Source organism: Pelophylax lessonae (genome assembly GCF_965119305.1).
Source record: "Pelophylax lessonae genome assembly, chromosome: 7".
In the NCBI taxonomy this organism is placed as follows: domain Eukaryota; kingdom Metazoa; phylum Chordata; class Amphibia; order Anura; family Ranidae; genus Pelophylax; species Pelophylax lessonae.
Window position 1 is genome coordinate 97,667,676 of NC_138774.1, and position 72,089 is coordinate 97,739,764.

General features: G+C 42.8%; 1 protein-coding gene across 1 annotated transcript; it reads right to left on the minus strand.

The window, feature by feature from the left end:
- Window positions 1–416: 416 nt before the first annotated feature.
- On the minus strand, window positions 417–51,466 carry LOC309560733 (potassium channel subfamily K member 6-like). Its single transcript, XM_082264365.1, has 3 exons — window positions 51,157–51,466; window positions 14,818–15,213; window positions 417–1,012 (listed from the first exon to the last, which is right to left on the minus strand). The coding sequence occupies exons 1-3, from the start codon at window positions 51,461–51,463 to the stop codon at window positions 786–788; spliced, it is 930 nt and encodes a 309-aa protein (XP_082120491.1). The 5' UTR covers window positions 51,464–51,466; the 3' UTR covers window positions 417–785.
- Between the last annotated feature and the right edge of the window lie 20,623 nt (window positions 51,467–72,089).

The window sequence follows — 72,089 nt, forward strand, 5'->3', positions numbered from 1 at the left end:
GCAACTCTGTAATCATTAAAGCTTTTTTTCCCCCAATGCAAGCCGTACCTGAATTTGACTTGGTATCAGCCTCTTAAATCAATCTACGCGTGACAGAAAGAAGCAGGACACGAGGATCAAATCAGTTCAAATACTGGTAAGGAGCAGTCAGGAATGAGGGGAAAGGTACCAGCTCATCACTGTGCTGCTTGTGCTTTCACTGTCCCGTCGCTCCCTGGAGAAGGTCCAGGATGACCTGAGCTCACAAAAAGTGGTTGAATAATGCTGGACATCAGGCTGAACATACATCTAGTGGCAGAAAAAAAAGTATTGCAGGGGAAATCTATGGCTTGAAGGTGAAGATTGCCATGAAAGCTGATTTTTATTTTATCTTTTGTATTCTATTCTATTATTAATCTGTTAGTTTTTATTTTTATCTTGTTATTTTAGCTGGAGCTCCGCTTTAATTGAAAAACAAAAATAAGAGTGTGCATTTTTCACAATTGGTGACCAAGTATGTGCATTCTAAGTTATGGTTAGTAAAAAAGTGAATATTGGATGTATAAAAAATATATCACATTTCTGTGATAATGTTACATCAGCTTAACGTTGAACTGGCTCCAGAACCCATTCATATGGACTACAAAACCTAAAACAGGATGGCACAATAGCATGAGGTTAACCAGGTAACATAGTTTAAAGTTTGGATGGTAGCTGAATATCATATTGGACATTAAATGCACTATAAACAGTATATTATCCTTAAAAAAAAGTTTTTTTGGCCCCACAGCTTTTGTCTGTTTAGGTTATCGATTGATGGATGAGTAACCGGCTTGAGTTGATGTATTGAATGGTCTCTTGGGCTCAGGCTCCTTGACATTGGTAGAGTCTGGGGTGTCCAGAATGGGCTCCTGGTCTTCCTGGTCATGGAGGTGAGGGAGGTAGAAGAGGTCAGTGAGTCCATGAAGATCGGCAGCCTTGTGGAAGGTCTGAAGGACAAGGAGCATGGCCATAAGTCCAACTAAGAGGTAGACTGTTGAGAGAGATGACACACAAAGGGAGGAACGTTAAATGATCACTTCAAGGCTGACAAATTATAATATATATATACACACAGTATCTCACAAAAGTGAGTACACCCCTCACATTTTTGTAAATATTTTATTATATCTTTTCATGTGACAACACTGAAGAAATGACACTTTGCTACAATGTAAAGTAGTGAGTGTACAGCTTGTATAACAGTGTAAGTTTGCTGTTCCCTAAAAATAACTTAACACACAGCTATTAATGTTATATGAATAAAGCCGGCACACGAAAAGGCTTCTTCCAAGTAAAATTCTTTATTCCAACATGGATAGCGGTGACAACATGACAAATGCTGACACGTTTCGGCTTTACGCCTTCCTCATAGCATGTACAATAAAATCAAACTTATATAATGTGAAAACTGCTCCTAAAACTAGGGGCGGTACATATTTAATTGCAATTAACATCAATACATAACACCAGGGGAGAGGTGGTGTGTTCAAGTCGGTCAAGAATCAAGGAAGGTGTCCCATAGGAAAACAAACATTAAGTGCCAGTTCACACTTATGCAATGACAGATAACGCATGCGACTCGGAGCGCACTGCTCCTAAAATCACACGCAATGCCTGTGCAACACAAACTCAGTCACACCGATTGCAATTCTTGACCGACTTGAACACACCACCTCTCCCCTGGTGTTATGTATTGATGTTAATTGCAATTAAGTATGTACCGCCCATAGTTTTAGGAGCAGTTTTCACGTTATATAAGTTTGATTTTATTGTACATGTACATGCTATGAGGAAGGCGTAAAGCCGAAACGTGTCAGCATTTGTCATGTTGTCACCGCTATCCATGTTGGAATAAAGAATTTTACTTGGAAGAAGCTTTTTCGTGTGCCGGCTTTATTCATATAACATTTGGTTTGGACGTTCAGCCTGAGCACCGACACTTAGCTCTTTATCTTCCCACAGTGCGGTGGAGCTAGGGTGAGTTATTGTTTACACAGCCATTAATGTCTAAACCGCTGGCAACAAAAGCGAGTACACTCCTAAGTGAAAATGCCCAAATTGGGCTCAATTAGCCTATTTCCCTCCCCGGTGTCATGTGACTCGTTAGCGTTACAAGGTCTCAGGTGTGAATGGGGAGCAGGTGTGTGAAATTTGGTGTTATCGTTCTCACTCTTTCATACTGGTCACTGGAAGTTCAACATGGCACCTCATGGCAAAGAACTCTCTGAGGATCTGAAAAAAGAATTATTGCTCTACATAAAGATGGCCTAAGCTATAAGAAGATTGCCAAGACCCTGAAACTGAGCTGCAGCACAGAGGCAAAGACCATAAAGCGGTTTAACAGGACAGGTTCCACTCAGAACAGGCCTCGCCATGGTCGACCAAAGACCTTGAGTGCACATGCTCAGCGTCATATCCAGAGGTTGTCTTTGTGAAATAGACATATGAGTGCTGCCAGCATTGCTGCAGAGGTTGAAGGGGTAGGGGGTCAGCCTGTCAGTGCTCAGACCATACGCTGCACACTGCATCAAATTGGTCTGCATGGCTGTTGTCCCAGAAGGAAGTCTCTTCAAAAGATGATGCACAAGAAAGCCTGCAAACAGTTTGCTGAAGACAAGCAGACTAAGGACATTACTGATTACTGGAACCATGCCCTGTGGTCTGATGAGACCAAGATAAAAGGATTTGGTTCAGATGGTGTCAAGCGTGTGTGGTGGCACTCAGGTGAGTAGTACAAAGACAAGTTTGTCTTGCCTACAGTCAAGCATGGTGGTGGGGGTGTCATGGTCTTGGGCTGCATGAGTGCTGCTGGCACTGGGGAGCTACAGTTCATTGAGGGAACCATGAATGCCAACATGTACTGTGACATACTGAAGCAGAGTATGATCCCCTCCCTTCAGAGAATGGGCTGCAGGGCAGCATTCAACATGATAACGACCCCAAATGCACCTCCAAGACGATCACTGACTTGTTAATGAAGCTGAGGGTAAAGGTGATGAACTGGCCAAGCATGCCTCCAGAACCAAACCCTATTGAGCATCTTTGGGGCATCCTCAAACGGAAGGTGGATGAGTGCAAGGTCTCTAACATCCACCTGCTCTGTGATGTTGCCATAGAGTGGAAGAGGACTCCAGTGGGAACCTGTGAAGCTCTGGTGAACGCCATACCCAAGAGGGTTAAGGCAGTGCTGGAAAATAATGGTGGCCACACAAAATATTGACACTTTGGGCCCAATTTGAACATTTTCACTTAGGGGTGTACTCACTTTTGTTGCCAGCAGTTTAGACATTAATGGCTGTGTGTTGAGTTATTTTGAGGGGACAGCAAATTTACACTGTTATACAAGCTGTACACTCACTACTTTACATTGTAGCAAAGTGTAATTTCTTCAGTGTTCAAATGTGAAAAAAAATCAGCGCAATTACCAACTAAATAAATACAGTATAAAGGGACAGGCAATACAAAGGTCTGGACCCCTACTGACGAAGTCGTGACGCGCAAGCGTATGACGCTACGCATATAGGGGGCGGAGACTCTGACGGACGAGCAGCGTTCTTACAGCACGGCCCCTCATCTTGCATTGTATTGCCTGTACGGTCCGCACAAGCCCGATTGTGCTATAATATGTGAGTGATATTTTTTACATTTGAATAAAGGGTTGTATTGCAGTGAGCACTTAGATCTCTTGCCCATTTTTTTTCATGTCCCCCATTGGTGCTGAGCCTGAGACATTTGCAGCCCAGCAATTGGCATCCAGTGGTCCGGATTCACCTCCATTAAGGAAATATTGTTTCTTATCTACTCATTTAAGGTGAGAGGCCATCTTGTGGCTAAATGGTGGTGGTGTCTTTGAGCACATTGTGAATTGATAGAACCTATCAAGCACTTTATTACTAAGTTTACACTTGGGATTTTCCTGGATTGAACTTGAATATATATTTTATATGCACTTAATGGAGTACCCTTTTTATTTTTACACCTGTGGACAGTGTGATATGTATATTTATTAATTTTATGTATATTTGAAGAAGCACCTGGTCACTTTATTGTTTACATAGCACCTTACATTGATACTTTTATATAGTGCTATACTTTTATATTTTATAAATTTCTTCAGTGTTGTCTAAAATATTTACAAAAATGTGAGGGGTGTACTCACTTTTGTGATATACTGTATATAAATATATATATATATATATATATATTATATAATACAGGTTTATCCTTTTTTCATAATAAATGAAATAATTCAGCACACCAAAGAAAATGGTTTTCAAATCCTATTTTACATTCATCAGCAAAAGTATAACACACATGTACACATTGTACTGGGAATCACACAAATCCTGAGTACTATGCCAGCTTTAACTTGTATTCAATATAAGAAAAGCTGGCCATGTATGGATAAAAATTCAGCTGGTTCAGCAGATCCAACCAAATTCCCATCCACGTATGGGCTTTTGTACAATCACCCTGTCAGATTTTCCCAAGAAATCATCTAATCTGATGGTGGGGAGGCTCCCCACTATGAGAACACAAAACCTCAGCAGGAGTCATTTCCCCATTCATACAGTCGAGCCACATTTTTTTGTTCAACCCGTTTGTTGAAAGAAATAAAAAAAACAATGTATAATATATGGCCTGCCTAACATTAAATACCGTATGGAAATGTGGCGTCCCTCTGAACAGAAAATTTTCAGAAAGAGTTATCATACACAGAGTACGCAGATGCCAACCATCAGGGGAAGGTGCCAAAAAGAGATACGGTATCGAGGAACTGGTCTCCTTTATCATATCAAAGCCCACCATATATAAATTCAAACCAAAAGAATATATCTGTGCTGAGAACGAAAATGTGCACGCAAAAGGCAGGCAGCCCTAAAGGTAAGATATATATAAATAACCTTACGATTGATTGAAAAACAATTTTCTTTGGTGTGCTGACCTATTTCATTGTGTTGGAGACTTGTTTAATCACTTCAGCTCCGAAAGGTTTACCCCCCCCCCCCCCTCATGACCTGGACATTGTTTGCGATACGGCACTGCATTACTTTAATTGACAATTACGCAATCGTGCAACACTGTATTCAAATAGAATTGATGTCCTTTTTTTTTTTCCACAAATAGAGCTTTCTTTTGTGGTATTTGATCGCCTCTGCGGTTTTTATTTTTTGCGCTATAAACAAAAATATACCGACAATTTAAAAAAAAAAAACAACACATTTTTAAATTTCTGCTATAAAACATAACCAATAGAAATATGTAAAATATCAAATTTCTTCATCAATTTCGGCCAATATGTATTCTGCTGCATGTTTTTGGTAAAAAAAAAATCCCAAAAAGCATATGTTGATTTGTTTGTGCAAAATTTATAGCGTCTTCAAACTATGGGATAGATTTATGGAATTTTGATTTTTTCATTTTTTCTTTTACTAGTAATGGCGGCGATCAGCGATTTTTAACAGAACGGCGACATTGCAGCAGGGAAATCTGACCCTAAGTGACACTTTTTGGGGACCAGTGACACCAATACAGTGATCAGCGCTAAAAAAAAATGCATTGTCACTGTACTAATGACACTGGCAGGGAAGGGGTTACCATAAGGGGTGATTAAAGGGTAAATGTGTTTCCTGGGAGTGCTTGCTAACTGTGTGGGGGGGGGGGGTGCTTTGACTGGGGAAGACAGAGATCTGTGTTCCTGCTTAGCAGAAACACAAGATCTCCATCTTCCCCTCTGACAGAATGGCGATTTTCCTTGTTTACGTAGGCAGACTGCCGTTCTGCCCTCTCTCCGAAATGATCGCAGGGTGCCGGTGAACATTGGGTCTGCCAGACCCGCTGATTGGCTCCCACTGTGTGCAATCACAGCGGGAGCTGGTCGCCGGCAGTGCGCATGTGCGCCCCAAACCCCCCCCCCCCCCAAAAAAAAAGACGTACAGGTGCTTGATTTCGCGCTGAAGGGCCACCCTGCCGCATTATATATTCATAGGACGGTCCGGAAGCAGTTAAGAAGGTTTCCAGTCTGGTTACAGCACTGCTTATTTTTATTTTATAATAAATAGAGTGTGCATTGTCCATTTATAGCCTCTTCCTGTCTGCATGAACTCCATCTCCAGCTGTAGGTCAACTCCTGGGGAAAATTCCCTGATTTTGACAACAGTGGCCCATACCTTTGTATTGTCCATCAACACAACTGCTAGTCATGTCTACAGGATGAGCACACAGCAAGGTGAAAACACAGAAGTCAAGTGATAGACAGGGACATAGTACCTTTACATATATTCCCATTGCACACTTTCCTGGAATAAAGGATCCTCTGTAGTGGGTGCTGAAGCAATCACCAGCTGGACACTGGATATATCACAGATAAATATACATGTTTGCCAACAACAATGGATCTTGAATTGCAGTTGAAAAGTTTTATTGCAGAAAGATCACATCACAACCGGATAAGTGAGAACTGTTCCTGTTATGATGTGATCTTTCTGCAATAAAACTTTTGGACTGCAAAAGATCCATTGTGTGCTGGCAAACATGTATATTTATCAGGGACATAGTGCTAACACCCTGTACCTGAATTGACCTTTAAGTATTATACACTGCTCAAAAAAAATTAAAGGAACACTTTGGAAACACGTCGGATCTCAATGGGGAAAAATATCATGCTGGATATCTATACTGATATGAACTGGTAAATGTGTAAGGAACGAAAGGATGCCACATCGTTTGATGAAAATTATCAACCTACAGAGGGCTAAATTCAAAGACACCCCAAAAAACATTATGCAGCAGGCTAGTCCATTTTGCTGAAATTTCATTGCAGCAACCCAAAATGGTACTTCGTAGTTTGTGTGGCCCCCACGTGCTTGTATGCATATGACAATGTCAGGGCGTGTTCCTTTTGAGATGACGAATAGTGTACTGGGCTATTTCCTCCCAGTTCTGGACAGAGGCATCACTGAGCTCCTTAACAGACTGAGGTGCAACCTGGTGGTCATTTGGACCAAAACATAATGTCCCAGAGGTGTTCTATTGGATTTAGGTCAGGCAAGCGTGGAGGCCATTCAATGGTATCAATTCCTACGATGCATTGTCCTGCACCAGGAGGAACCCAGGACCCACTGCACCAGCGTAGGGTAGGGTCTGACAATGGGTCCAAAGATTTCTTCCCAATACCTAATGGCAGTCAGTGTGCCATCATCTAGCCTGTAGAGGTCTGTACGTTCCTCCATAGTTTTGCCTCCTCAGACCTACACTGACCCACCACCGAACCGGTCATGCTGAACGATGTTACAGACAGCATAACGTTCTCCACAGCTTCTCCAGACCATTTCATGTCTGTCGCATGTGCTCAGGGTGAACCTGCTCTCATAGTTTAAAAGCACAGGGTACCATGGCGGACCTGCCAATTCTGGTGTTCAATGGCAAATCGAGTTCAGAGTGCCGGGCAGTGAGCACAGGGCCCACTAGAGGATGTTGGGCTCTCAGGCCACCCTCATAAAGTCTGTTTCTGATTGTTTGGTCAGAGACATTCAAACCAGTGGCCTGCTGCAAATCATTTTGTAGGGCTCTGGCGGTGCTCATTCTGTTCCTCCTTGCATAAATGAGCAGATACGGGTCCTGCTGATGGGTTAAGGACCTTCTTCGGACCTGTCCAGCTCACCTAGAGTAACTCCTTGTCTCCTGGCATCTCCCCCATGCTCTTGAGACTGTGGTGGTAGACACAGCAAACCTTCTGGCAATGACACATATTGATGTGCCATCCTGGAGGAGTTGGAATGCCTGTGCAACCTCTATAGGTTCCAGGTATCTCCTCATGCTACCAGTAGTGACACTGACCCTATCAAAATGCAAAACTAGTGGAAAACAGACAGAAAAGATAAGTAGGGAAAACTATTTCACTGGCTTCCACCTGTAAAACCATTCTGTTTTGGAGGTTGTCTCTTTGTTGCCCATCTAGTGCCCCTGTTAATTTCATCATCACCAAAGCAGCTGAAACTGTTTAACAACCCCCTCTGCTACTTAACTGACCATATCAATATCCCGGGAGTTAAATTGACTTGATGCTAGACTCTGAATAAAAAGTTTTCCTTTAATTTTTTTGAGCAGTGTATTAATATACTGTAACATGCAGATTTAGATGTATAGAAAATTACTTTAACGTGTTAAAGCCTAAATGATGTTTTAGTGACTGGGTTTACATGGGTTTTACTGTAAACCAGCCTCTCTCAACTAGGGTTCCTCCAGAGGTTGCTAGGAGTTCCTTGAGCAATGAGCAATTTTTGCCTCTCAGATAGCAATGATCTTTTTTGGTCTTGGATTCTTCCCACTGATCACAAATGTGTGGAGCATTCTTCCCAATGAGCTTCATGGTAATGTACCGTCGTAGATATAGTCATTAACAGGGGTTCCCTGAGACTGGAAAGTTATTTTATGGGTTCCTCAATGTTCATATGGTTGAGAAAGGATGCTCTTTGAGCCTAAAAAAGGCCTTCTAGGGAAGACTAGCAAAGAGGATGAGGGTCAACTGCCCCATTGTCTTGGTTTTAGCCAAGGAAAGATATATGTGGCTTGCAGAATATTACAAAAATCAGGAATCCAAGCAAGTATGTTTAATTAACTGTATGACCCTCAATAGACTGGATTTCATGCATGGTGGGGGGTGAATAACAAAGTAACAGCAATCACATTTCAGACTATTATGAGCAAAACACAAATCCAATCTAGGCGTGAAATGGACAAATCAGTTGGGATTTATGAATACCTCTCATTCCTGCTTTGTTGGCGATCCATTTAAGAAGATAAATTAAAATGGACACTATAATGGTTTGGAATAATTGTTTAGAGGTGGGCTGGGTAGCAACAACACTTTAACTGAAGGTCTGCTTTCCCCCCCATGTCCCCCAGCCCTGGGATCACTTTAACAGTTTCTTTATGCCCAGAAAGTGGGGTAGGGAGGACTGCCTGATTACTTGACCGCTGTGATTTGCTGTCAGAGTGGTCACATGGTCATGCGCTGGTGTTCTGTCATATTACCGCAACCCATTAGATTGTGTAACGGAAGTTTATTATTATTATTTATTATACAGGATTTATATATATTTATATAGGAAGTGATGTTCCGCCAAAAAACACTGCACATGCGCTATGCGTTCCAAGATGGGTAGCAGTAATTTGATAGAACACCCATGCAGACATCTAACTACACCCAGCTATGTCTTAAATTCCAGAATAATTTTAGCAATAAAGTGAGCGTATATAAATAAATATAGTATATTGACATTTGTGATGCTGTTTTGAGGTTACATATTAAAACAAGTTGGACGCCAGCAGTAGGAAGGTGGCGGAGGCCATGTTGGTACACCCCGCACTGCTAAACCTTTATGCTTTTAAAATGAAACATCCAAACAGCATCATAGATATCAATACACTATATTTATTTATATTTGCTCACTTTATTGCTAAAATTACTCTGCAATTCAAGACATTCAAGGGTGTAGTAAGATGTCCGCATGAGTGTTCTATCAGATTACTGCTACCAGTCAGATCATGAAGTGTTTGGAATGCATAGCCCTGTGGAACGCATAGTGTATGCGCTATTAGTTTTTTTTTTTTGTCGGAAACGTCACTTCCTTTACGCGATCTAATGGGTAGCGGTAATCTGATAGAACACCGGTCCCACCAGCTCCTGATCATTACTAGAGACAGGAAGCTACCTATGATAGCTCGGTCATTGTGCTCTCAGCACACAATCTTTGACTGCCAATGAATGCATGTGTGCAATTTGTGGGCTTCACATATGGGTTACCTAGGCGGCAAGAGGTTAACAGTAAATCATTCAGTAATACATTTTGCTGCTGACATCTTACATCCCTTTCAACATCACTAAGCGTTTGAATTAGACCACATCCTAAAATGTGCACAGGGTGCATTCTTTGTTAGAAGTCTGACCAGATGCCTGAATATATAAATCTGGAACACATCCAACCTAATCCACATATACTGAGATAAAACTACAAATCCTCAGGCACAGCAAACGTAACAATGCCTTTTAGGAGGAGATCCACACCTGTTTCGAGAGATAAAAATCTGGTAGTATCTAAAAACATCTGAAAGATGCAAGTGGAAAGTGAAACTGCCTGAATAGAAAAGCAGTCAGTCATGCAGATTTAAAAACATGAAGAGCAAAAGGGGGAAATCTCTCCATCACATGATCCTCCAATATGAAACCAAGGCTGACGCATACATCTCACTGACTGTGACAGCATCAAACTCACCACAGCCAAAGCAGGGGGGGGGGGGGATAACAGCATGTCTGCAAATGTTGAGAGAATGCAAGGTTCCTCAGCTTCACCCCATCTTTAAACTGCATAAGGGGTTCTTTACTGTCAGAGCAGTAAGGATGTGGAATTCTCTTCCACAAGCAATGGTATCAGCAGGGAGCATCGATAGCTTAAAAAAACTATTAGATGGGCACCTTAAAGACCACAACATACAGGGGTATACAATGTAAGGTTAGCAGCAAGCAAACACACACACACAATCACAGGTTGAACTGGATGGACTGGTGTCTTTTTGCAACCTCACTATGTAACTCGGCTGAACTGTAAAGTAAGGATTCTTAGCCTAGCCATGTTAAAGGGGTTGTAAACCCCAGACGAAAAGAAAAAACCTGTAGGACAAGGGCAGAATGAGCTAGTCTGCATGCATACTAGCTCATTATGAAATACTTACTTTAGAACGAAACCCTTCCAGCGGTGGCCGCTCATCGCTGAGAAAGCCGACGTCTTCCCCGATGTTTGCTCTGGGTTCGGGATGACGTCACTCCCGTGCACGGTAAGCCAGACCTTTAGAGTACATGCGCCGATGACGTCATCGGCACATGTGCTCTGAATAACTCCTAAACTGCGCAGGTTTAGGAGATACTCACAGTACCTACAGGTAATTCCTATTATAGAAAAAAGATAAAACTATACTAGTGTATCTCCCCACGTCTCGGAAAAGATTTTGATTAAATATAAGATAAAAATATAAAAATGTGTGTAATTAGTGAGATATAAATATAAAAATATATATTGTGTGGCAGCAGCTGTAGATTTAAAATGGATGATAGAAAAATAGCCTAGGTTATTTACAGCGCTTGCCGCAGAAAAACAATTAACTTAATGTATGTGAACAATGTTGAAAACTTATCTTTACAGTATAAGTGAAAATACAAATCAATTAAACACATGAAAATGAATAAAAAGTTCCAAGGAATTGATAAATAGGTAAATAAGTCTTTTCCAGTGGTGATCAATATATGTGAATAAAATAAATATAAGATTCAATAAATAAAGTCTTTTCAAGTAGTGATAAGGTGCAAAGTGCTTTGTGCTCAATAAATAAAAGTTTGTGACTTTCGTGACGTGGATTCCTCTTTTCCTGTGGCTTGTGGTAGAAATAAATGACTGACCAGAATTGTTGGGTCCTTTTATGAATATTTGATGAATAAACTTTTAAAATGATAATACACTATCTGGAGCCTTTCTTTTAACCCCATATCCTGAGGATCGAGATCGGGCAAGGAGGAACCTAACCTGTATCCCACCAGGATCATCCACAAAGGGGATCCCCAATCCGGCCTGAACGGCCTCCAAGCGCTCTAGGTCCTAGTGCTATACAGCACATAGGACCCAACAATTCTGGTAAGTCATTTATTTCTACCACAAGCCACAGGAAAAGAGGAATCCACGTCACGAAAGTCACAAACTTTTATTTATTGAGCACGAAGCACTTTGCACCTGATCACTACTTGAAAAGACTTTATTTATTGAATTTTACATTTATTTTATTCACATATACTGATCACCATCGGAAAAGACTTATTTACCTATTTATCAATTCCTTGGAACTTTTTATTTGATTTGTATTTTCACTTATACTGTAAAGATAAGTTTTCAACATTGTTCACATACATTAAGTTAATTGTTTTTCTGCGGCAAGCGCTGTATATAGCCTAGGCTATTTTTCTATAATTCCTATTATAGGCTTGCCTGTAAGTACAAGTGGTGTAACAAAGTTTACAACCACTTTAAAAGGATAAGTTCACCTTTAGTAACATGGTGGTGAACAATTGAACTACATGTCCCGTGTGCCACCACAGCAGATGTCTTGTAGTTCCCAATGAACTACCAGGGCGCTCATCAGTGCCCTCCTAGTTCACGGACACTACCTGCAGCTGAGTAACTGTCTGGCCATACAGGTGGAGCATGTAACATGTTCCCGAAGGGGAACTTATCCTTTAACCCTTTCACAGTCTGTTTTTGCATTTATTTGCACGCATTTAAAAAATCATTTTAGGCCTGAAGATTACATAAAACCCTCAAACATCAATTTTTGATGTCACAAGATAATACCGCAAAGGTCTAGGAAATGCAAAATTTCAGTAAAAACACATTAAAAGTTAATTTTAGGGGAAAAATGCAATAAAAAAAGATGAGGTTGCACCAAGTAAATAGATACCCAACATGTCAAACCTTAAGTTTGTGTGTGCCCATAATATGGCAAAAAACTTCAGTACCCTATATTTTCCATAGGCGCCACTTTAAAAGCCCCCTGTAGGTCATCAGTTTAGCGTTATGATAAGTCAGTTATTATCAGAATAGCGCTCTGGCTCTAAAAATATTGCGCTCATTCCATTAGTATGTAACGTGTATCGTAAATGGTGTTTTCAGGCATAGGCACCCCGCTATGCCCCATCCCTATGTACGTGAGTATATGTGGGTGTTGGTTTTACATTTTTTTTTGGGGGGGGGGGTTATTTGATTGGGTGTAACTGTAAATTTAAGTGTAAATCTGCTATTTGATTTTTTTTGTTTTGGTGACAGGTTCTTTTTATTGAGCCATCCAGAGTCTAAAAGACCGTGCACGTCTCCCCTGTGCTCCACTGAATGTAATGCAATGCATTGTGCTGCATTACATTATTTCCCAGCCTTGATGGCCAGGGATACTGTCAACGGGGACAGGGGCATGTGGCGTCACTTCTGGGTCAATAAGAAGGGGAGTGACAGCTCTTCTCCCTCCCCTATACCTGGCGGCACCTGCTATTCGGGTCCTGGACCCGGAGATGGGCAAGTAGACCCCGGGACACATGGGGGGACGGGGTGTGTGGAGCATTTGGACAGCAACCCAGATGCCAGGACGAAATTTCCTGCTGCCGTGGTGACCTGGCGCCTCGGGTTTGTTGAGCTCTGAGGTATGGGCAGGAAATTGTCAGGAGTGTCTGCAGGAGCCTGACTTTGTACCCATGATCCACTGATCGCGAGTGCAATGCTTGGCAGGCTCTATTGTAAAAAAGAATACATGCCCTTTTTTTTTACCTGCAAAATCATGTCAATTTATTGTTTGTTTGTTTTTTTTACAATAGGTCAGCCTTTAGAGATATCAGCCCTGCAAACTGGCCAAGACAAAGCAGTAGATTCCCACATCAATGCTAAATAGTGTGGATGGAAGAACTTCCCCTTCCAGATATTGAACCATGATACAAAGTAAACATAAGTGCAACGCTAATGAATAATCAGTGAACTAAGAAAATTCACATTACATGTGCATGGGGATCAAGTATGACATCCTTAGCAAAAAACGTCCCGTAAGTCAATATAGTGATATATAAATCATACAAATATCACAAAACGAAACAAGTCCCATACACCAAATCAAGGTGTATAGAAATGATGAATCCACATGTGAAGTATGAAGCCCAGCAATGATAAAGGTGGCTGTTAGATCCTGTCACCGGATGAAGTGAACAATGTATGTGTTTACCAAATCGCAATAGCCTTTGAGAATGTTCGCTGTAACGAAACGCGTCAAGCATTTTTGATATTTGTATGATTTATATATCACTATATTGACTTACGGGACCTTTTTGCTAATGATGTCATACTTGATCCCCATGCACATGTCATGTGAATATTCTTAGTTCACTGATTATTTTTTAGCGCTGCACTTATGTTTACTTTGTATTTTTCACAACTTTTACTGTCAGTTTGTTTGTGCTAGCAACTCACCTTAGTTAGCGCTGTATTTACACTCTTACTTATTGAACCATGATAGCCAGTGCTCCTGCAGCTGTCAGCCAAACTGTACATTGACTACCATCTTACTGGCTGCAGTCACAGATGAACACAAAGATTATCAGCCCAGCACCTTCTGCTGAGCTGGGTGGTGCCCTGGCTCATATTTTGGCTGATTTGGCAGGAATTAGCCAAATCTGTGGATCGACAGTGGATCGTTTTTCAGGAGGATTTGAAAGGCAGCTGGGAGGTGCTAATTCATCTAATCACTGCCTGATTTAACCCTTGAAAACCTGCAGCATTGCACCCTCGTGCATTACACATGGCTGCAGAGCTGTTGTGTTGCAGCCCCATTCATTTGAATGGGTCCCATTTTGCCACTTCCTGCCGAACATGTCCTGGGGTATAGTATAAGTTTTGATGCGGCACGTGTGTCATGCCCTCTGGCTGCCATTTTTACCACCCCCTCCGCTTACCCTACCACTCCCAGGCTTTGCAGAAAATCAAAGGACAATAATATAAAGGCAAAAAAAAAAAAAAATATATATATATATATATATATATATATATATATATATATTTGGTTGGCGTTACATGTAAATATCATTTGTCTATACATTTATGGACAGTTGGCAAAGTTGACCAATAGCGTGTTTTAAAAACTGTACAGGCAGCATTGCTGTGCTCACTCACAAAAATAAATTTAATTCCTCCCCCTTCCCAGATTCCATATACTTACATGCAACAGACACCTTGTAGAGTTGTCGTAACCACTGCTTATCCTGCTCTCCTGGGACGTAGTCTCCTAGGCCGATCGTGCACAAGGAAATAAAACAGAAGTAGAAGGCATCCAGGAAACTCCAGGAACTTTCTATGGTGTTAAATATGGCGGCAGGAATAATAAGGAACAGAATCAACACCAACACACTTAGGACAATTACGTGGACTATGGTCACTTTCTTCCGGTCAAAGCCTTTGTGAAGCTGGAGGTAACGAATAGGTCTGTAGGTGAAGGTGGCCATGAGACGCTGGACAGCAGCACTGAGGAGCAGCATGGTGAAAGGGACGCCAACAAGAGCATAGAAGATACAGAAGGCTTTCCCAGAGTCTGTCAGGGGGGTGGTATATCCATAACCTGAAAAGAAAAAGGACAAATGGGTTAATTATTGATACATGCCTCCGGTCAGGTCTGAGCCTTTATTGATATGTAAAAACAATTTTCATATATACTCTTCATTTTTAAGTTCACATCTGGGAAAAAAAAATAATAATTTAACACATTTCTGTAATACACGCACCTTTCTCCATGTTTTGCATCTTAACATATGTTCCAAATACAGATAACATCTGTTGATCTGCCAAGAATCCAGTGTACTACTAACTTCCTGTTTGAGATGACAACACTACCTCTGTTCCACTGAAATTCCAAGCATTGTTGTAGGCCAAGTTCTCCCCTGCTGGACTACAGACACACACACCTTGTTTTGAGAAGATGAAGAAAGCGGAGGTATTCTGTAGTCCAAAAGGAAGAACTAGGCAGTGCAGACAACAATTTGGGATTTCAGCACTAAGACATACAGTTTAAAGCAGAGCACCACCCAAAAGGGGAAGCTCCACTTGTCTGTCCCACAACCCCCCCTCCGCTGCCACATTTGGCACCTTTTGGTGGGGGAGGGGGGGAGCAGGTACCTGGTTTTGACAGGTACCTGCTCCCACTTGTGGCTGAGTTTGCAACAGCAAACTCAGCCAAAAGTTCAGCCCCCCCTCCTCTTTCCCCCACAGCCAGCCCATTCACAGAGAGCAGCGTGCTTCGCACATGCGCAGTAGGGAACTGACAGTGAAGCCTTTACTGCCGGTTTCCCTTAGTGAAGATAGCGGTGGCAGCACCCAATTGAAAAATCGGCTCCGGTGAGGACACCACTGGATTCCTGGAAAGGCAAGTGTCCTAATATTAAAAGTCAGCAGCTTCAGTATTTGTAGCTGCGGACTCCTAATTTCTTCTGAACAAGCCTGGAGCTCCTCTTTAAGGATAATCTACAGCATGTTTTTAGTAAGTTTGTATTGGAACTTTAAAGCTGAACTTCAGGAGTTAGTATAAATCTAACCTTGCAGTGCCCCTTCCTTGCCCCTTCCTGCAATGCAAGGGATAAATGCTTGTTGAGTCTAGTGGTGGATGGAGAAGGTGTAATATTTACCATGTTCTAGGCTTCGGTAGGGTCCCTCCATCCATGCGACCGGTCCAGAGCAGTTACCTTACTATGATCCCGTGAGCCTTTGTTCACAGCTTGCCTCCTCACTAGGGTGACCACATTTCCAAACTTCCATTCATGGCCACCATTCAGCCCCCCCCCCCCCCATGCTGGGGCATGTACTGGTCAGTGACGTCACAAGGGAGCGGTGCCACCATGTGACGTCACCAGGTAGCCTGCCCCTTACCTATTTAAGAAATGTCACTCGTCTTACAATGCATTCGGCGGGTGGCCGTGTTGGAGAGCGGAGCGGGGTTTATATGCAACTTTAGTGCCTTCAATAAAAAAAGCATTTGTTTAATGTATGTTAGCCTAACATTGCAGTTGCAGGCAGCCACTTAGATTTAAAGAGTGTAATTGTTCTTTCAACCTATTTAAAAAAAAAAATGCTCTTTATATCTAAGGCACTAAAGTTGCATATAAAAAAACCTTGTACTTTAGACTACAAAAGGAATACAATGACCTGAGAACTCCCAAAGCTGTAAGGAGATGCCTTACACCGGCGGCTGGGGGTGACGTCAGCGGCGGAAAAACAAGGCTGGCTAACGCCCACAGCTACTTTGTGAAAGCGCTCAACTAGGAAGAGCAGGGCTTTATCCACCTCTTGTGGTGTTTATCCAGGAGAGGCAGGGCGCGGCATGGTGCACCAGGATGAGGTCATTGGCAATCGATGCAGCTGTTCTCTGCATCAATGCAAAATCGCAAACGGCTGCATGGTCTGTGTCAGTTTCATTCCGGGACACTGTATTGTGCCAGAGACCTGGGACAGACCTGAAAGATGTGGGACTTTCCTGGGCAATCCAGGACATGTGGTCCCCCTACTTTTCACATACAATGCAGGGTAATAGCCATGCATGGTACACAATGACACAGAGGAACTGCCCAGAGCCCGGAGCTTCAGGCAGACGAGAATAGCGCTGGAATGAGGGTTAGGGTAATACACCTTATCCTTGCACCCCTAGACTAAATGAGCATTTAATCCTAGCAGTGTAAAATGGGGGGCACTGCAGGCACAGAGTTTGGTAATTATATGTAAAAATGGCCACTCAACCTCCCCTAAATTGTCGGTCTGGGGTCCCTGCTACCGACAAACCCAAGACTAGCAACAATTCTTGTTTTCTGGACTATCTTGTCCTCAAAATATACAATTTTTGTTTTTGAGTATTCAAATGGTATTTGTGGACAAGAAAGTATATTCAGTCTGTGGTTGTCCATAAAACAGGATTTTTTAGTTAGTAATGGATCCAGTTTGCAGCTTCAGTCAGTCATTTTTTTTCAAATGTTTCCGATTTGTTTCTTATTCTCTGCTTTACATTTTCTTGATTTTAAATAAGATTTGTAAATGTTCCCTCTAGAATTCATAACTTAAGACAGCAACTTTGCTTCACTGCTCAAGTCCATGGTCAGATCTGACCGTACTGAATATCAATAGTTTGTCCGTAAGGCTGAGTTTATCTCAACAATTGTTAAAGTAAACCTAAAACAAGCCTGAGCAAAACAAACTAAACAAATAAAGAAAATACAAAAAATAAATAAAAAAGGAAAAAAAGAGAGCATCTTCTTCCTCTTAGTAATCTCCCTTCTGTCTTTCTTTTCTTCTTTCATTTCGTTTACTCTTTTCCTTTGTTCTCTCCCTGTAGAACCAGGAGAAAGAAGCTGTCAAACCTATTGCAATGAACAAAACATTGAAGGGATGGCCACAACCACCGGTTTAGAGGCATATATAATGGTTAGTGGTATCGGATCTCTTCAATCCCACCATAGTTGGGAAAGAGGACATCTGCCCTACGGTCACATTAATGTGGTCCTCATTCTCTCTTCCTTACAGTTTTTTGGAGAAGCGACGAAGACAATGACAGCTCCCTTTTGCTACTCATATGTTACAGGAAGGTTACTTGGTTCATCTTCCTTTTATTTGATATGGTTTGTCGAGTAAAGTGCAGTAATAGAAGTGCAGGTTAGAGGATGGGAAAATAACCTTTGTGTGATGATGCAGACCTATGCAATACTGTTAAAGCTCTTCAATGTTTTTATGTCTTGAAAAATTCAATAAAAATCATTAAAACAGAAAAAAATAAAAAATAAAAGCACTATGACCATGTGAAAAAACCATGTGACAGCCCATTGGGGGTGACATGGTCAAACATCATAGATGACCATATCTGGTCAATATAGCACACCAGTGGCGGCTGGTGCTCCATCAGTCGAGGGAGGGGGAGGGTGGCGGCTGGCGGCAGACGGACCTCCCCAATCACTCCAGCCCGCACCACCATATCCCCCCCTTGCCAAATACTTACCTTGCTCCGTGGGACTGACAGGCAGCGGCTTCCCCCTTAGTCTCCATATTCTCTCTCCACTGCCGTCTCCTCCCTCCTTCTTGGCCAATAGGATGCCTTCTCCTTTCGGCCAATCGTCAAACAGGTCTCAGGACCCGCTTCCTGATTGGCCGGGAGGAGAATCAGTGTGGCAATAGTGACTAATAATTCGCTATTGTGACACAACTGGGTGGGCTCAGGGCGCAGTGCTCTGCGCCCCGAGCCCACCCTTTTTTGAAGCCTATTAGAGCCTTTGGCTCTAACCACGTGTTTAAAAAAAAAAAAAAAATCCCCCATTGTAATCCATGCATCCGGCGCCCTGCATGTAGATTAGGGGGCCGGCACTGTAGCACACGTTGCTCTTCTTTTTACCCCAGGCTAAGCTGTGGCAGCATTCCTTACCTTAGGGTGGAGATTGGAAACCAAAAAGCTAAAGCTAAAATACAGTATGCTGTTGTGCAATATTCTCCTCTGACCTTAGAACAGTTTAGTGAGTGAATAGAGGGAAAGGTCAGTTTCTTGAACTAGTGAGCCAGGCTAAATTAGGTGGTTAGCTTCCTCATACATATTTTGGCTAGTCAGCAGGTACGGGGCTGAACATATTGTATGATCAGGCGATCAGTTTCCTCATACGGGGTGAAGCCAAAATATTAAGCAACACATATAACATCATGTTCCTGAACTTTCCATCACAAGTGTCAGTTCAGGCCTCAACTGCTGACATCTGCACCACGCATGTGGTGAAACCGATGAATATCTATCAGATACAATGCCAGAGGATTCCATCCGGTTTTCATTTAAAAAAAAAAGTAGAAAACAATGCAATGCTCTAAGCACTGATACAGAATTGCCCCAAACATTGCATTTTTAAAACAATTTAAACAGGTGCATATTAAGGTATGTGAGCATAGATGTATTCTGTATTCCAGGTATATTCTGAAATATGAGTGGAATGTATTATACACCGTCACAGCATACCTGTTTCAGTGCACATACTCTTATTCCTAGTAAATGTTTTAGAATTTAACAAATACCAGAGGCCCGTTAAAGTGTATCTAAATCCAAGAACAAAAATACTGTATAATATATTTCAGCTTTTATAGACATGGTGGCTGCATTGTTTTTTTTTTTTTTTTTTTTTAGTCTTTTTTTCCCTCGAATTCCACCTGGTGATCCTGCCAGTAAGGCTCCTTCCTCAAGGTGGCGGACTCCGCTAGCTCAGCGGGGATCGCTCTGTTGATATCTGCTGAGCAGGCAGATGACCAGTATGTCTCCGCTCACCATGAAAAGACCTCTCAGAGTCCCACTCTCCTCTATGGGGAGATTGGATGAAAAAGGACAGCATGTTCATTTTCATCCGATCCAACCCATCGCCATTCGTCTGTTTTCAGCGGATCTTGTCCGATCCGATGGCAGATGGGTGTCAGCGGACACATGCTCGCTGACATCCGCCTCCCCATACAGGAGAATGGTGCTTAATTCACTTCCTGTGAAAATTAACACTCGCTCCCCATACTGCATCAATGAATGGAGGAGCAACAATGTCATCCTAGGACAGAACTACAGACCTTCCCCTCTCCTCATCTTTGAAACAATGGGTGAGGTGTTCTGTAGTCCACAGAGGTGAAATAGACAAGGCAGATATCACTGTAAGGGATAATGCTGTAGAGTGCACTGAATTTCTGGCAAGATCAAGAGATATTTTGAACAGATATATCAAAACGCTAACAATGGCTTATATTACAGACCAAAAGGGAGCAACGAAGAAATTCATTGTTCGGGTTATAGGATCATTACAAACTGGGTGTTTAGCTGCGGGAGGGACAGCACAGGTGCACCATCCAGCCTCATTGCCGGCAGCCTGTCAGACTCTATGAGAGGCTGACAGCTGCTATGGCTGGACGTTGCGCCTAATGAACATTTAGGGCAGTATGCACCTGGGATGATTGTTCAGAGCAGAAGAATTCTGTGTTCCAGGCATTTGTCCCTGGGCGCGTACTTCCCTAAACATTAGTGCTGCTAGGTGAACCGTCCAGCCACAGCAGCTGTCAGCCTTTCAGAGTTTTGCAGACTGCTGACAGCGGGACTGGACGGTGCACCTGTGCCCTCAATCTGCAGCTAAATGCCAAAGCCCGTGCACCGGTGCTATATGCCCAGTGTGCATGGGGCCATAGATACACTTGAACCAATGAATATTATAGGTTTAGATTGCCTACACATAGGCAGTCCTAACCATTGAAGATTACACATATAAGAGTGATCTTTGTTTACCTAAATGAAGGATGGGAGCAGACAGGCAAAGCTTGTGCAATCAAGCAATTTCATGTATGCCCAATTATACATGATTATTTTTACATAGTACTTTTTTTTCAAGGGTTATGTATACTATTTTCTTACTATAGGAAATATAATGTAGTTTATATTAGTCTTCAGAATACTCTTATTTATGGTTTGAGTATTTGGATACAGAATTTACTGCTATTGAACAATATTTTCTATACTTTTAATGGGACAATGTACTCAGCTGATTCAGTCAATATACATTTTACAATGCATACTTGTGGGTTAAGGCCCGTACACACGATAAGAAAATCGGAAGTAAGATTTCGACCGATTAACAATCTTCCGATTTTCAGGTTGTTGGTATAGTGCTTTCGACAGCTGATTATGATTTTTCGGACGACAAAAACTGGACGTGCAGGCTATAAAATTTTTATCTTACGTGAATACAACGTACAATTTTCGCTTAATCAGTACAGTTTCGTCCAAAAAAAATAGTAAGAGCAAGACTAGGCATGTTCGGAAACGAAAGAATTCATACAAAACAATTCAACACGTGACATCACTTCTGAAGTTGAATTCGGTCATATTAGAGTTTTCGTATAAAAGTAACCTCTTCACTTTCGATTTGAGACTAGCATGCAACAAAAAAATGGACGAAAATTTGTCCGATAATCTGATCGTGTGTACAAGGCTTTACCCTTTGAAAACGGCCTTGAATTTATTGTTCCCTTTTGAACTCAGCTGTATTCCCAAGTCTAGTCTTCAATATTTTTGGAGCCAGCCAATCCAGTCTGTCCGGTGCAACAAACTACCTAAGATGTTATCCTAAGACATATATAGCTGAAATATTTGTCAACTTTGTAACTGTCAGGAATACTTCTCTATAGGAGTCAATGCAGGAAGGTTCCAATTTGTATACATCCTATTTAATCAACTCATAGATCTCATCATTTACATTACAATCATGCCTACTAGTCAATGCGCCTTAAAGCGAAGCTCCACCCAAAAGGTGAAGTTCTGCTTTAAGACATTTAAGACATTGTTTATCCAGTGAGTCTATCCCCTACACGGTTAGAAAGCATCTTCTAGGGACACACTTAACGCTTTAAACGCCCCTGGTGTTAATCCCTTCCCTACCAGAGTGATTGGTACAGTAACGGTGCATATTTTAGCGTTGATTACTGTATTAATGTCACTGTAAAAAAGGGTCAGTTAGGTGTCCCTTTTTTCCTTTACAATGGGGCAGTCCTGCTAAAAATCGCCGATCGCCGCCATTACTAGTAAAAACATAAATAAATAAAATAAGTGCCATTAAAATATCCCATTGTTTGTAGACGCAATAACTTTTGCGCAAACCAATCAATATATGCTTCCTGGGATTTTGTTTACCAAAAATAGGTAGCAGAATACATATTGGCCTATACTGATGAAGTCATTCAATTTTTTACATTTTTTTTATTGGATATATAAAACTATACTGCAGAAAGTAAAAAAATATTGTTTTTTTCAGAATTGTTGCTCTTTTTTTGTTTCTAGCGCAAAAAATAAAAACCGCAGAGGTGATCAAATACCACCAAAAGAAAGCTTTATTTGTGAGGCATGACCGCGCAACTGTCAATTAAATTAATGCAGTGCCGTATTGCAAAAAATGGCCTGGTCATTAAGGGGGTAAAACCTTCCAGTCTAGAAGTGGTTAAAAAGTATAAATACAGTGAAGTAGTCAAGTCCCTTGTGGTGCTGGACAGGAAGGTAAAGTGTATCTATTGTCAAAATGAAGAATCATAAATATCCACATTGTATTTAAATTATTTATAGACTTCTCCTAATAATCTGAATGATCTTGAAAGGCGTTGTAAAGTCAGAAGGCTGCCACTGCTGTCAGCTAGTCAAAATCAGCTAGCCAATCAGGAGAAAGAGGGGCGGGGCCTGGTTGGGGCTCCATGTCTGAATGGATACAAGGAGCTGTGACTCGGCTCAGGTGCCCCACAGCAAGCTGCTTGCTGTGGGGGCACTGAACAGGAGGGAGGGGGCCAGGATCACAGAAAAGGGACCCGAGAAGAGGAGGATTGGGGCTGCTTTCTGCAAATCCACTGCAACAGAGCGGGTAAGTATAACAGGTTTGTTATTTTTATAGGAGAAAAAAAGAGACTTTAGAATCACTTAAAGTTTGTAAACTTACTTAGTGAATATCCCCACACATTTACTTCCTTGAATTCTGTAAAACGTTACTTCATTCATGTTGCTGTACACAGTACACTTCATTCATGTGTAGCACTGTCCCTGTAGGGATTGTTGTAGAATGACTTTTTGGGCCTCCGATTACCTGCAGACAGTCACTTAGGGACAGTTCACACATTGATTCTTACTCCCAATAGCTCGTTACTCAATAAACAGTCCAGGGGTTTTGGTTTTTTGGTATTTTTTGTGGAACTTGGATGTGAGAAGGGAATAGTGGGATACTCCAACCTGAACTATGTACATTAGATAAGGACAACTCTCACTTGGCCTCACCAGGTTACTTGTGGAAGCAGTCACACTGCTTTAACCATACTGCCATTTGTATGGAAGGGTTAAGTCTTCTTGCTCGCTCTCCAGCAACAGACTTGATGAACTACATTATCTTCAGGACACTCTCTAGCATCCCCTTTACAGACACCTATCCACTGACTCTTCTAGCAGAAGGGATGGCCCTCACAGGACAGGCCCCATGACACCGATCTGTACTCACTGTAGGCAGAATCTGATCCTTTCCAGTGTCTCTCTTCTATTCAGCTCTGCAGGACATCCAGGGTTCAGTTCCTCTCTGACTCTCAGTCCCCCAGGTCGATCACCTGAGGCTTCATGGCAACTTCCACAGAGGAGGGGCAGCCGTCCCCTCCCTCCGAGACCCCACTATCTAGCTGAAAGACCCCGAGCACATGTGCCCTTGGTATTTATACAGTATCTCAGCATGCAATGAGGCACTTTCCCCTGCCAATCACCAGGGCTGTACTAAATGCCTGTGCACTGATTTGTCAGGTTTCCTCCCACTGTCCAATATGCCTCCCTATTGGACCAGTGTGAAACACTTCAGACAAACTGAGCTGCACCTGAGCACCATGAGCAGACCTCACTAGCAGATCCTGCTCTCTGGTAGGCAGAGAGCAATATACCGTAAATTTACCTGGCAATCTTTCTGGTAAGCGGAAGAGATCAAAAACTACACTCTCTCTCTAGCACCTACCTAGGAGGGTGCTACACATGTTACTATACAGCAGTGCAATGCGCTGTGCTGCTGTACAGTGACATGCAATCCTGTACGGTGTGCTGCAATAAAATACAGCATGCCTGCATTTTAGCGCAGCGTCGGAGGGCAGTGCAATGTGAATAGCTGCCACTGGTGTTTGACAGTGTAGTTGCTGGCAACACTGATCATTGTATTCTGATGGTGGGGAAGGCTCCCTGCTGTCAGAATACAATACCGTAGCATGAAGGATGTGGATGGGGAAAGTCGATCTTTTTTGTTCAACCAGCAGAAAAAGAAAAAAGGAGATTAATGGGCTAATGTATGGGTGACCACTCATTGATTCCTGTTGAGGTGCGTATAGGCGATATTTTTTTTAATATTTTGATATTTTTAATATAAAAGTCTATTGAATACAACCTGGTTCAGCATAGGTTGCTTTGCTAAGCGTTTTTTTAATACAGACTAGATGTAATATTTCCACTTAGACAATTTGGTTATTGATTTACTACCAGGTTTACAATTTGGGATCTTTCCAGGAGATATGGCAAATGGCATTGTATTTTAAATTGGTTGTAAAAGCCGAAGGTTTTCTTCTAAATTTGCAGAAACACTTTTTTTTTTTTTTTTTTACACTCAGCACGGTGTGCTTTTGGCTCCATACACTTTAATGGAATTGCATGAAAAATGCATTTAGATGCGTTTTTAAAACATTTTCCTGCATGACAACAGACATCTCCACTTTCCAAAATGCATTAAAAATGCATAAAAAATGTTCATGAAAAAATTCAAAATGCACTGCACAAACGCATCACCCACACATGCATAGATATAAACCTAGTCTTACGAATTCAATGCCAATGGGTTGGTTGCATATGTGTTGCCTAGCATGCTGCCTGCTCTACGTACATACAAGTCATGCAAAAAGGTTGTGCCAGTCAGCAAAAATTATATTTTTCTCTTCCTATGTACTATAGTTATGGTACGAACAATAGACTGTAACTTCCATTAAGGGCAGAACTAATGTAAATAGTGCAAGGTTCTTTGTATAGAATTAGTGACATATAAGTAAAGCAAAAAGAAAAATATCCACAGTACACATATTGGGTTAATAGCCTATGCTTGAATAGCTGAAAACAATTGGGAGTTGTACAAACTACATGTGTGGTTTAATTCCCAGAGTTCTCACGCCATGCAGGATCTGATTGCTGCCTCACTCAGCTATAATTATCTTTATTGTGCTGCAGCTTCATTCAGTATATAGACAGGAAGAAGCCGAGTTGAAATTGAAAAGCTGGTCTTCCCAAACCAGAAAATGTAGTGTTGCGTCAATCCAAGTGTTAATACAACAACTCTTTAAATACTTCTGGGTTGCCAGGGGCATAATTGGTAAATCAAACATTGGGTACATTCACAACTGTCCCATTCTTTAGTATTTTTCTCGGCTTGTATATGTATGTAAAACTAAAGTATTTTTTCTGTATAATTACTTTATGTTTAGGGCTAAAAAAATTGTAATGAATAAAGTGGAACTTCACTCTCCCATTTAACATGGATTATTTTTAATCCTTGTGCTACAAGCATTAGTAAATAGATAGAAAAGTATATCATATTTACTTGTTTTACTTTTTTTTTTTACATTTCTTCAATTTTTTTCTGGTTTCTTGCCTAGCCACTTGCCTTCTGTGCACTTAAACCCCCTTCCCATCCAGACCAATTTTTAGCTTTCAGTGCTCTCACATTTTGAGTGACAATTGCGCGGTCATGCAACACTGAACCCATATGAATTTTTCGTCCTTTTTTCACACAAATAGAGCTTTCTTTTGGTGGTATTTAATAATCTCTGGGTTTTTTATTTTTTACAAAAAAAAAGAAAAAAGATAGAAAATTTAAAAAAAAAAAAAAGTTTTTCTTATTTTCTGCGAGTAAATTTTGAAAATAAATACATTTTTCTCCTTCACTGATGGGCACTGATAAGCTGCACTGATGGGCACTGATGAGGTGGCACTTATGGGCACTGATGAGATGGCACTGATGAGGAGGTACTAATATGCCGCACTGATGAGCACTGATAGGCGGCACTGATGAGCACTGATAGGCGGCACTGCTGGGCACTGAGAGGTGGCACTGCTGGGCACTGAGAGGCGGCACTGCTGGGCACTGATAGACGGCACTGATGGGCACTGGCGGGTGGCACTGATGGACACTGATGGGTGGCACTGATGGGCAGCACCATCAGTGCCCACACTCAGTGCCCATAGTGCTGCCAGTCAGTGCTCATCAGTGCCTAGATGAGCAGGCACTGATGGGCACTGCCTGGCAGCACTATGGGCAATGATTGTGGGCACTGATGGGGGGCAATTATTGTATTTTATTTACCTTGTGTAATCAGGGCACTGGTGATCAGTGCCCTGATTACATTCCTCTGTGTCCCCGACGGCTGATCGGCTCTGCTCCTTCCTCACACTGCAGTCTCTGTGTGAGGAAGGAGAGCTGACGATGAGAGATGATCTCATATGTTTACATATGAGATCATCTCTCATTGCATGGGCCGATCACGTGGTAAATGGCCGCTGTGATTGGCCATTTACCATGATCTGTGATTGGCTGTGTCCAAGGGACACGGCCGACACAGATTTTCCCCGATGCGTGCTCGCGGGAGTGCGCGGGGAGCCTGTCTCTGGGAGGCCGTTTAAAGACGGCCTCCCGGAAATTCGAGTCCGCGCTGTAGCTGTACTTTGGCTATAGCGCGGATGTGAAGAAGCTAGGCAAATTATGTCATACATCCCAAGAGTCTTTAGGAGGGGAGGAGAGGTTTTCTCAGATAAGCACACTCTCCTGCATGCATACTTGAGCTATAGGCAGGAAGTAAATGCTTCATGAATCATTTGCCCTTATTCAAGATGGCCATGGCCAGAAATGCTAGGGAGTGTTTTTCAAAGTGATTTCCATCCAAAATAAAGCATAGAGACATAAACGGATGGGGAAGTTTGCTTTGGATATTAAAAATTTATTAAATTATGTTTTTGGTTTATTGTGCTTAGATGCAATGAAGATCCGCTTTAATACATACATTTAAAAATATTATTTTTGCGCCCTATTAGTCAAGTAAATATTACATTTTCTATATGAATATTTCACATCTACCACTTGCAGCCAGCAGGTGACGCATTTGAGGCAGTTCTTGACACTTTTGCTGAATAATTTTACGGCTATCAGGGGACTGAGCGCAAGCCACATTAGACAGTGACTAGACACTATTATACTGCAGATACCAGACAACATGCCCAACATCCACCTAATGTCCTAATTTAACAGAATTCAGACTAATCCTGTAACTAATATGCGACTAGATAAAAGTCCCAAATATTCAGGCAGTGACCTAAAGGGCTAAGATTTAAATATTGTTGTCACTTTCGTATTTTACACTTTCAAATACTAAAAGACCACTACATGAACTCACTAATACAGATCTCATTGGGTCACAAAAGGAGTCTGTATGGGCAGCTTAAAACTACTGGATAGCCCTGCATAATTAGCTGAGAAATTAAACAGGAAACAAGGTCAGCAAGCTGGATCAAATCCAATGAAACCATGTCAATCAGAATTTGCGTGCAAAGGCAAAACAGTCAATAGAAAAATAAAAGTGAAAAAGCCAAACGTCTGTAACAAAGAAAACAGTATTCCTTTTCAGAGACAGATATAACCCCAAGGTTATGGAATTTATAGATTCTCCTCACCAACCAAATACACTTTCAAGCTTATTTAAAGCCTATTATGAACTTTACTTATTTTAATTCCTAACACTCCTGCCTGTCTGCTGCTTTTTAACATAAAACTAATAAAAGTTTGTAGGCAGGTGCAGTCTGTATTTCCCACTGTAGGTGGCCCTTGAACAAAGCACCAATGCAGAAGGGGGCGGAAGTTGTGAGGAACTAAGTTCTTCCATGATTTCCTGCAGTCACAGGGAGACAGCTGTCAAATTGGGTGCTGTCACCCCACGTGACCTTGGCAGCCATCTTGGGTCAGGCAGAGCCTATTTAAGACTCCAGCTTCTGGGTTTAGTGCACTTTAGGAGAATGGCTAGGGTAGAGACAGGCTCCCCATCTGCCAGGGATTGTCCTTAGCAGCAGGGAAAGGTTCCTGGGGAGTAGGGAAAATGTAGGGACTCTCAGGAAGCCTCTAAGTTGGGTGTGGATCGACCAGACTGCATTCCTGCTCTTCACTGCAGAAGCTGCCAGCATCATTTCAAGATCTCGATCCTCTGCAACTAATTGTAATTGGCTCCAGTCGGTTGTGCTTTGCCACCGGGTCGGTTTGTACTCTGTTAGGAATCTCACAATATGATGTTCTTTTACACCTTGGCCTCCAAGTGTGTTCTTTGCTGCTGACACACCACGCTGCACCCTACACACAAGTTTGATATATTAACTGCTCAGTATTCCTAGGGTTCCTCTGGGCACCAGAACACAGCTGTGAAGGGTGGAATTATTTGGACTCTGTGTAAGACAGAGCTATTGATTGGCTATTTATTGGCTGCCTCTAGCAGCAAATTTGCCGACTCTAGGACAGAGTCCACGTGACCCTATATAGTGTATGCTGGCACTGCAACATGTAATAACACTAGGTGATGAAGTCTGCAAAGGTCCAAGTTTATAAAATGGGCAACCACAACAAGAAGAGTGAAGATCTGCAGTTGTGATGTTGCTGCACATAACCAGTTATGGCACCAAGGCTTAAAAGATCTGATAGAGATCTAAGGTGATCTGACATAATCACACTGATAACTGGAACAGTTATAACCAGTGGCATGCCAAATATATGGCATACGCTGGTAGGCAGAATGTAAAAACCACACTGGTATGTTTGAGAAGAGCTAAACTCCAGGGAAAGGAAAAAAACTACTGCAAGGGTTAAATGCTGTTTTTTTTACCAGTAAAAGCACATTTACCCTATCCCTCACTCCTGTAGGCTCATCCTTCTTTGTGACTGGTCCACTGACTTTTTAGATGGCGATCGCAGCTGTGGCGTCCTCATGTGCAATACAGGACCATCAGTCCTGCACTATAAGTTAGGATGCTGTGGGTCCTCCTACTACCAGAAGCGTCAGCGAGAAAGGTCTTGTGTGGGCTGCCATGGCAGCAATGGATAAGCTAAGTAAAAGTACTTTTTCCCCAGTACCCTAGGTGTAGACGTGCAGTTAACCCCCACAGTGCGGGGGAAATACCACTGCAAAGAAGAATTTTTCATATCTAATGATCAATGAACGGGGAGGGCCACATGCAGATCAAAATTGGTCCAGTTCCCGAACAGGGAGGGCCACATGCATTTCAAAAATTGGTCCAGTTACTGAACAGGGGGGTCCACATGCAGATAGAAATTGGTCCAGTTCCTGAACAGGGAGGGCCGCATGCAGATAGAAATTGGTCCAGTTCCTGAACAGTGAGGGCCACATGCATTTCAAAAATTGGTCCAGTTCCTGCTGAACCAGAGTTATGATCAGTCCCACCTTAACAACAATACTGTAAAAAGGACAGTATTGAGGACCCTTTAGGAACGTTTGCAAGTAGCCAACTAAATTAAAAAGTGAGAGGAATCCCAATTAAACATCTGAAAAAAAGGCCTTGTATATAATTGTACAGTATATTACAGCTAATAGTTTCAACGGTTGTAATGTTAACCCCTTCCTGCTGACAGTATGCATTTTTGCGGATTCGCCGGAATGGGCTTTTTTTTTCCATGGGGCCCCATATGAGTATCTTTTTTTGTGCTGGGAGCATGCTGCACAGCGCACTCCCAGTACAGTGGCCGGGATCTCCCTTGAAGCCCGGTGTCCCGTACTAATGATCTGAACCCGGAACTCCCAATTCTGGGTCATCCGATTGCTGGGATAGCCTCTGATTGGCTATCACAGTAATCAGTCACAGTGAATTCTGCCTGTGTTTTCTCTCTCTCTCTCTCTAAATGGAGGGGAGGGATGCATTGTAACTCTCTTTTCACAGAGAAAAACATTTATAACAGTAAAAAATAAATAAAATAAAAAATAAAGAAAAAAATACCTATATCAAGGTTTGCCAGTCAATGCAAGCGTTAGTGTTTGGGTCAAAGGTCAGGGTCAAGGACAGTATATTTTGGACCGGGAACAAAAATGCAGTTTTTAAATTAGTATCAGTATCAATGTGTTTTAGGTAGGATAAAAAAAAAGCAAAATGTGCACTTTTGTTTCTGGGCTGTACTACGGGTACAAATAACAACTAAAATACACATATGTGGTATCGCTGTGATGGTCGGGAGCAGGAGAATTTATTTTGGGTAGGTTATGGTAATAGCAAGAAGAAATATAAAGCTAAATTAAAAAAAAGTGTTTTTTTTTCTCCATTTTGGGCCAGTATTACTTTGATAATAAAAAAAAAAAATAGGAGAAATACATTACCATTTACCATCAAATAAAACCCTTAATTTTCCTGAAGAAAAAAAAGTATAATCCGCCTGGATGCAGACAGCAATTGCAATGATATGTACAGTTTTACTATCATATGTCAAAGTTGCAAAATTGTGCTGAGGCATTAACATTTGTTTTATCCTTAGGTTGGAAGGGGTTAAAGATGGTCATGTGGATGTTTTGAATCAGGGGAATTGCTCTAACTGCCTGTATGATGTCAGCAAGATTTTTTAGGTCCAGATTGGCTTCCTCTATACGAAACATGTTGGGAGTGTGAAAGACTTTTTTTTTTTTTTTCCATCCCAGTTAGTGTAGCTTTTGCTATGCATCTATGACCAATATTTAACCTACTGCCCACACATTCTAATCTAGAAAGAATAACTTTTTTTCTTGATGTTATGACACCATTGCAGTAGAGCTAAGAGACTTTTTCATGATGGAAGATTTCTGTAACCACTGACACCAATTAACAGCCCAACTATGCAGAAATTGGCATAGTTCTAAGCTCCTTTTCTGTCTAAAGCATTGATTTTTTTTATTGGTTGTTGGATCTCCAACTACATAAATATAAGTTTTTTAAAATTTTGTATGTTTGGGGAGTTGTTGGTAGGTGACAAGGGAATTTATTTGTATTTAGTCATCCCCTTTAAGAAGCCGTAAACGTACTTCTTCTGGAACGCGGAATTCCCCTTTGTCTAGGAAATACTTGGCAGACCTGTAGAGTGCATCTACAATCAGTCAGCTTTTTGGCATCAGATTTCCACAATGGAAAGATTTACACATTGCCATTGCACACTGCCATCAGCTAAACAAACATTAGACTGCTGAATGCCTCCTCTGCAGTGAAATAAAAAATAACAATTTTTCTTGCAGTGTTTGCACTTTGGATATTAGCACATAGAGGAAACAGAGCCAGGAGCAGGGTGGATAGAGAGGGTGGCGTAGCGTATCAGAGATACAATCCTCATATACAATACATTATCAGTATCTTCAAAAGGAGTTAAAAGGATGTAGCTAAAGACACAAGATGAATATCACTCATTCTTGCTGCTTTTACAGTCATAATAGGAAAACAATGGTGTCTATATGAACCTGTGTCAGTGAATTTTCGGGTAAGACAGGTTATGGATTCCAATACAAGTCTATGGAAACGCAAAATTCTCTCAGAGTAGGTCAAAAAAGTCCCCATGACTAAGCTCCAAAGGGGGGGGGGGGGAGTGAAACGCATTGGGGGCGTGGCCTGGTTGGAGTACAGGCTGGGGTTGAAACTTTCACATCGATCTTAGGGACCACATGGATGTGCAGTTGCAGGGACCCTCCCTTTTGTCTTAGGACAAATGAAGGTCGGAAGGAGGTCAGTTGCACCTGTCAATGAATTCTAAATGGTCTCGGAATCATCTGTAACTGATGCCATTGACACAAGCCTGTAACCCACTGACAAAGGCCCTAGGTTGTATGTCTTCTCTAGACACCACCGGTCAACCAGTCTTTGGGTAAGAACAGAATGGTTAGCTTAGCAAACCCCTATAGCAGTAATGGCGAACCTTGGCACCCCAGATGTTTTGAAACTACATTTCCTATAACGCTCAACTACACTGTGAGTTCATGAGCATCATGGGAAATGTAGTTCCAAAACATCTGGGGTGCCAAGGTTCGCCATCACTGCCCTATAGGATTCTAAAGATGGGAACAGTGCCAGGGATGTCTGCTTAGGGATGAACAAATTCCCACCCAAGGACGTACCCGTACGTCCTTGGGTTTCAGTGGTTATACTGGGATAATGCTTGCACCTACAGGCATCATCCCAGTACCATTGTGTGCAGCCGACGATAATGTAGAAGGCAGAAGTGATCTGAGTGGGTAATTAGCCACTCGATCACCTCTGCGGGTGGCGGAAGGGACCACCACCACCGCCTCTCCTGGGCTTTCCGTCCTATTGCAGAGACCAGGAGCGATGCAGCTGGCGGAAATGGCTGCCTAGTACAGAGAGAGAGAAACGGACATCGTTCCCTTCTCACTGTAACCCTGGAAAATGGGAGCGGAGAGTATTCGTCACTTCCGGTTCCGCCCCTTTGTTTACCCGGCCACCATCTCAGGCTGATCCACTGCATGGGGGGCTAAAGGAGAGATTTGGGATCGAATAGCAAGTCTCTCCATAAAGAGGACCAGTCACTACTGTTGTTCATCCCTTGTGATGGCAATAAGGTTTCTACAAAAAAAAAAATAAAAAAAAAGTGTAAAAAAAAAAATTTTGTATAAAATAAATAAATAAATTTAAAAAATTAAAAGCGCCCTCGTCCCACCTTGCTTTAACATGTGTACACATGTGAGGTATTGTCGCGAACATCAGAGCGAGAGCAATAATTCCAGACCTCCTGTGCCAACTGTTAACCTGTAAAGGCATTTAAAGCGTTGCCTATGGAGAATTTTAAGCCCCACAGTTTGCCGCCATTCCATGGGCAGATGCAATTTTAAAGAGTGACATGTTAGGTATCTATGTACTTGGTATAACATCATTTTTCACATTATACAAAAAAATTGGGAAAACTTTACAGTTTTGTTTTTTTTAATTCATGAATGGGTTTTTTTCCCAAAAAAGGTTGCGTTTGAAAAACCGCTGTTTATTCTATAGTGTCTCTGATAAAAGCACACACATTATATATATATATATATATATATATATACACATACATATATATATATATATATATATATACACATACATATACACATGCACATTATATATATATATATATATATATATATATATATATATATATATATATATAATGTTTGGGGGTTCTAATCATTTTGTAGGAAAAAAAAAAATCAATTTCTACATGTAGGAGCGAAGTGTCAGAATAGGCTTGGAAAGGAGGCGGTTGAATAAAAGACGAAAGTACCCATAGGATTGACAGCAGTAAATAACTGTGCACACTCAGCCAACATGAGCATGCATGATTATATCAGTATGATTCAGCAGCCAAATCCTTCAACCACTCCTAAGTTTGTAGGAACCTTTATTTGATTACTTACAGGTCTTTATGGCAGTGGTGGGTAAGATGAGGCAGATTGCACACCTTCCTCTAAAGGTGGGTTTTTTATGTCCATTTAAACATGTGGACTGTTGGTGGGTGACTGGCAACATACGGAATAGAATTCCAGAAAAGGTGAATAGTACAAGAGAAGCCTTGCAGAAAAAATAGAGGCACAAATTCAATGGAAGATGCTATTTAGGTATGGTCAACCATATACCAGGGATACCGCACAGATAGCAGAACAATAACTTCTTGTCCACCTGCGCACATACTTGTATCAAACTATATTATAACATTAAGGGCATACAATGACCAGCTTTACTGAACCTCCAACCCTACTCCATGATCCCTAAACTGAATTACATTCATTATCCTCTTTCCTTTAATCTTCTCTGTGTACTTCTCTCATGTAATCCTCTCCGGGTAATTAAACACAGCTACACCAGCTTCTCTATTTAATACACTGAACACAGAGGCATTGAGGAGGACGAGAAGTATCTTGGAGGACACAAGATATACATAATTATATAAAGAAAGAATATATGATTGTTAAGGGATAGCTCTTAATATGTTTGCATACACAGCAAAGCACCTTGGCTATATATATTGTATGGTGACATCATTTGTGGATGTTGTACATCTAGTTCACCCCAAAGGTGTTCTGTCGGGTTGAGATCAGGACTTTGTGCAGGCCAGTCAAGTTCCTCCACCCCAAACTCGCTTATTAATGTCTTTATTGACCTTGCTTTGTGCACGTGGGGTTTTCTTTCAGGGGTTGGGCTTGGCCCCTTAGTTCCAGTGAAGGGAACTCTTAAGTCTTCAGTATACCAAGATATTTTGGACAATTTAATGCTTCCCACATTTTGGGAACAGTTTGGGGATGGCCTCTTCCTGTTCCAACATGCAGAAAGTAAGGTCCATAAAGACATGGATGAGCGAGTTTTGAGGAGTTTGACTGGCCTGTACAGAGTCCTGACCTCAACCCAACAGAACACCTTTGGGATGAATCAGAGTGGAGACTGTGAGCCAGGCCTTCTCGTCCAACATCAGTGCCTGACCTCACAAACAGACACACTCCTAAACCTTGTGGACAGGCTTCCCTCTATATTGAACCCTACGGACTAAGATTGGGATGCCAAGAAGGTTCATGTGTGCATTAAGGCGGGCGTCCCAATACTTTTGACAATATAGTGTACATGTAAAGCGCAGCGTAAATTCACAGTGCTTTACAAGTACATGAAGTAAATAAATCAAGGAACAGGGTGTACAGTTCTCATTACTGCCAAGATGCCTGAAAATGTAATGAATTTATTTATTTTAAACAAGCTTTGAGAATGTGTATACCCAGTGAACTTTGGCATGTGTATGATTGTGCAAAAACTTAAGTATTTGTAAAGGTTATTTTTTTTTTAAATAACAAACATGTCATACACACCTGCTCTGTGCAATGGTTTTGCACAGAGCAGCCCCAATCCTCCTCTTCTTTGGTACCCCGCCAATGCTCCTGGCCCTTCCCCCTGCTGAATGCCCCCAAAACTGCTTGCTCTGGGGGCACTTGTGCATGCTCGCTCTCAAGCCACCTGTGTGTCTATGAGACACACAGAGAAAGGCCCGACCCCACCCCTCACTCCCTCCACACTGGCTGTGATTGACAGCATTGGCTCACGCTGCTGTGTTTCATCCAATGAGGAGGCAGAGACCTGGGAGAGCTTCTGGTCTTGTGCACATTGCTGGATCAGGATCAGCGCAGGTGAGTATAAGGGGAGCTGCACACCTTCAGCCTTTAGAACCACTTTAGGGCAAAAACAGTGAATCTATACGTTGCTGTTGGTTCGGATATGGTAATTCTATGTTTTTTATCCCCCCAAATATTTCTGCATCTTTTATCTACCCACTAAAAGTAGGTGATATTGTTCAAATATCCTCTGGACCCAATTTATAATAATATTGGTTGCATGTAGAAAAGTCATTAAAAGAGGGTTTTGTTTAAAGACTTCCATCTCAACACAGATGACAAGTTACGGGGCCACAACTCGATTGTCTGAAATCTGGGAAGCCAGAATTGGCCTCATTTATATGTTCCAAGCACAGACCATCTATGTTGAATTCTGACAACTAAAGTCTGAAACTGAAACTGAATTTCAATGGTGGCTCTGAGCAACAAATGTCGCTTCTATTTGGCACATAATAAATGCAACTATCTGAATTTACACTTGGCAGATAGGATGAGGTTATTGCCTATAGATCAGAGGAAGTGTTAATCTAATAGGATATAACAGAAGGTAATCAAACACAGCTTCTTGAAAAAAAAGATCTATTATTAATTATAATGAAGCTAAATCAAATCTAGAAAAACAAAAGCTCTTTCAGTTCTCCAAAGAGTTGAAATCCCCAATCTGAATGGGACTTTCCATACAGTAACTTGAAGGGGAACCCTGCCTCCCACATCCTAGCAAACATAAAAGAATCAATGTTCTTCTTTTGTTAGATGTGATTGACAGTCCATCTACAAAAACATGATTCCCATACACAATATACAGTGTATGTAAAGAAAAAAATTGCAAAGGAAAGCAGTATCATAAGAGGCATAGGTTGGCTGGCACCCCTATTCCCAGCTGCTTCATGCTGCTATTGAGACCATGTCAAAACCCAGTACTCCCAGATCTGGCCCACACAGGAGAATTCTCACTTGCTTCCTCCAATCTGAAGTCCTATTCAAATAGCGACATGTAGAAAAAGTCAGTATTAGCACTTCATTTTGGGGTGGACCCGAGTTATAGATTGGGAATGCGGGAGAGTGAAGTCAGGAGTAGGCATCTTAAGCACTTGCCGACTGCCTAATGACTATTTACGTCGGCAGTCAGCCCCTCACAGGCAAAGTGACGTAGTACTACGTCGCTAGCCTGTGAGGCTCTAGGGAGCGAGCGCGCGCGCGCCGCTGGAGGCACGCTCCCTCTCCCTCACGGACCCCCGCGCGAGTGACCGGCGGACCCGATGTCCGTCGGTCACTCGCGATCGTCGGTTACACCGGGAGAAAGGCAGACGGCTGATGTAAACAAAGCCGCCTGTCATTCTCCCCTGTGTAACAGCACAGATCATACAGTCCTACTATGTAGGACCGTAGATCCAGAGTTGTATAAAGTACTCGAAACCCATACTTGAGTAAAAGTACAAGTGCTCGATCAAAAAGTGACTTGAGTAGAAGTGGAAGTGCTCAATCAAAAAGTGACTTGAGTAGAAGTACTAAAGTATTCAACATTTTTTGTACTTAAGTATTGCAAGTAGTTTTTTTAAAAATTTTGCTACTCAAGTACTGAAAGTAAAAGTACCAGTAGTTTTGAAAAAAAAATGCTACTCAAGTACTGAAAGTAAAAGTACAAGTACTGTGTTATGTAGTTATTAAAGAAAGAAGTCAAAAGTTTGAACATCATATTGTTTTTTTATTATTTCAAATGCAGCTTTTATTTATACATACAGTAGCATTTATTTTCGTATGCGCTGATAATACACATGTTTTGAGCTTCATGAAACCTGCCATCTACTGTTCTGGCAGTGGTAATTTTTATAATTGTAACGAGTAACTATGCAGCACAAAAAAAAAATATTGGAGTAGAAGTATTGAAATCATTGAAAAAATGTAGTGAAGTAAAAGTGGAAGTAGGAGAAAAAAATTATACTCCAGGAAAGTACAGATACCGCCTTTCGGTACTTAAGTACAGTAGTGAAGTAGTTCTACTTAGTTACTATACATCTCTGTGTAGATCTGTGCTGTTACACCTCAAGCCACATCCAATCACAGTAAGAATCACGCCCCTAGGGACACACTTAACCCCTCCTTCTCAAATAATGTTAACCCCTTTCCTGCCAGTGTCATTTTTACAGTAACAGTGCATATGTATAGCACTGATTACTGTAGTAATGTCACTGGTACCCCCAAAAGTGTCAAAAATGTCAGTCAAGGGTCCGATCTGTCGGCCGCAATGTGGCAGTCCCGCAAAAAAAAAAAAAAAATCGCAGATCGCCGCCATTACTCGTTAAAAAAACAAAACAATAAAAATTACAAAAATCTTTCCCTTAGTTAGTAAACGCAATAACTTTTGCGCAAACCAATCAAAATACGCTTTTTGCGATTTTTTTTTACCAAACATATGTAGCAGAAAACAAATTGGCCTAAAATGTTAAAAAAATTTTTACATTTTTTTGGGGGGAATTTCATATAAAAAATGTGAAAAATATTGTTATTTTTGCAAAATTGTCGCTCTTTTTTTGTTTATAGCGCATGATCAAAAAATCACACAGGTGATCAAATACCATCAAAAGAAAGCTCTGTTTGTGGGAAAAAAAGGACATCAAATTTGTTTGGGTACAGCATGGCACGACCGCGCAATTGCCTGTTAAAATCACGCAAAATAGGCCCCTGGTCAGGAAGGGGGTAAAATCTTCCGGGGCTTAATTAAAGTAAAGTTTTATACCTCTTAAACTCTTACTTTTTCATCTCTTTCCTCCTGACAAGCTCACATTAAATTTACAGCACAATACCCGAATACCAGAACGGATAGTGCTGCAGGTGAAGTCTGTAGTGCAGGTCTTTGTTCTGAGAGAACTCATGACCTACGGGAAGTAAAATCAATAGTTTACTGCAGTTAGGAGTTCAAAACAAATAGGACTTTTCAATCTTCCTGGAAATTATCTAAGCTTTGCCCTGGATTTACCAATCACCACACAAGTTTCCTAAGAACACATAAAGAAGATGTAAACAAGGGCCGGCATGAATATCACATGGATGGATTATCAACTTCAATGACCCTGCAGCCTTTACCATGACATATGATGTTTACAATCTAAACAGACTGCTGACTCAGTAATGGTGGGCACCCAGCCAAGAACAAAAGCTGTATTTAGATGGGGAGTGGGCACTTCAGGGTAGACTTAAGGCCAGCACTCATACCAGTTTCCACAATGATACAGACATCTACAGTCAAACCCAGCTTAGACTCATAAGACATAATATGTAAGCAGAAGAGAACCACGAGCGCTTAGGTTGGCTTAATAGGGATGGATGACAGTCTAACACAAAAAATGGTTCCACAGTATATGTAGATAAAAAATGGATTTTTGTAAAATCTTACCGTAAAATCCTTTTCTCTTAGCTCATTGACAGACGTAGTCCTCGGTGATACACCACCTTCGGGTTATGTTGCCTCCACAGGAGCAGGACTAGACAGGAAATTAAAAAGCTCTGGCCACACCCTAGGGGCAGTCCCAGAGGGTATATCCTCTCTCTCTCTGCCTCAGCAAATCAGTTATGTGAAAAAGCAGTCTTTAGAGATTTAACCCAACCCAACTCAAAAAAAAAAACAGAGGGGCGGGGACTACGTCTGTCAATGAGCTAAGAGAAAAGGATTTTACGGTAAGATTTTACAAAAATCCATTTTTCTCTAGCGCTCATTGACAGACGTAGTCCTCGGTGATACACCACCTTCGGGACGTCCCAGAGCAGTATCACAACTGAGGGGTGGGAAAATGAAATCAAATCCCAATCTAGAAGGCCCAACCGGTGCCAACTAGAAGTTTACAATGCTCATCCTTAATGATGAGACTCAACAAAAAAGAGAAAAAAAAATTATTTTTTTTTTTTCAAACAGAAAAAAACCCTCGAGGTAGACCACCGGTCTCCTCAAATTGCGGCCTGCAAAACCTTGCGGCCAAATGAGGCATCCGCCGATGCCGTCACATCAATTTTATAGAATTTTGTAAAGGTATGTACCGACGACCAGGTGGCCGCCTTACATACCTGGACCACTGACGCCTGATGGCGAAAGGCCCAGGAAGTACTGAGCGCTCGAGTGGAGTGCGCCCTAACAGGGAACGGAGGACTCTGACCCTTAATAGAATAAGCCTGTACCACCGTTTGTCTAATCCATTTGGCAATGGTCGCGGCAGATGCAGGCAAACCCTTTCTGGGGCCATCCGTGATCACAAAAAGTGAATCCGTCTTACGGAATGATTCCGTAGCTTTCAGGTATACCCTGATTGCCCGAACCACATCTAAGGAATGCAACGCATGTTCCCGATGATGCTTGGGCTGAGGACACAAGGAAGGTAGTACAATATCTTCATTCAGATGAAAATCTGAAACCACCTTAGGAAGAAAAGATGGCTTAGGATGAAGTACTACCTTATCCCTATGAATCACTAGGTATGGGGACTGGCATGATAATGCAGCCAGTTCTGACACCCTGCGAGCAGAAGTAATAGCCACCAAGAAGGCCACCTTCTGGGATAAAGTAAGCAAGGGAATCTCCCTGATGTTTTCAAAGGGAGGTTTCTGTAGAACCGACAAAACCAAATTAAGATCCCAGGGCGGTAAGGGCGCGCGGACTGGAGGAGCCAGGTGCCGCACCCCCTGGATGAAATTCCGCACCAAGGACTTGGTAGCTAAAGGTTTCTGAAAGAAGATTGCTAATGCTGAAACTTGACCCTTGATGGTGCTCAAGGCTAGCTTCTGCTCAACCCCTTGTTGCAAAAAGGCCAATATTCGAGTCACCGAATAGGTACGTGGAGGAAATCCTAAAGATTCGCACCACGCAATACAAGTCTTCCATGTGTGATAATAGACCTTGCTGGAAGTCGCTTTCCTTGCTTTAATAAGGGTAGGAATGACTGAAGTAGACAAACCTCTGTCCTTCAGTACTTGGGTCTCAATGGCCAGGCCATTAAACCCAGCGACTGTAAAGCATGATGGTAAATTGGTCCTTGAGACCACAGACACTCCCTGAGACGAAGTTCCCACGGAACGTCTGCGACTAGCATGTCCAAGTCGGCCAGGCCGGCTTGAGGAGGCCAGCCTAGAATTTCTAGGACCACTGGCGCTGATAGAATCTGAACCAGGCGTCCCTAGAGGTATCTGGCCCCGACCATCCAAGAAAGTCTGGTCGTTTTCTGTTCCCACACATTTATCAGATACCTGATAGTTATCAGGAAGGGTGATCTTTTCTGGTTGAACCTCAGGGACCGAAGTCACCCGACTAGAGGCTACTTGGCCTATCTGGTCAACCAGATCCGATTCCTGTGAGGTATAGGGACTAATCTTAGGAAAAGGTAAAGGAAAAGATCTATTCAGGGAACGGTAACTACCGCTTCTTGTAGTACTTAAATGTTGGAAGGGAAGAATCGCACCGGTAGTAGTGGTTGATGCTCGATCTAATGTCCTGAATACCGGTGAAAACGTCCCCCCACCCTGAAACCGGGTGGGGGCGCACCTTCAGGCTGTGTACTCCTTTGCTTCGGGTTTGGCTGGGTTGGTCCTCTGCTTGTCCGACCAGCCCTTCTTGAACCCTCCTGGAGGAGTCTTGCCTTTCCCGCTAGTACCAGCCGGGCGCCCTTTATGGGCGGTAAAGAAAGGTCCTCGCTTGTTGCGAGGTCCCTTAGCTTTAGCAGCCTGTGGCAAAAAAGTGCTCTTGCCCCCAGTGGCATCCTTAATGATTTCATCTAGGTTGGCCCCAAATAGACGATTCCCCTGAAAAGGGAGATTTGTCAAGGTCTTCTTGGAACCTAGGTCAGCTGACCAGCATTTTAACCACAGCACACGTCTGAGGATCACCGCTGACATAGATGCATGCCCTAATAAGGGAGTAGTGTCCAAGGCTGCGTCACAGATAAACTGTAGCCCTTGTATAATCTGTTCCATCAGATGTCTCCTGGGGAATATCTTTTCCCCTAAGGTCTTGGCGTACCATTTTCGCCCATTCCGTAAGTGTCTGGGAAACTAGACCAATAACAATTACTGGTCTAAATGCTGACCCTATCAGAGAGAAGATGGTGCGGGACTCTGCTTCCATCTTTCGATCCACCGGATCCTTAAAGGACGAAGTGTCCTCCACTGGAATAACCGTGGCTTTATTCAGCCTGGAAATAGGTGGTTCCACCACTGGTGGTACCGTCCATTTCTTAATGATGGATTCCTCAAACGGATAGCGTCTAGCAATACGCTTGGAAATAGTAAAGGTACGTTTAGAATGCTCCCATTCTCCTTTAATCTTATTACCAAAACACTTGGGTACAGGAAAAACCTTCACCGTTTTGATGGGCTTATTAGTACCAAAAGGAATCTCTGTTTCAGTTGCCTCTGCCGGTAAAGCCTCAAGTTTTAAGGTTTCCTGCACTGCCACAACTAGTGCGTCCACCAATGCTTCTTCCTGAATTATAGCAGGAGAAGAAGCGTCCTCCTCACTGTCTGAGGGGGCTTTACCTGGGATAACAGCCCTTGCAGAGGAACCTGCAACTGCAGTGACCATCTCTGAATCTGAGTCAGAGGTGTCAGATAGTATAGGGGTAGGCGGGGGTCGCTTCCTTGACCCCCGTCCCTGACAGGCCGCCTCCACCCGAGCCACCATAGACTCCAAAATTGCTGTAAATGACTCTACACTCTGTGCACCGGCGGGTCCCGTGGCCCCCTCGAGGGAAACAGGTGGGGGAATATGTGTGGCAGGGTCCATGATACTTCCAGTCACTTCCTGGATAATATAATTCAAAAATAAAAAACTTTTTTTTTTTTTTTTTTCAGACCCCCAGCGCCACAAAAAGCCCCTTAGTGTTACCTGCTAGGGATCCCTATCGATCGAGAGAGAGAGAGAGAGATAGACCCCCAGGCTCACCACTTGATGCTCAGAGTTTAACTGCAACAGGTTACAGCGCTGTCTTGACAAACAGGAAGTCTTTTGGCTGGCTGCCCAGGAAGAAAGGAGGCGGCTCCGCCCCTCTGCACGCCTTCCGGCGCCTCCCCAAGCTCCACGAGGTGTTTGGATCACCTCAAACATGGCCGCCCCCATGCTGGAGACACGAGGCTACGCCAAAATGGCGGCTCGTGCGATCCAGCAAAAAAAATGGCGGCGGCCTGTACTGAATAGCGGTGTGCTGCAGGGCACACAACACTCTCTCTGCATGGGGATTTGGCGTGGTTGGCGGTACCGGCCCTGGCGGACCGCATGGCCATTCGGGAGGCCTGCTAATAGCTGGAGATCTGATTAGGAAGGCAGTCTACATGTCCGTGGCTTCTGACTGGTAGGTAGCTTATTCTTATCACCGTAAGATTCCCAGAATGCCACAGATTACAATCTTTTTAACATGTATACAATTAGATTGTTAGCTCCCAAACCAAGCCTCCTGGCTTTTTGCACGTAAAATCACACTCAAAGTAGGAGGATCTGTGACATTTATAGGATAGAGGGGGACTCTATCTTACCATACAGAGAGGGGCCCGCGTTCACCACAAGACCCGTCAGGGGAAAAGGGGGAACATACTACTCACCATACCGGAACCAGGCGGGCACCAACTCCTGACAGTACCCCTCTCCACCGGGGCGGGAGGGCTGTCGACCGATATGGACGCCGTGACTCATGGTCTTTGGCGTTTCAGCGAGACGTTTAACTCGCGGGGTCAGTCCTTTAATGGGACTTTGTCGCGGCCGACCCAGCGCGGAGCTCCTGCACGCGCTCGTAGGCTGAACTGGGGTGACCACCGGATCTCAACATCCAGCCCGTCGCCCAGTTCAGCTTTCTTGCTTGAAGATCTCACAGGAACACTGGAGAAAAAAAGCTGTCTAAAAAATTCTTTAAGAAAAAATTCTTGCCAGGACCTAAGATCCCAGCAAGGTATCTAGGTCCTTACTCCTAACTAGACAGAAAATAACTGATTTGCTGAGGCAGAGAGAGAGAGGATATACCCTCTGGGACTGCCCCTAGGGTGTGGCCAGAGCTTTTTAATTTCCTGTCTAGTCCTGCTCCTGTGGAGGCAACATAACCCGAAGGTGGTGTATCACCGAGGACTACGTCTGTCAATGAGCGCTAGAGAAAGTCAAAGTTTATTCCATCACAATAAGAAGGGTTAAAATACGGCTTTTTGATTTTGTTCTACACAGGCAAAAGGTGCAGCAAATGGCTGGGGATTGGGATTTTATCCCCCTATCCTGGCGCTGTAAGCATAGGCATGCACACAGGGTGTGCCAGGTGTGCCCAGGCACACCCTAATCACCCTGTGCAGCACAGATTCCTCCTACTGCCCTGGCTCCCATCCCCCTTAGCCCCACCGCTCTTCCGGCTTCCCTCCTCACCTCTCCAGCCGGCTGTTGCTGTGGGGATGTAGGGATTGGTAAATATATAATTTGCTGGACTCCTCCCTTTCTGAATGAACATCGTGAGTGATCGGTAGTGTGTGTTTGAGCTTTGGTGTGCACACCCTAATGCACTAGGCTGCGCACACCTATGGCTGTAAGACAGCTGTCTAAACCACCTTATGCTGGCACTGGCAGCTATTTAAGAAGCTATAGTTCCACTTTAAAGGAGAAGAAGTACAGCCAAAGCTTGTTTGGCTGTACTTCTCCTGTGGATCATAGGAGTGCAGTTCGTTCTGCACTCCTGTGACCTGTTTTCAGCAGACAGCGGGATGAAGCCTGCTGTCATCTGACCTCACAGAGCCAATCCAGGCTGGGGCAAGATCGCGAAAATAAAGTCAGGATCCGCCCACATATCTAGACCGCCACTCGGCTCAGCCTGTCAGCGGGCCGCTGGGAGCCTAAGCCAACTGCTCCCGCCCCCTCCACAGCCCAGCACTCCTGTTAGCGCAGGGGGGCTAAGGACTGACAGTCACCAGCTCTCTGCTCAGGGAGAGGTCTTTGATCACTCGGTTCTCAGTGTTAGAGCCAGCGGGAGACAGATGCAGCATAGGACCAATGTTGCATCCACCTAGGTAAGTAGGATTTTTTATTTTTTTTCTAAAAGCCAAACTTCTTTTTAAGGCAAGCTTTAGCTACAAGAAATTCTTTATTTTATCACCTTTATTTTGATGTACAGGGATGAAATTATTATTGTAATGGTTAGCATGTTAAAATGTATCAAGCTGTATAATTTATTCCAGGAACGAATACCGATCTAAAGTCTGGATGTACCTGGCTTAAAGATAAACACTTAATTATAGTTTGATGTAGCCAAGCCCATTAGCCGGAATCAATATTTCTGTGACTCAAGTCCATTATATTGCTTATTAAATACAATAAACACAGGTCCGTCTGTGCAAGATTGCAGTAGCAACAAATAATTGTCAAATTCAAATGTTCCTGTCATGATTAAAGCTGAAATTTAGGTATGAATTTTATTGCATAGTTAGATTCAGCTTGGACCAATATAATCAGGGCTGGCCCGCCCTACCATGGGTTCCGCTGGGTCCATTGGACCCAGGCGGCACTTGGAGGGGCGGGAAATTGAACTGCGGCCACTTCTCCTTCTTTTCTATTTAAAAATTAAAAATGTTGGCTCCGCCTATCCGTGTGCAATCCAATTAATGTTTTTAAACCAAAACCTTACTTTCAAACCACAAAACTGCTATCATTATTCAGTGATAAACTTTCTTGTGTACAATAAAATAAATGAAAAAAATGTGACATTCCCGGATAATTATAATTCAATTAGTAGTTCTTTTCTTCTTTCAAATTTTTTTCCCTTTAAATGAGCTTCTCATATTCCACAGTTTTTCCACCTTCACCCTTGTGGATTTCAGTTAATACATTTGTGTGATGACTTCCACCACCTTTCTCCACTGCGCTCATCTCTAGTTTAAGGCCCCTTTCACACAGGCGGACCGTTCAGATCCGCCTGTTCGTTTTTTTGGTGGATCTGAACGGTCCCTCCATGCATTCCTATGGTGCATCGGATGTCAGCGGAGACATGTCCGCTGACATCCGACCCGACGGTCCGTTCCCATCCAATTTTCCCCATAGAGATGCATGGAGAACTGACAGCTGTGTCTCTGCACACAGCATGGAGACACAGCTGTCATCCTTCTGCCAATCCGCCAATCCCCCGCTGAGAAAAGCGGAGTCCGTTTGACGGACACAGTGTGTGAAAGAGCCCTAAATCGGTTTCCAGGTCTAAAATCGCCTTCCCCTGCTGGGGTTAATTCCGGGCTCCTCTTCTATTTACCCAGCAAATTGCAGCACAAGATTTTTTTCCAGCAGTTTTGTGCGTCATGACGACAACTGCCCCCTGGGCCACTCCGCCTGCCCCTATACTACTCTAGCCTGCCACTATAAAACCCTAGCCTGTCTATATACTACCCTAGCCTGCCCCTATACGTTTCTAGCCTGTCTATATACTATCCTAGCCTGTCCCTATACTGCCCTAGCCTGCCCCTATACTGCCCTAGCCTGCCCCTATACTACCCTAGCCTGCCCCTATACTACCCTAGCCTGTCCCTATACATACCATCCTAGCCTGCCCCTACACCGCCCTAGCACAATGGTATGTGAAATAAGTTTGCATATAGAAAAGGTTCTGTTGCATGTCAATCTGACATGATAAACCTGATAAAATACATTTTAGTTTTAATTATCATGATATAAAATAATGGATGTGGGGGCCTTTTGGTGGACGTGATATATATATATTTTTTTGGTGGGGGGGGAGCAGCATTTCATTCTTGGACCCAGGCAGCACAATGTCTTGGGCCAGCCTTGTATATAATCATGCATATATCATACCTGAGCAATCCCTGAGGAAGCTGCAAATTACCATAGTGGTCACCACAGCGATAGCAGCAACCTGCTTTTGGGTGCTTGGAGGACATTTTATACACATGAATACTCTTTTGCTTTCCTTCTACTTTCAGTGGGATTGAACAAGCCTTGGTTTACTGGTTTGTACTTTATTCTCTATGCAGGGTTCTCCTGCTCTATGGATGTGTGACCTATTTTAATTCATTTTCATGATTTTCAATACATATTCTTTTGTGCACACTTTTATGTTATGATTTTTCACCTGCACTGGCCTGCTCCCACTTCCGCCACCAGGGAGGAATCATGCCCAAGTTCTGTTTTGGATTTCTGCATTGTTTCCTGCCATTTAAGCAATTGGGCAAGCCTTATGGCTCAGCCTCGCGATCTTTAATTTACTGATGAGTTGTGTATGTGATTTTTGTTATTAATCTTTTAATATGTCTGTTTAGATCAACTATTAAACTATGACTCCATTTCTGCCTCGTAAAGAAGCGGCTCACACTCACAGCAAAACATGTAGAGGATCATAAATTGGTTGGAGTGTGGGTTCCCTTGTATTGCACCTCATCTCTGGATTGGGGCATTGGATTTATACCTGTATCGTTGCCAAGGAAAACACTCTCTATGATTGTAGGGGCTGATCTTTTAATAATGTATTTGTGATTTTTGAATAAATTTGTGTAATAAAATGTATATTTTGAAAGAAGTTGTTGAATGTGTCTATGGGGTAACAAAATAATCCATGTATTTTTTTTTCCTTAATTAGATTTCTAATCTTCCAGGTCCAATGCGGAGTGGCTGCCCTTCTGCACAGTAACCACAGGGTGTTGCTAGTTTAATAATTACAAGGCCATCTCTGATTGGATGAGGTAGAGAGGCATGGCAATGTCACAGTCTATTAGCTATTAGTTAACTCTGGTCCTATGAAAGGCTGAACCATTTCCTAGTCATTGCCATCGTTGCATTGTCCTAGGAGAGACGGTCCCATTGTCTGATTAAATATTCCCATCATACACAGGTATTGACCATGTAGGTCTAGGCTGCTTTCGCAACTTCCAATTGGTATTAGCATAAGACATACTGTAAGTGGAATGTGTCACTAGCACACATGTGCAGCTATTTGCAAAGTACAATTGTTTATTTAAAGATCACATCAAAGTGCAAAGATTCAGAGCTCTCATGACCCCTTCTCATCAGGCATGTAATGATGTAGGGGGCCTATGTGGCTCCTAAGATTTCACTGAGATGTGATATTTAAATAAATGATTGGACTTTGCAAATAAGTTTCATGGTGTGCTGGTGACACATTCTACTTTGTGACCCATCACCGGGTCACTGCCCTTATTACACTCTGGTCCTAAGAGGGACTGACACATTCCACATCATTATGTCTCTGTCATTATGCTCTGGTCCTAGAAATTACTGACCTATTACCATATCACTGTCAATATTACATTTTGGTTCTAAAGAACTGACTCATTTTTATACTCCTAGTCTTATTTCACGGTCTTTAATGGTAATATATAGTAGTTTCTGCCACTTGTGGTACTACCACTATGTGTCTCTCCTACTTTGTAACAGACTGGGGGGTATAGGTGATGTGGATTTTACTACAGTGTGATCCTTGTGGTCCTAGGATGAGAACTACCGATCATCTGGTCAGTACTCTGGTCCTTGTAGGATAAGGACCATTAATGTAACTGTCATTAGTACTCTCTGGTCCTAGGTAAAGACTGACCCATTATCACGTCACTGTTATTAGTACTCTCTGGTCCTAGGAGAAGAATGACCCAATGTCTGTCGGTCATTAGTACTCTCTGGTCTAGTAAGAGACTGACCCTATTACCAGGTTTCTGTCATTAGTACTCTCTGCTTCTAGGAGGAGACTGATCCCATTATCATAGAACAAGAAAAGAGGGCACACTGGCCTATTGCATTATCCAACAGATTTATTAAAAGATATGAATAAAACCATAAAGATGTCTATGCACAAACATAAGTTAAAAATACGCTCGTCAGGCCACATGTGTGACCATCTCTTATCGGATGCTCGAATCACTGAACCTGGAAGTGGGGGGTCCTGGATGAGACCCCTCAGGTTGACACATTTCGAAGGACTGGCCTTCCTCTTCAGAGCCTAGCTTGAAATGGCTTAATTTACAGTACTTATACCCGACACACCTTACAGACACACCTACAATGCGACAGCCATGGCTTCTCCCTTGGGATTAAATGAGGGAGGGCTAAGAGTTGAAGTGAAGGGCACCAATGCACCTACCACAAAAATACAAAAACACACACAAGGGAGATAAGCAGCTTCCAGGTGAAGGAAAAATGCACATGCTGCAATATGATACAGGACCCTCAACAGTCAAAATCATCAGCAATGAGTGACTACATCATTAAATAGCAAAGAGCTAGGAGATCCAGAGAGGTTAACTGTATTGTGAACATAGTATCACTGTATGTGCACTTACCACTACTGCATGTGCGCTTACCACTACAATGCAAGTGGCATTTGCTGGGAGATCCAACTGTGGGGGTGTTCTCTGGAATACCACAGCATGGTTCTGCTGTGTGGAACACACACCTTACAGAAAAACCCTTAAGTGGGGCGGGAAATATGTTCCAGCAAGCACTTCCTGCTGCTATGCATGTCATTTCCCCTCCACAGGCCGCTGCCATCTTGGTAAAGACCAAAATGTAGAAAATAGGTGTTTACACTATTCAAGAGTCTAGTGTCCGTCTGCCAACATCCCGATATATAGTCAAACAGAAAACTCCCCCATTGTGGTTGGAACTTTATGGGCAGGCAAGACACCAAAAATGATATAAGAAAGTGTATAAATTTATTTACAACATATTAAAACATTGGTATTGAAAAATACTCAACATGAAGCAAGACATGAACATATGTGCAGATTAAAAACAAATGATGCATGTTACAAACATCCTATTGTCATTGAACATATTAGTATGCTGTCTCCATGGCACTTAACGCGTTTCATGTCCGGGACCTTTCCTCAGGGGTATTTAGCAATTAGATGCATATGTTCAATTGCTTCAATCGGAGATAAAAATATGTCTTAACCATGTGGGGATGTATGGAGGGTGAAGTGTTATCTCCACCTGGACAGGATGGAATGACGAGGGGCTTTTGTGGTAACCCCTAATATTTCCACAAAGGTCCCTCCAAGGAAGAGGAGGTTGCCGGTAGGTGGATGAATGCTCATTTAAAGTAATAATATAGGGGAACAGGGGGCGCAGAGAGACTGAAGAATCCCATGTATCAGGAGCATAGGAGGTTTGTAACATGCATCGTTTGTTTTTAATCTGCACATATGTTCATGTCTTGCTTCATGTTGAGTATTTTCAATACCAAATGTTTTAATATGTCGAAAAAAATGTATACAATTTTTTATAATTTTTGGTGACTTGCCGGCCCTTAAAAGCCCAACCACAATGGGGGAGTTTTCTGTTAGACCAAAATATAGAGGTCAAAGCTCCATATTCTCAGGAAAACAAAGAGTGAATCGCAGATGTCACATGGGTTCAGCGGAGGCGCAGGGTAACTCAAATTCACCCCTATGCGCCCAAGAACTAGTGAAGGCCAGCTACATCATGCTGAGTGAAATCTGTACTTTTTCAATGTTAACACATGTGTTCTAATCTCACCGCACTGTCAGGATGACCCCAGTCCTAGAGGGCATTAAGGCATCTACGAGGTTATCCACAATTTGACCAGGCACCTGTGACTTTACAAAGTCAGCTGACTCTAGCACAGGAGTGTGTTGTTCTTGACCCCATTATCAGGTTACTGTCAATAGTACTCTCTGGTCCAAGGTGGAGACTGACCCCATTATCAGGATACTGTCATTAGTACTCTCTGGTCCTAGGTGGAGAATGACCCCACTATCAGGTTACTGTCAATAGTTCTCCCTGTTCCTAGGTGGAGACTGACCCCACTATCCGGTTACTGTCATTAGTACTCTCTGGTCCTAGGTGGAGAATTACCCCATTATCAGGTTACGGTCATTAGTACTCTCTGACCCTAGATGGATAATTACCCCATTATCAGGTTACTGTCAATATTACTCTCTGGTCCTAGGTGAAGACCAACCCCATTTTCCGGTTACTGTCAATATTAATCTCTGGTCCTAGGTGAAGACCGGCCCCATTTTCAGGTTACTTTTATTAGTACTCTCTGGTCCTAGCTGGAGACTGACCCATAATGTCATGACTGTTAGTATTCTCTGGTCCTAGGTGCAGACTGATCAATTATACCCCACTATTAATGTTCTGACAATTCGTATTCTTTGGTCTTTAGAAGGGATTCACTACCCAAGTCACTGTCACTTATTGCAGGTTGATAACACCATGAGGAAACTCTCTTGAAGTGTTTCAGGCTATTTGCTGTAAGATATTACAGGTAAGCTGTTTGCACGGGGAGATGTTTGCACAGAGATCTTTGTATTTCTTTTTGTCTAGTTGGATATTACAAGGATTATGGAGTCCTATAGATTTCTTTTGTTTGCTTCAATTTGACATTTGTAACAAGAGTGGGACTGTTACAGTGTCCTGCTCATTGCCTGTCTGTTTGTGATATACTTACGTCTGGCCTGTGCTGTGACTGGTACAGGAACGGGGCTGATCTGTGACAGGTGGAGGTAGTGTCACAACGGCAACAAACATTGCATTCTGGGTTTGGCGATTAAAGTGAAGCCATCAGGAAATTTGCATAAGGCAAGGTAACTGATTACACACCTATGACAACAGTGATCATCTGGTGTCACAGATCTTCAGAACTTCTCTATGTCAGGGCCAGAACTCAATAAAATCTCATAAGACAATTTTTTCCATGCCACCCCCTATGACTAGGATTTTCATGGCCACACAATATAAAATGAAGCAGTGAAATTTTTATGTACTTTTTAAAATGTCTTCTAACACAGGCATTCACCTTTTTTAATTGCTACTTACCAACAGTTGTCACCAATGTGCTGGCAAAGAACAGGGAAGATGCCAGATCCCACTTGCTGTCACTGGAGGCATTATACAAGACAGAAACTCCATATTTGTTTGCACTGATCACCCTCTCAAGGAAAGCCTCCAATCCACTCTCGTTGACACATGGGCTCTCATTCAAGAATATTTGTTTCAGTTGCTTTAGCTCTTTTCTTAGTTTTCCTTCATATGGAGCTTCAATGCTGGAGACCACCCATGCGCCCAGTAGGAGGTAGATCAGATAACCTCCGATAAGTAGCATAAGCACCATCCAGGACTGCATGACAGTTCTAGGCAAACAGAGACATTAAATTAGACCTTTCAGTAACATAACAAAGCAGCATGAGCAATTCTGTCAAAACATACAGCAACAATATCATATTTCAAACAAACTCCACATTTTCTTAAAAGAAAAAAAAAAAACAACCTTGAGCTCTGGTTAAGGGACTTTGCCTGAGCCAAGATGTTGTGATCACTCTGCTGCAGAGAGCAAGAAGTATTTAGTCAGTCTCCTCTTCCCCAGTGAATTTTTGCTGGAGTAGGGCTTTAAATCCAAGCTGCCATTGCAATGTAACCCCCTTAGAAGCATCAGCAATTTAGGCAATCCTTTTACACTGTGACTCCAGTAATGTTTTACTTGACGCCATTTCATACCACCCTTTGGGTCATTTATGTCACACGTCACATTATAAAGGTGCAATACAGAGGCATTGCCATGGTCATCTCTAGATTTATACTCTGCTGCTATGGTTATGATGACTATAATAGAGCAGGTAAAATTTCCAATTTTTTACACTGACGGCAGTATGCTGCAATTGATGCATGCTCCTGCCCTCATACACAAAGAATGGCTGTGGAACCACAGTAAAATCATCCTTGTAAAACACTGCCTGGCCAAAAAAAAGTCGCCACCTGGAATTAGCTAAGCAACTAACTAAATTAAGCATGCAGTAACTATCCTAGATAGTTACTGCATGTGCCCAAAGAAAGAGGCCAGCTGACTACCTGAATATACTGAATGCCCAGGTTATTCCATCAATGGATTTATTCTTCCCTGATGGCACGGGCATATTCCAAGATGACAATGCCAGGATTCATTGGGCTCAAATTGTGCCCATGTGCCCATTGGGAGCAGGAGACATCATTATCACACATGGATTGGCCACCACAGAGTCCAGAACTTAACCCCATTGAGAATCTTTGGGATGTGCTGGAGAAGGCTTTACGCAGTGGTCCGACTCTCCCATCATCAATACAAGATCTTGGTGAAAAATGAATGCAACACTGGACGGGAAAGAGAGAAGAGAGAGCAGAGAGAAAGAACATATTTCTCTATATATGGAAAGCTAAATAAATACATACAGTATGTATTGTGTACAGTGGTTTTAGACAAGCCAGTGGTGTGGTGGTGTAATATAGCCAACTCCTTCTACGCAACACACAGTAGTTATCATTGCAATGCAGACTGTTAGACAGGAAGCAGTAAAATATATTTACAATACGTAGCAAACACAACTAAAAAAAATTCCCTTGTTGCATTTACTGACGATTCACTAGCCATAGCATCACTGTTATGCAAGGTACTTGTATTCTTGAAACTGACCATAGATTGGCAATGATAGCTGCCTGATCATCGAGCGATGGTCTCGTGTATGTGTTGGCTGGAAAAGACACTGACCATTAGCTCTCTAATGCCTCGTACACACGCATCGATAGTTGGCCGTGAATTTTCGGCCAACGTCCAATCGGCCGATTGTCGGCTTGTTAGTATGATGCTTTCGACAACCGACTCCGACTTTTTGGCCAAATAAAAACTAGTGCGCAGGCTATAAAATTTTTGTTGGCCGTCAACACAACGGCCGATTTTCCGTCAGTCAGTACAGATTTCGGCAGACAAAAATCTGATGAGCAAGACTGGGCATGGTCAGAGAAGAAAGAACACACGGAAAGTAAACCAGCACATGTCATCACTTCTGAAGTTGGTTTTTGTTGGCCGAGAAAATTTGTGTGCAGTCTAGAGCACATTTCAACCAACACAACAACACTGGACAAAAGTCGGCCGATCGGTCGGCCGATAATCGTTACGTGTGTACGAGGCATTAGGGAACACCAATCAGGCAGTTTTGAACACCTATACCAATTGCTGTCATCATTTGAACATAGAAACACAGAGGAATGACAACAGAAAAATACCAAATGGTTAATTAAGTTCTAATTATTTTCATTTTCTTTTTCCTTTGCACATGGGGCCTTCTAGGTGCAGTGCATCTGGGAGGGACAGGTGCAGCGATCAGCTCTGCTGCCTGCAGCCTGTCAAAGTCTATGGCAGGCCATGGCTAGATGGGACATCTAGCCACAGCCTGCCATAGACTGAGCCATGTGTGTTCAGGAACGAATGCACAGAACATGGATCAGCCCTGTCCAGCCTCAGCCTGCCATTGATTTTGACAGGCTGCAGGCAGCAGGACAGTGCACCTAAAAAACAGGGGGGGGGGGGGGGTGCACTGCACCTAGATGGCTTCCGTATATCAAGCTTTAACTATTCTTTCAGTAAAATAATACTTTTTAGGTTTGTTTTAAACTTTCTTTCCAATAGTTTCACCAGTATTCTTGACTTTAGATTTATATAGAATTTGCTGGAGTGTGGAGAAAACGGCGCTCTGGATAACAAGGAGACTTTTATAAACAGTACATGACTGAAACTTGAAGTGTGATTAATGCACCACAGCAGCACTTCAGAAGAGGGAAGCACACTCTATAGGAAAAACAAAGCAGAGGGAAAGGTGCTTCTAAGCGAAGTAATAAAACACAAGATGGAAGTGAAAAACAGGCACATCTATTAATTCATAATGTCCAGCAAGATGCCTCCTGGAAGTACAGACAGCTGCGGGTGGAAGTTCCAGCCCACCAGGGGTGGGAAACCCTGTGTCTCTGATCCAAAATAGAGAGCCGTGTTGTCAGGACCAGCATGGAATACAGGCAACCAAAAGTGACATCAGAGTGTTTCAGAGCATGCCCAATGGCTCCTTCTTCAAATGCGACTGGGCATGCTCCGAAACATGTCCCTGTCCACTCTGACATCACTTCCGGTTGCCTGTATTCCATGCTGGTCCTGACAGCACGGCTCCCCATCTTAGATCAGTGACACAGTGTTTCCCACCGCTGATCAGCTGGAACTTCCACCTGCAGCGGTCTTTACTCCCAGGAGGCATCCCGTTGGACGTTATGGATTCATTGATATGTCTGTTTTTCACTTCCATCTTGTAATTGTTTTTTTATCCCTTCCATGTCATTAAAATATTTTATTACTGCACTTAGAAGCGCCTTCTCCTCTGCTTTCTTTATATAGAATTTGCTGCCCTCCTGAACCTTATTCACACCCTTGATGCATTTAAAGGATTCAGTCACGTCACCCCTTTCCCTTCTTTCCGCAGGATGGTACATATTAGGCTCCTGTATTCTCTCGCTATATATATGTTTTATCCCTCAGACTTTTCACCATTTTTTGTCGCCTATCTCTGGACATATTTCATCTCATCAATATAGTTCCCACTGATGAGATTTCCTTGATGTTGGCAAGATTGATACATTAGCTTTGAGTCCCAGGAGTACAACTTGCACAGAAAACAATGCCCTACCCCAAGGTCCTTTATATTACCCTTCCTTGTAACTAACACAAACTCTTGCTGCAACTCAAATCCATAAGCCAGCCTTGCATGTGGCAACATGATAGCGTTCAAACTTTCAATGACATTTTTGTTGAGATGGCAAAGTAACCAAAAGATATAAATGGTTGTTTAAAATAAAGCTGGCCATACATTGAGTGAACCAACCGAAATTCACTCATTGGGTGACCCTGCTAGCTCCTGCTCCGATTGATTGGCTTTTGTCAAAGGAACCTGCTAGAAAATTGTTGACCAAACAGGGGCTGCATCAAATCAGATGCAGCAGCCGTTTAATTATTTAACAGCTGCCGACAATAGCTCAGTAGGGGAATTTACATGGCTCACAACTTTCCCTGGTTTTGAGGGACTGTCCCTGATTTGGAACAAAGTCCCTCTTTCCTCCTCATTTGTCCCTAATCTTTCAAAAAGTGTTTCCCAGTGCTGAACTTTTCATCCAATTTCTAAATTGCTGCATTTGTAAAATTTCAAGAGCCAATATAAAGGAATAGTAGTGGTAAAAAATAAAAAGAAAAGCACTTGTGGGTTTAACTATTCTTTTTTTTCATAATTCTCCTTTGAGGGGGCTTAGCAGGAGGTGTTTCCTGTGCCTACATACTTTTGCTAATAGGTGTCCCTCATTCCCTTCTTGGGAAGTTGGGAGGTATGAATTCATCCATCTGCATGGTTTAGTGTGCTGTAAGAATCGCTTCGATTTTTCTTGTTTAACCTAATCTTTTGGTGTATGCCTAATTTATGGAATGAAACTGCTGGCTTTTAGGTATTTTGGTGGAAGGTAAGGAGGCATGTATAAATATATAACCAGTTTCTGATCTGTTTGTAAATGGCCACAAGCTCCGATATCGGTAGGCACCTACAGATGCCTACAATAATGTGAAACCTGCCAATAAATAACAGATTAAGTGTCCCTAACAATCCCACCATGATTTGTACAAAGACAAGCCACAGCCAACATATTTTACAATAATCCCATCTATAGACAGGGCTTTTATTCAGCTGGAACTCAGTTCCACCACCTCTGGCTTAGGCCCTATGCTCCCTGTCTACCCCTATCACTTGTAAAACACATAAGTCCGGCTTCTGTGTTTACAAGTGATAGCTTGTCTCCCAAAGGCTCCCACAGATCTGATCTCCTGAGTGGCTCCCACTGAGTGCAGGATGGGGACAAGGGAGATGCAGGTGCCTGGGGTGCAGTGCAGATGCCGACACCCCCCCCCCCCCCCCCCGGATGTAAATGAGAGAGGCAGAGCCACCTACAGTGTGTGGGGAGTACTATAACCGGCTGCAGGCTTCAGCTTAATACAGCAACACAAGTAAGACATGTGGAAGATGGTGAGCTACTAAGGGGGGGGGGGGGGTGTCGGCGGCAGTGGAGGGAGGGGTTGCATGGAGAGATCAGAGCTGACGAGGGAGAAAGTGAGATGTGGATGGGGATGGAGAGGTAAGCGGTTGTGGAGGAAGGCTGCACTCAGTACATAGCGCACCCCTGAACTCTGCACTCTGTATATAATGCACTCCCCCTGTGAAATTTGACCACACCCACTAATTAATAAGGTTTAGAAGATGTGTGTATGAAAAAGGGGGGGGTGGGGGGTTGTGGTTGAGTCCCTGCACCTATTTTCTTAGAAAAAAAAAGCCCTGTCTATAGGTATTGACTATCTAAACAAGCAAGCAATTGATCTATCATTGAATTTTTGACGAATGCAACATGCATGGTAATTTTCAGCAAAAAACAACTGAAAGATTGACACAATTAACTGAAAACAATACAATCAGATTATACATATAAACAGTTTATTAAAAAAAAAATGTATTTTAATCTGAATCATTTTGAATAGCAGCAATTTACAAAAATCAAAGAGTCTAAATCAATTGAGAGCTCTCTAAACCAATTAAATGAATAAAAATCGCAACCCAAAAACACTCCATCCAATTTGGTCCTTTTGAATTATTATTGATACATTATCCCTAATTACGCAGAAGGACAAGGAGCGGGTAAATCTTCCCAGCAGGACTGCAATAAAAACCTCAGCAGAATTTAGCACAAGACAAAACTATAGAAAAGTTTTGGCTTTAGATAACTTTAGGACCCCATTCACACTTGCAAATGGGGCAAACTGTGATTACCCAAAGGAGACTCAGCGGGGTTCCCTGCAAATAACTGCGGGCGGGAGGCCCCATTCAAACCTGGGAGGGAGGCTGTCAGGGAAATCATCCTGAAATGTTTATCCGCGGGTAATCACTGTATGACCAGTTAAATGCAACATGTTTGCATGTACCTGGATTACTTGCGGATGATCAGCCCTGGATGATTTGCTTGACAGCCTTCTTTTGCTTTGAATGGGGCTTCCCGCCTGCAGCTATTCGCAGGGAACCCTGCTCAGTGAGTCTTAGGTGACATGGGACATAAAACACTTACAACATTGCCTAGAACAATGACAATTTGGAGCAATTTTCTAACTATTTCAAATTTTCTAGCTATTTCAACAAGCTTTCAATCACAAAATCAAACAAGCAGATGAAAGCAGTCTACAAACATCTCTGCCATATCAACTGGTGGCCATTTGCCTTAAACCATTCAATTGTTTTCTGCAATATGATGGAAATTGCTAGTGAACTACCCTGGGGCAAGCCAACATTAGGGCCTAAGAAGACCGCTTTCCAAGTAATATTTCAGAAGGATTTTAAATCTGAATTGGATATACACAAGCGTTCAGTTTATGATTGCTTGATTTTTAAGGCATCATGTGCTATTTCACTGAATTATAGGTGTATTGATCGGAATACATACAAGTCATTTACAATGCAATGTAAAGTATATTAAACTCATTGTAAATGTGCTGTAAACATACAGTAACTCCCAATTTTCTCTATGGAAAAAGGAAGTACAGAGTCAAAGTCAATGTGCAATAAGGATCGTATCTGATAAGAAGAAGCTCTCATTACCTCATCCCTAGGCAGATCATCTGTTGCAATCAACGGTTAAAATAACTGCATCTCTTGAGTTTATTGATAAGTATGACTGCCCTTACACAAGTCAAACAACTGTTCTATGATAATTTGAATTATTTATTTATTATTATTTCAGGTACTTATATAGCGCTGTCAATTTACGCAGCGCTTTACATATACATTACACATTCACATCAGTCCCTGCCCTCAAGGAGCGTACAATCTAAGGTCCCTAACTCATATTCATACATAGTAGGGCCAATTTTATACAGGATCCAATTAACCTACCAGCATGTCTTTGGAGTGTGGGAGGAAACCCACGCAGGCACAGGGAGAACATGCAAACTCCAGGCAGGTAGTGTCGTGGTTGGGATTCGAGCCAGCGACCCTCTTGCTGCTAGGTGAAAGTGCTAACCACTACACCACTGTGCCGCACAATTAATTAATATTGTACCACCATATTGAAAACTGTAGAAATGCTAAACTACAAAATGGGTAGAAAAAAGAATTCCTTTATTATGCATCCCTTATCAAATACTAAAAGTGTATCTAAACCCCAAATCAAAAATGTAACATATTGCAGCTTCCCAGTATGGTTGCTGTGTTAAGCTGGCCATACACCATTATATAGTTTTCCTTTGGTCTGCAGGCTACACACTTTGCAGCGTGTTGGGCTATTGTATGGTGCCAACGTTCAGATTCAATACCAGAACCAGTACTGCATCGGATTCCTTTACATCTGATGAATCTGTTTGGCCAAAATGTTTCAATTAAAATATGTCCGACAGGAAAGGGCCGACAGAGCCACCCACTAAGCAAATTTTGGCCAGATTATCATGAAATGGATGAAATTCGAACATCGTATATCCACCTTTACTTTTTTTTTCAGGCTAAGAACATTTTCAGCAAGTACAGAAAATACCAGTTGATCTTGCCAGAAATGCAGTGTCCTTGTCACTTCCTGCGAGCTGGAAGACAGCAAAATACATTTTTTCTTTCTTGCGTAAACAACTAATCCGATCAATCCATCATGCAATAGAGAAGAACAAAGGCAGGCATGTTTGAAATCCAGACCGTCTGACCACCATGATGCCCTTCATAGATAAAATGATAAATGAGTGTAGACAGAAAGGGACATGAAATGTGTTCTATGCAGGATAACTAGGTGAAAATAAAAGGAAGAAAAGGCTTGAGAAAATCTAAGACTGGTAATCTGCAATATATTACATTTAGTTTTTGGATTTAGATACGCTTAAAGAGGAAGTAAACCCTCCTCAGGAAGTTGTACCTATAGGTAAGCCTATGATAAGGCTTACCTATAGGTACTGTAAATATCTCCTAAACATGTACGGTTTAGGAGATATTTACCTTTAATGCAGCCAGTGACGTCACTGGCGCATGCGCTCTGAAGGAACGGCTGATCGTGCCGTTCCTTCAGAGCCCCGTGCCGTGACCGTCGGCTCCCGCGCGCGTGCGCGGGAGTGACGTCACCGCGGCTCCGGACAATCAGATGGCCGGATGCCGCGATCCCGGAAGACAGGCGACTGAACATGTCGCCCATCATACAGGTAAGAGAGCGGCACGGCGGGGGCTCGTTCTAAGGCAAGTATTTCATAATGAGCTAGTATGCGATGCATACTAGCTCATTATGTCTTTCTCTTGCAGGTTGTAAAAAAAAAAAAAATTTTCTGAACGAGTTTACAACCTCTTTAAGAGCCGGTTCACACTGAGGCGATCCGACTTTGGGGGGCGACCTGTGAAGTTGCGTGCACCGCGACTTGCAGAGACTTCACATAATGGAAGTCTAAGCAAGTCGCTCCCAGGTCGCCCAAAGTAGTACAGGACCCTTTTTCTAAGTCGGAGCGACTTGTGTCGCTCCTATTAGAACGGGTCCTGTACTACTCAATGGACCGCGACTTGTCAGGCTGACAAGTCGCCTGACAAGTCGCGCCAGTCTGAATGGGCTCTTAGTCACACTTCAGGACCGCTCGGCGCAGTTTTGCGTTGGTAAAGTAGCCATAACCCCGATATTTTCTTACACGGCCGGCGGTCCTCTTTCTCACATTTATGGGCGGCGGGAGAGGTGCCCCCCCCACACTTCCCAGTTGTTTTCCCTGCTTACCGGAGCCAGCAGGGAAAACGATCCGGTCCTTCTGTGTCCCAGGCAGAAGTCAAGTGGGGACAAGATAGCCCCCACTGGACTCTATGGCCTTGAAGGACCGGAGCGACGTCATTCGTTGCTTCCGCCTAAGGGCCCTCAAGGTCCCATTTTTTTTTGCTTGCTAAAAAAATTACATTTTTTTTTCTTTTTTGCTTTTAAGTGTAGATGTGAGGTGTGAGGTCTTTTTGACCCCAGATGTCACATTAAAGAGGACCTGTCCTGCTTATTTCTATTACAAGGGATGTTTACTTTCCTTGTAATAGGAATTAAAGTGATCAAACAATTTTCTTTTTAAAAAGGGACAGTGTAAAAATAAAAGGTAAAATAAAAAAAATTAAAGCTCGGGCGCAGAAGCGAACGCATACGCAAGTTGCGCCCACATATGTAAACGGTGTTCAAACCACACATGTGAGGTATCACCGTGATCGTTAAGAGCTTGAAAAAATAATTCTAGCCTTAGACCTCCCCTGTAACTCTAAGAAATTTGTAAAGCGGCGCCTATGGAGATTTTGAGGGACCAATGTTTGTCGCCATTCCACGAGCGTGCAAAATTTTGAAGCATGACATGTTTGGTATATATTTACTCGGCATAACATTATCTTTCACATTATAGAAAACAAGTGGGCTAACCTTACTGTTATTTTTTAATTCAAAAAAGTGTATTTTTTCCCAAAAAATTGCGTTTTTAAGACCGCTGCGCAAATACGGTGTGACATAAAGTATTGTAATGTTCTCCATTTTATTCTCTAGGGTCTCTGCTAAAAATAAATCTATAATTTTGGGGGGTTTCTAAGTAATTTTCTAGCAAAAAATACTGATTTTAACCTGTAAATTACAAATGTCAGAAATTGGCCTGGTCCTTAAGTGGTTAACACAGCCTTTCTCAACCTTTTGACCCCAGAGGAAGCCTTGAAATAACTTTCAGGTCTCAACAATCCTCTGCTTCAGGTGATTGTAAAAGTTATACTTACCTGGTCTGTGCAATGGTTTTGCACTGAGCAGTCCCGATCTTCCTCTTCTGGGGTCCCCTGCTGGTGCTGTGGGCTCCTCTTCTTCTCTGTGTGCCACCATAGGAAGTTGCTCCCTATAGTGGCACACATGCAGGGCTCCACCCCGAGCTGTGCTGTGTCTATTGACCCACACAGTACATCTTGGCTTTGCTCCCTCATCACTTGTCCTCCCTTTCCGTGGGGAAAATGTTTGTTACATTAGTGATTTCCCTTTGGGATTATGAAAGTATTCTGAATCTGATCAGGGAAGAATGCCCCCTTACACTGATGGGCAGTGAAGAATGCCCCCTTACACTGATGGGCAGTGAAGAATGGCCCTTACACTGATGGGCAGTGAAGAATGCCCCTTACACTGATGGGCAGTGAAGAATGCCCCTTACACTGATGGGCAGTGAAGAATGCCTGTTACATTGCTGATCAGGAAAGAATGTTTCTTACATTGGTGATAAGAAAGAATGTCCTTTACTTTGGTGGCCATGGAACAATGCCCCTTACATTGATGGGCAGGGAAGAATTCCCCTTACACTGGTGATAGGGAAGAATGCCTTTTACACTGGTGATGATTAGGAAGAATGCCTATTGGCATTGGTGGTGAGGAAGTAATGACCCTTATAGCAATGGTCAGGAAGAATTCCCCTTTAACTGGTGGTCAGGAAAGACGCACCTTACATTGGCGTCTAGGAAGAATGTCCCTTACAGTGATGGTCAGGATGCCACCCTTACAGATAGCTAAATAGATCATTGGGGTCATTCAGCATGCTCCGCCAAGTAGTGTTGGATGGGAAGTCAACCTCTAAAGCAGGGGTGTCAAACTCCGTTTCATTTCGGGTCGCATCAGCATTATGGTTGCCCTTAACCACTTCTGGACCGGAAGGATTTTGCCACCTTAATGACCAGGCCATATTTTACAATTTGGCACTGCGTTACTTTAACGGACAATTGCGCGGTCGTGCGACACTGTACCTAAAAAAAATTGATGTCCTTTTTTTCCCCACAAATAGAGCTTTCTTTTGGGGGTATTTGATCACCTGTGCAATTTTTATTTTTTGCGCTATAAACAAAAAAAAGAGTATAACTGCGGTATAACTGCAGCAGGCGGTCGGAAACCGGTTAAAGGGCCAGTTTTATCTGTAAGACTAAGTGTCCAAAGTACCCTACCCCCCTTACATCAGATGTTAAGAGCCTCCCCCACCATCAGAAGTCAAGAGTCCCCCACCCCCTCCTACATCACAGTGCACCCCTCCTACCTTATGCTGTTGGGAATATTCTGGGAACAAAGCTGGCAAACAGAAAGTGCAGAAGAGGATTGGATTCTGCTGAATGCCAAGATCAGGGGAGGTGGAGACAAGGGGGTTGCTGCGGCTGCACAGAGAGGCCCAGGATCTGTAGCAGTAGTTCTGTCCTCTCTGCTGCCGACTGCAGAGACGAGAATGGGGGGGGGGGGGCAGAGACGAGTCTCTCTGCAGCTGTATGGGGGGGGGGGGTGGCCCGACTGCAGAAGAGGTGCGAGGGCCACACGAAAGGGCCTGGCGGGCCTAGTGTTTGACATATGTGCTCTAGGGAAACCCTGGTTGAGAATGGCTGCTGTAACTAGTAAAATATCAGAGTGGTCCTTTAACCACTTGCTGACCGCCGCACGACTATTTACTGCGGCGGTCAGCCCCTCACAGCCAGAGCGATGTAGTACTACGTCGCTAGCCTGTGAGGGTCTAGGGAGCGAGCGCGCGCTCCGGCTCCCGCGTGGTCATGGACCCCCCCCCGCGCATGTGATTGGCGGACCCGATGTCAGCCAGTCACTCGGTGATCGTCGGTGCAGCGGGAGAAAGGCAGGCGGCTGATGTAAACACAGACGCCTGTCATTCTCCCCTGTGTATGAATGGTGATCATACGGTTCTACTATGTAGGACCGTTGATCACTGTTCATACACCTCAAGCCACAGCCAATCACAGTTAGAATCACGCCCCTAGGGACACACATAACCCCTCCCTCTCAAAAAAAAAGTTAACCCCTTCACTGCCAGTGCAATTTTACAGTAACAGTGTATATGTATAGCACTGATTACTGTAGTAATGTCACTGGTAACCCCAAAAGTGTCAAAAATGTCAGTCAAGGGTCCGATCTGTCCGCCCCAATGTCGCAGTACCGCAAAAAAAAAAAAAATGCAGATCGCCGCCATTACGCGTTAAAAAAAACAACAAAAATGACAAAAATCTTTCCCTTTGTTAGTAAACGCAATAACTTTTGCGCAAACCAATCAAAATACGCTTTTTGCAATTTTTTTTACCAAACATATGTAGCATAAAACAAATTGGCCGAAAATGTTAAAAAGTTTGATTTTTACATTTTTTTGGGGGAATTTCATATAAAAAATGTGGAAAATATTGTTATTTTTGCAAAATTTACGCTGTTTTTTTTGTTTATAGCGCATGATCAAAAAAAATCGCACAGGTGATCAAATACCACCAAAAGAAAGCTCTGTTTGTGGGAAAAAAAGGACGTCAAATTTGTTTGGGTACAGCATCGCACGACCGCGCAATTGTCCGTTAAAGTCACGCAAAGCCGAATGGCAAAATAGGCCCTGGTCAGGAAGGGGGTAAAATCTTCCGGGGCTTAAGTGGTTAAAGTCATGTCACAATCTAAACAAATTTCATGCCTATATTCAGTGAAAAAAGAGATTTCTATTCTTCAAGAAGACTTTATTTTGGTAAAATGTTTGTAGAGGATACTTTTTTTTTTTACACTACATAATTATGAACAAAGCAGTAAAGTAGTGTATGTTTAGAACCGATGGAAATATATCTGCAATCAGAGATAGTGGTGTGTGTATTTAATATTTCTGTCATACATAATCTATGCTGAGTATACAGGAAGAAGCGTACACGGTCTCAGTGGGAACAAAGTACAATGTATGTATAGTGATCAGTGTAATGAGACATGGCGCGTTCTATAGAATACAGATAATGCATTTCATGTCTCATCTTGAATCAACCCTATAAAAGACATCCTGGAAGGTACAGAGGCTCCAGGATCCTCCTATTCTGCATGGGGTGGAAGATGTGTACACCTGCTCTATTGCCCTATGGAAGATCTTGTAAAAAAAAACACAATGGCTGGTATTTATTGAGGTAAAAAGCCATGTGATCGTACGGTAACTCATACCAACCAAACAGCAGTCTTTAATTGTTCCGAGGTCAAATCTGACGAAAGACGAAATTCCCTGTGTGTTACTTATTAACTTCTCTTTGCACAGTCTTTCAGAAAGCATTTCTGCGTTTATGTTTTGATGCACATTTTTCAATGCGTTTTGATGCACTTTTTGCACATACATTGACCTGCGTTTTTAAGTCAGTCTAAAAAAAAAAATAATAATAAAAACTCTGTTTAGGCTTGTTACCAGGGGCTGATAATGCATGAATACACATCATTCATGCATTTTCATGCCGTACCATTGACTTCTAAAGGCCTCAAAACGCATTAAAGCAGAAAAAAAACAGACTTGAGGCCAGATTCCCATCTATATACGTGTCCTGTCCACCTTTGTCCTCTATTGTAATGTGCATTGATGCACATTTACACAGACGATTATTATTCTATTGGGCATCTCATGCACACAAAAATAGACATGTCTCATTTTTGATTGGCTGTTTAGCGCCGGTTCACACTACCGCGACGCTACTTCTCTGGGCGACCTCCGAGATCGCGGTGCGAGCAGCGCGCCGCGACCTCAGAGTGGCCGCCACGGACTTCATAACATTGAAGTCTATGGCGGTCGCCTCCTGGTCGCCCCAAAGAAGCTCCGGACCCTTTTTCTAAGTCGGAGAGACTTGGGTCGCTCCTATTAGAACGGGTCCGCAGCTTCCCTATGGGAGGCGACCTGCGGCGACCTGTGAGGCGACCAGGTTGCCTCACAGGTCGCCTTAGTGTGAACGAGGGCTTAGAGATCTGAATGGCCTCATTGAATAAAATATTTTCAGATGACACATGTGTCGTTCAGCTTTACAACACACAGGTATTGGCCCTAGTAAAGTGTATGTTGAAATGTGAGTTAGAGACTGTAAAGCTGGCTATACACCTGCCAAAAAATCGTTAGAAAATCTGTCATTTGGTCCAATCGTTCGTTTTTCGTCCAGTTAATGGGCACAAATAGAAAATCGTTTTCAACTTTTTAGAGCCGAAAAATCGAAGGAACAGTTTTGAAAATCTGCCGGCCGATCGATAAACGAACGATAAATTGAAAGGTTAATGTGTTTCTCGGCCGACCTGTTTGCACTAGGTATATGTGACAAACTGAATTCATTTATGTCCATTGAACGATTTATCGTTCGAAATTCGGTCATTACATGATGTCACAATCGTCTGCTCTTAGGGACGATTTTTCGTTTTTTTTCGAAAATGAGTTTGCCCGATATTTCGGCAGGTGTATGGCCAGCTTAAGCTCTTTGGGGGCAGGGGCTGATGTGAATGTACAACATAAATGTAAAATTCTGCGTAAATTGTAAACCTGTAATTAATAAATAAAATAAAAAGTTATTGTGTGAACGGGTCTTTTCAAAAACTCACTGCAAGCCACACAGACGTCTACAGATTCTATCTATAACATTGCCTTTAATATGTTAGTGCAATGATGGCGAACCTTGGCACCCCAAATGTTTTGGAAATACATTTCCCATGATGCTCATCTACACTGCAGAGTGCATGAGCATCATGGGGAAATGTAGTTCCAAAACATCTGGGGTGCCAAGGTTAGCCATCACGGTGTTAGTGTGTTCCAAAATGTGCTTTTAGTCTAGGTTCACACTGCATGTGACTTTAAAATTGCGTGACTTATCTTGAAAATGCACGATTTCAAAGCCGCACGTCATGATAGCTTTTTGTCTATGCAAGTCGCACCTGAAATCACCAAAAGTAGTGCAGGAACTTTTCAAATCTGAGCGGCACCGCAAAGTCGGCATCGCACCAATTTGAACACTTCCATTGCCGACAATAGGGTGCCACCTGTCATGCGATTTGACAAGTTGCAACGGTGTGAATGGGGGGGACTAGGACAGGGTTTACACTGATGCGAATTGGATGCGGGTTTCACTTGCATCCAATTCACATGTCATGAGACTGTGATTGGCTCTCAATGGAGCCAGGCCAAATAGCTGTGGGACAACTGCAGAGTGGTTTACAAATTCGCGTGCATCTTCTGATCCGTTTCAGGTCCGAATTCAGCCAAAAATTCCTGAAACGCAGAATGGAACGCACTGGACCTCCTGTTGCAAGCCTCTCCGCAATCCAGCCTAAAAACACAAATGTAGGAAAGGGGGCCTCCTAATAATCCTGATAATTTGTTTTATGTAATAAAATGAGGGTTTCCATTCCCAAAGGCAATCAATTAAAATTGAGCTTTCTTCACCCAGCGATGGGCAGCTTTATGAAGTCTGCATTGCTGGCTTGCTGTGCGTTTCCATAGTTAACGCATGTATTTTATTACATAAAACCTGTTTTTTTGGGGGGGGGGGGGGGGCTGGTAGATGCCAACAGTGCAAAAAAGAGGGCTTCCATTCCCAAAGGCAATCAATTAAAATTGAGCTTTCTTCACCCAGCGATGGTCAGCTTCATGAAGTCTACATTGATGGCTTGCTGTGCGTTTCCATAGCGAACGCATGTATTTTATTACAAAAAAACTGTTTTTTTTGTTTGTTTTGTTTTATTTTTTTTTGGGGGGGGGGGGGGTAGATGCTAACAGTGCAAATAGAGGGTTTCCATTCCCAAAGGCAATCAATTAAAATTGAGCTTTCTTCACCCATGGCTTGCTATGCGTTTCCATAGTTAACGCATGCTTTTTGCACTGTTGGCATCTACCACCCCCCCCCCCCCCCCCCCAAAAAAAAAAGACAAAAACAAAAACAGAAAAAAAACAGGTTTTTGTTAGCAAAAATAAACATTTCTCAAACAGGAAAACATTAAATGTAAACAAGAGCTGACGTTGGATGGCGATTTAGCAGTCGATAGATGAAGTACAACATTTAAAGTGATTTAAAGGAATAGTCTTTACGTACCTGTTCAGTGTGAGTGTCCCTGGTCTCTCAGCTTCTTCTTGGAGCGTTGGTGATATGGGTTCCCTAGCTAGCTGTTTGTTTGCCTCATATACACAATGTACATTTACTCTCTCTGTGTCTCTTCATTTACATTAATGTCCCATATCTAGTGTAGTGGACTTTCTGTTATGTGCCCCTCACCCAGGCTCTAGCTCAGCCTGTCCCTCTGGTTTAGTAGTCGCCTCTGCTGTCCTCTCCACCTCTGAACAAAAACTTTTAGCTGAGAGGAAAAAAAGTCAGAACTTCCTGAGGCTGCAGAGAGGGAGGAGAGGGTGTCAGCGGTGTAGGAGGAGAGACAGAAAGCAGTCACAGAGGAGGGACAGTGACACCATGTACAGTGTGGGGAAATAAGAATGATAACTGACGCACCCAGGGGCGGTAATCCAAGTTACTGCATTAATAATATGTGCACAAATTAAAAATAATGTACTAGTAGTATTTTATCACAGGTTTACTGTAGGCTGCTAGGTTACATTTAGATGTATGTATACTGTATACCAACAACATATTCCGCAGCACTTTCTAGACTAATCGCAATCACTTTTTTTGGAGACCAAATAAAACTTTGGAGGTTATTTACTAAAACTGGAGAGTGCAAAATCTGGTGCAGTTCTGCATACAAACCAATCAGGTTTTAGCCCTCGTTTACATTGGAGGTGGTGTTGAAATCCTGTGAATTCGCTAGCACCCGAAGATTGGTCTAAGATTTGGCAGATGACTAAGGGTCCTTTCACACAAACGATCCGATCAGATCCGCCTTTCAGTTTTTTAGGCGAATCTGATTGGATCCTCCATGCATCCCTATGGGGCAGCGGATGTCAGCGGTGACACCCGCTGCTATCCGATCCGGTCTGTGAAATCCGGACGGATGGAAACCAATTACAAGGTTCTTACAAGGTCCTTATGCGCTGGTACTTGGTACCTGCACAAATATCAAAAATATTTAGCCTCCTACCCTTCGGCGTGTTTTCGTGGCTGCCCTGACGCTGGTACTCACTTACACATATGGTGGACCTGCCCCATAGTGCAAACGTTCTGGACAGGAATTTTTTCGGATTCTCTCAACTTTGCTGAATACCACCCTTACTCCAGACCCGTCTCTTGCTATATTAAATATGAAGCCGATGTTGTAAAATTTCAGCGGACCCATGAAAATTCCGGACCTCGTCACTTCTGGTGACGCTACGTCAGAACCCAGCTGCTGCGAGCCCCAGTGCGCATGCGCACAAGACATTTTCGAGGTCCGTAGATAAATATTAAAAAAAAATATATATATATATATAATTGTTTTTTAATATTTATCTTCAGTATTTCGTTATATTTAGTATTTCTTAATTTTTTATTATTATTACTTAGCATACTTAGAACAGAAGGAGCCATTTTTAATGCATTCATTATACACCTCTGTCCCGCCCCCTCTAAGTCAGCTCTATAGCTCCATACCACCTCCCAGTAAGAACTCGATGACGCGGCAGCAACTCCATTCCACCTCAGCCCCGCCTCCTCTCATTCAGCTGTTCGCTAAGTCTTAAAATTTCATCGGACCTCGAAAATGTCTTCTGCGCATGCGCACCGGGGCTCGCACCAGCTGTCGCACCAGCTGGGTTCTGACGTAACGTCACCGGAAGTGACGAGGTCCGGAATTTTCATGGGTCCGATTAAATTTTAGAACACCAGTTGACCTAACCAGATCCCAACACAAACTGCTTCTACAAATAACCACAGCGACTAAACAAAACCATAGCGAAAGCGTGAAAAACCCCACACTTACCTATACCTGAAGTGAAACAAAGAATCACGAAAGCAATGATCCATGCTAAGATTGAAGCAGTAATGTTGGACAAAATTGATAAATATGAAAGATTATGGCAACCATGGGTCGAAAATTTCCTTCCACCTAACTTGACACTTCCCTTCTATTGTCCGGATACACCCTGGCTTGCTAAGCATGAACCAATTAAGCTGGACCGTCTCTCTCTCCCCGACATTTCCCCCCCCCCCTTCTCCCCCTCTTTTTTTTTCCTGATCTTCTTCCCCTGCTCCGTTTCCTCCCCCCCTTATGGACTCACCTTACTGGACCTACCATTACAGGGACTGTTATGGATACAAATCTTTTGTAGCGACTATGTGTTATTTTTATCCATACCCCCTCAGTGGTTCCTGTTCAGTTCCTGGCTTCTCAACTCAAACTCTGCTTCTTTCTGTATTGATACGTTGTTACACTGCGAGCCAGGCCTTCTCGTCCAACATCAGTGCCTGACCTCACAAATCTGCTTCTGGAAGAATGGTCAAACATTCCCAAAGAAAAAACACTCCTAAACCTTGTGGACAGCCTTCCCAGAAGATCTGAAGCTGTCAGGGGCAACACAATATTGAACCCTACGGACTAAGACTGGGATGCCTTAAAGTTCATGTGCGTGTAAAGGTAGGCATTTCAATACTTTTGGTAATATAGTGTAGCTCCCAACTGTCCCTCATTTGGAGGGACTTTCCCCGATTTGAAACATAGTTGTATATAAAATGTACTTTTTATCTTTCAGAAAGTGTTTCCCAGTGCTAAGCCTCTCATCCAATTTCTAAATTGCTGCATTTGTAAATTTCAAAAGCCAATATAAATGAATAGTAGTGGTAAAAAAGCACTTGTGGGTTTAACTAATCATTTTCTTGTAGAACTTTCCTTTAAGGCTACGTTCACATGTTAGCGTAGCAGACCGCGGGCAGAATCACCGCGATTCTGCCCGCGATCCGGAAATCATTGCAAATCGCGGGACGCCTGTGCGTTGCCATTGATTTGCAATGGCACCCCAAACGCTGTGCGATGTTGCCGCGATTTCCGCCTGCCGAATCGCGGTAACATTGCGCAAACAAAATCGCGGGTCGCAGGACGCCCCAAAGAAGCTCTTGTACCTTTTTTGGGCGTCCTGCGACCCACGATTTTGTTTGCGCGATGTTACCGCAATTCGGCAGGCGGAAATCGCGGCAACATCGCACAGCGTTTGGGGTGCCATTGCAAATCAACGGCAACACACAGGCGTCCCGCGATTTGCAATGATTTCCGGATCGCGGGCAGAATCGCGGTGATTCTGCCTGAGGTCCGCTACGCTAACATGTGAACGTAGCCTAAGGGGGCGTGTCCTATGCCTACATACTTTTGCTAATAGGTGCCCCTCATTCCCATCTCAAAAAGTTGGGAGGTATGCATATAAAGTAAGTAAAAACGCTGCTACGGTATATTGTACTATAACACACCACCAGATAAATATACTGTACGCATTGTGGGGAGTTGTTTGGAGACAAACATTGCAGGTTCATTGTTTTTTTTAGTGCGCTGAGTGCTTTAAACCTCATTTAAAATGAACGGTTTGCCTTAATGTAATGGGCATTAGCAACCATAAGAGTGCACAGTAACAGTCCACAATTGTGTGATTGGACCCCCTTGGGCTCATTCACACAGACAGCCAGAGTGGCGTGCCGGGAGGATTCAAAAGCAGACAACTGAGCCTGGGATTTACCACCCACCTAAACTAAGAAATGCAGCCATTTAGGGCTATATCTATGCCGCGGTTAAGATGCTTCGCATCCGCAATAAAAATAAAATGGCATGTTGCATAAACAGGCGATAGTCATGCCACCGCTGAACATGACGCAATGAAGTGCTGCAACCACCTGAAATGCATAAGGATGTGGCATGGTGAGTCAGGATGTTAAGGGTTGAAACACGCAATGATATCACCTCACTGCCTTTCAAATGCCCTCTGAAAAGCAAACCACAAGCCCATAATTTACTGAAGCTGTGCCCAAAAAAAAGGCAGGTGGAGGGAAAAGGACTAGCCCTAGTATTGTCTGTGGACTCCCTTCAGGTAATCATTCCCTATTACTGCCTCACCATACCTTGTACTGCATGGTGTCTTTGGAGGTGGCCACCTTGGTAGAGGCAGGGCTTTGCTTCCTCATGTCAGAGTGAGGAAGTCAACAGAGCAGAGCAGTGGTGATATCCCCAAATCTCACTCCAAATCTCAGCAGACTAAGTGCCGGTTCACACTAATGCGGCACGACTTTGGGGGCGACCTGTGAATTCGCGTGCACCGCGACTTCGGCACGACTTTCACGGACTTCATATAATGAATGTCAATGCAAGTCGCACCGATGTCGCCCCAAAGTAGTACAGGAACTACTTTCTAAGTCGGAGTGACTTGAGTCGCTCCTATTAGAACGGTTCCCGTAGCACTGCATGGACCGCGACTTGTCAGGCTGACCAGTCGTCTGACAAGTCGCGGTAGTGTGAATGGGCACAAACAGTCAGAGGCAGCAGTGCTCTATGCTGGCCAGAGAGGCTTGGAAACTCAGCTTATTCAGCAGAGACTGACCAAATTTCAATCCATCTATGGCCATTCCTGCTCAAAAGAAGTTGATGTAACAATAGACTTTTGTTGAACAAGATGTTGGATAATTTTCATTAGATCAGTGGCTGCAGCCAATGGGCTACAGTGCTGATCAGTGTATAGAGTAGAAGTCTCTGCTGTCAGAATACAATAAGATTGCGGGGAGGATTCCCCCATCCACCTTGCTTATGTGAATAGGGAATTCCATTTATTTGTTGTTTTTTTTGATCAGCCTGCTGGTTTTTGGCCAGCCTTCAGTTTTACTACTAGACTTTCTAATCCTATTCATGATCTTCTCATCTTGCTGTGATGTGTTTTAAAGAACCTTAGACATATCTTTCATTCTCAAACCTGAAATGTCACTTTTGTTCAAAGAGAGATGTAGAAATGTGGTACATTTCGTCTGTCAGAACATTCTACAGATAGTTGGAAGTAACTGTGAACAGTTATCGGATGTAGGTGTGGCACTATCCCCATAGGAGCCGCTGGATATGATGGGTCCCTTTTTCCTTGCCTCAACCTCCTCAAGAACCTCAGCATCTCCGACACACTAGGTTGACTGTATAAACATGCAATGTCACCGAAAACACCCGGAAATTACACTTGCCACTCAGCCAGCAACAGTACCTTGTCAAAG

Coding starts and splice junctions, on each gene's coding strand:
- LOC309560733 (XM_082264365.1), bottom strand. CDS start 51,463: ATGCAGTCCTGGATGGTGCTTATGCTACTTATCGGAGGTTATCTGATC. Junction 15,214..51,156: donor CACATTGGTGACAACTGTTG/GTAAGTAGCAAT, acceptor TTTTCTTTTCAG/GTTATGGATATACCACCCCC. Junction 1,013..14,817: donor CTACAAGGTGTCTGTTGCAT/GTAAGTATATGG, acceptor CTCTCTCAACAG/TCTACCTCTTAGTTGGACTT.